The 72,089-nt window shown below is 36.3% G+C and overlaps 5 protein-coding genes across 6 annotated transcripts; 3 read left to right on the plus strand and 2 right to left on the minus strand.

The window, feature by feature from the left end:
• The first annotated feature begins 4,674 nt into the window (after window positions 1–4,674).
• Window positions 4,675–16,236, plus strand: LOC140141682 (xaa-Pro aminopeptidase 1-like). Its single transcript, XM_072163594.1, has 11 exons — window positions 4,675–4,725; window positions 6,487–6,557; window positions 7,500–7,577; window positions 9,701–9,772; window positions 11,307–11,367; window positions 12,252–12,321; window positions 12,675–12,779; window positions 13,455–13,520; window positions 13,987–14,063; window positions 14,533–14,631; window positions 15,815–16,236. Exons 1-11 carry the CDS (start codon window positions 4,675–4,677, stop codon window positions 16,088–16,090), a joined length of 1,026 nt encoding a protein of 341 aa, XP_072019695.1. The 3' UTR covers window positions 16,091–16,236.
• A 6,759-nt stretch (window positions 16,237–22,995) lies between these two features.
• LOC140140797 (uncharacterized) lies at window positions 22,996–28,787 on the plus strand. Its single transcript, XM_072162555.1, has 4 exons — window positions 22,996–23,341; window positions 24,305–24,420; window positions 25,296–25,403; window positions 25,814–28,787. Exons 1-4 carry the CDS (start codon window positions 23,117–23,119, stop codon window positions 26,178–26,180), a joined length of 816 nt encoding a protein of 271 aa, XP_072018656.1. The 5' UTR covers window positions 22,996–23,116; the 3' UTR covers window positions 26,181–28,787.
• Window positions 28,788–34,104: 5,317 nt separating this feature from the next.
• On the plus strand, window positions 34,105–36,162 carry LOC140140248 (uncharacterized). Its single transcript, XM_072162038.1, has 4 exons — window positions 34,105–34,302; window positions 34,531–34,645; window positions 35,356–35,463; window positions 36,029–36,162. The coding sequence occupies exons 1-3, from the start codon at window positions 34,132–34,134 to the stop codon at window positions 35,460–35,462; spliced, it is 393 nt and encodes a 130-aa protein (XP_072018139.1). The 5' UTR covers window positions 34,105–34,131; the 3' UTR covers window position 35,463; window positions 36,029–36,162.
• Window positions 36,163–37,679: 1,517 nt separating this feature from the next.
• LOC140140799 (uncharacterized) lies at window positions 37,680–41,515 on the minus strand. 2 transcript variants are annotated; one of them, XM_072162558.1, is made up of 4 exons: window positions 41,145–41,515; window positions 40,691–40,791; window positions 40,455–40,550; window positions 37,680–39,495 (listed from the first exon to the last, which is right to left on the minus strand). In XM_072162558.1, exons 1-4 carry the CDS (start codon window positions 41,418–41,420, stop codon window positions 39,222–39,224), a joined length of 747 nt encoding a protein of 248 aa, XP_072018659.1. In that variant the 5' UTR covers window positions 41,421–41,515; the 3' UTR covers window positions 37,680–39,221. The 2 variants fall into 2 exon arrangements, with proteins under 2 accessions (XP_072018659.1, XP_072018658.1); XM_072162557.1 differs by having other exon boundaries at window positions 40,691–40,797; window positions 41,145–41,513.
• Window positions 41,516–49,170: 7,655 nt separating this feature from the next.
• Window positions 49,171–51,896, minus strand: LOC140140798 (uncharacterized). Its single transcript, XM_072162556.1, has 4 exons — window positions 51,540–51,896; window positions 50,882–50,988; window positions 50,651–50,746; window positions 49,171–49,795 (listed from the first exon to the last, which is right to left on the minus strand). The coding sequence occupies exons 1-4, from the start codon at window positions 51,813–51,815 to the stop codon at window positions 49,510–49,512; spliced, it is 765 nt and encodes a 254-aa protein (XP_072018657.1). The 5' UTR covers window positions 51,816–51,896; the 3' UTR covers window positions 49,171–49,509.
• Window positions 51,897–72,089: the final 20,193 nt, after the last annotated feature.

The following is a 72,089-nucleotide window of genomic DNA, read 5'->3' on the forward strand; positions in this document are numbered from 1 at the left end:
TGAAATGTCGGGTTATATAAAAGTCATGAAAACGTTTTAATTGGGATTCCAGGTAAAAACCACATGTGCCTGCTCACGGTCATGGGGCGAAGGGGCTTTGGTAGTAGGTTACCAAAAGTCACATAAAAAATTCCTCCGGAGCTTGTTGCCATAGCAACGGCAGATTTTATGATTTTAGCGGTTTTTGCTTATTTTGGGGTGAAAATAAGAGAAAATATACACTTTTCTGAATTGCTCTTGACTTAAAATTTGAGGTCAAATTAAAAAAGCAACCTTATCACCATAAAGTACCATCTTTGCACTTTTCACAGGTGTAAAAAATATTTCAATAATATTCCCCATGTGCAATTTTAGGGATGGGCAATATTGACATTTTAGCACTTTTGTACACAAACTCCCCCCCCCCCCAAGAACCTGTAGTAAAGGCGCTTATTGGAAATATAGATTTAAAAAGTCAGATTTTCTGGCAATACCGGTTTTTGCAGAACACGACTCTTCTGCAGCCTCTAAGTATTGCTTCCGGAAGCAGTTGTGTGTCAAATTTTGTACGCAAAGGCTCAATATTTCAATTAAGTTGGTCGTATAAAAAGTTATATGAGTAAATATGTAGAAAATGGATTAGTTCGAAAAATGCATTTTTTGAAAATTGGTCAACTTTCTGGCAACACTGGCTTTACAGGACAAATAGCCCCAGAGGTTTTTCACCAGATTCGGAAGGGGCAATGTCTGCTCAATTACCACCAAAGAGGAAATAATTCTGGGTGCTCAAGCAAAATTAGTTTTTTGACTTCAAAGATAGGGTAAAAATGTAATTTTTTCAAAAGTGCTAAATTGTCAATATTGCCCATCCCTAAAATTGCACATGGGGAAATATTATTGAAATATTTTTTGCACCTGGGAAAAGTGCAAAGATGGTACTTTATGGTGATCAGGTTGCTTTTTTGATGTGACCTCAAATTTTAAGTCAAGAGCAATTCAGAAAAGTGTATATTTTCTCTTATTTTCACCCCAAAATAAGCAAAAACCGCTAAAATCATAAAATCTGCCGTTGCTATGGCAACAAGCTCCGGATGAATTTTTGATGTGACTTTTTGTAACCTACTACCAAATCCCTTTCGCCTCATGCAATAAAAAAATTTTGACCGTGAGCAGACACATGTGGTTTTTACCTGGAATCCCAATTAAAGCGTAGAATACAATGTTCGTTTTTCAAAACCAATTAGATACTTTTTTCACTGACCTGACAGTTTCGAGTGTCTTGGGCGACATTCTGAAGGAAAAACGAACATTGTATTCTGAATTTCTGCAGAAACAACATTTTAAAAATGTTGTCAAAACGTTATTGTAAACAATTTTTTGCAAACATATTTTGTCAACACTTAAATAACATTATGTTGGAATATTTGCAAATATATCAAAATATTTTGAAATATCATGAAAATGTTTTATAACCTTTATATACCCTTTATATAACCCGACATTTAAACGACGTTTTCTGGTAACCTTTTCTAACCTATTGCGTTTTGTGTTTACTGGGTAATTAATCACGATTATCTCCGTATCTCGTTTTAGGAAACTAAGACATAGTTTGCTTATCGTTGCATATAGGTCTAGCCATAGTTACTGCTGAAAAGGCTGCTTTATGGACGGATAGTCGATATTGGTTACAGGCAGATATGGAACTTGACTGCAATTGGCTGCTCATGAAATCGGGTAAAAATGTGTTTCTTGTTTCTTTGTTGTCATTTTCCTTAAGAGACACGGACATGTTATTGGATCAGTTCTTTCAAAAATATTATCAGGGATTTTACCTGCCAAATTAGTTTCAGTAGCTAACCAAAAGTATTCCGTGTTTGGCACAATCATGTGACGAGATAGTGACCTTGAATTTGTGCAACATTACTTTGTTCATCATCTTGCATTTAGGTTGTTTAACAAAAGGAGACAGACAACAAAAGTGGGTTTTGTGGGATAATATTGGCAATCGAAATTTAGGTTTGAGAGTCAAAAGTATTTGAAATGCAACAATTAGATTTAAACCAAAGACCTTCTTACCAGTCTACTAAAATATTTGCAGTTCGCTTTGACAATCCTAATGAACTTGACATATATTTTTGTTTTGGTTTACAAAGCCCTGTTGCTATATAAATATTACTGATTTATACTTTATAGGAGAACCAGGTGTGCCCGCTTCTGACGCCTGGTTGGTTGACATATTGAATCCTGGTGACTACGTGGGCTTTGACGCAAGACTAATGGCAGTTAGTAAGTTGATATAAGCGGGAAATTGAAAAGAACGTGGTATATATAATTCGATTGCCGAGTTTGTTCAGCGCAAACATTTTGCATGAAAATTCAATATTATTCACTACTAAATGGGATAATTACGCCCATATAATTATTGTAACAATTGTGGAACTTTTATTTTATTTCCATTTTTTTTTAAATTTATGTATCTATTTGTTTACTTTATTCGTTATGTATCCACTATTTGTTTACTTTATTCGTTATGTATCTACTTTGATGTGTTGTTTTGTTTTTGTTTTTGTGCAGTTCTGTTTCATTCTTTCTACAGGCACATATGACAAATACAACAGCACCTTTGAATCAGCCCAAAACGGTGGTCCCGTTTTTGGTTGACGTGTCAACTACCACCGGCAATCTCGTTGACACCATCTGGAACGCAGACGCTGAAAACCCACAGCCTTCCTATCCAAATGAACCACTTCTTATTCTGAATGCAGACAAATACACAGGTATAAGGCGTATAATATAGGTTCTGGTTGTCCGTCTCCGCGCATCAGGTACACTATGTGACACGATCTGGTCCATGGGGGCCAAAGGCGGCAATTTTAAATTGAGATAAAGGCAAAAATATGGAGTAAAGAAACAATGAAATACAAAAGCAAATATACATCACAGTATGCTAGACGTTTGGTGTTTTCAGTATATGATAGCCTAATGTTTGTATAAGGTGGACCAGATCGTGTCACATATGATAATTAGGCCTATTCATTGACGCTTCTAACGCCTGGTTGGTTAGGGTTAGCCTAAAATGACACTGGAATACATGCATATCGTTATGCATGATATATAAATGCATACATATACAGTAAAGAAGCAATATTGATATGCTATAATTTCCATGATTTGTTGTACTGTAAAATAGGTGGTTAATCAAATCATTTCTTAGAATGTAAATAGATGATATGCTGATGATATAGGGCTATGTAATAAATAAAACACGTTCATTTACCGTGTTCTTCTCTTTTTTATCCGATTTTGACTCCTAAGGTGAAACCTGGAGACAAAAGATATGGCAGTTTGCCGATGCAGCAAGTATACGAGGTCAAATGTCAGCTAAAGGCGCAGATGCACTGGTGGTCACCAAGCTGGATGAAATTGCATGTAAGAATAAATCAATATCAGCTTTTATTTTTCCTTTTACGTTTTGTGACATCTTGAGTTCCCAAATAAATTTTGTAGCTGTCACAAAGATGACAATGAAATAAATATCTGGTAAAAGCAGAAGCTTAATAATCTGATAATCAAACGACCAAAAAAACGCCCTTTTTAGGTTACGTAGCGACGTTACCATTTTATGTGTGTGTTTTTCCAGGGATATTCAACCTCCGTGGTGAAGACGTTCCATATAACCCAATGTTTGTATCATACGCCATAATTACTACTGATACAATACAACTATACCTATACGACATGAACACAAGGTTAACGGACGAGATACGGAATCATCTAGGCATTGGAGGTCCCGGATGTGAAAGCAATGGTGAGTTTTTGCAAACTGTTGAATCTGAAAATTGGTCAAGTCGGGTTTCGGGAAGACTGTTGGCGAATGTGAGGGGAACAATGTAAAATGACTTTCTGATTTTTTTTATTGATTGCTAAACCACCGCAGTGTTCGAACCCCCAACCTCACGCACTATAGTCGAACAACTTATCGATTGCGCTAACATGACTGCTAACTGAAATCCCCCAAACCTTGATAAAAAAATAACATGAATTAATGGAAATCAAAACTTTTGAAAAGTATTGCCAATTCGCAATTGAATGGTGACGAGCGAATATTTTGTTTTATCATTACTTTCAGACGGCGATGAGTGTGTCACTGCGAAAGACTATGATGATTTTATTCCAGATTTAATATCACTATCGTCGACACGAAATAAAATTTGGATTAGTGATAGGTCCAGCTATGCAGTCTACTCAAATGTACCTGGGGTAAAACACTAAATTGTACAAAAAAAATCTTGTTATCTTTACATTTTACATCCATCTTGTTAGATATGTTCTTAAAACCGATATCTGTCTCTTTGGACATGGTGGTTGCATTGATTCACAGATATGAAGTAAATGCTTATTTCGTAATATTACATCATGACTTTATCTTTCTCTCTTTCTAAACCCATTCACCTGGAATATGGTAGACCATTTCGGTAAAATACGAAAAACTTTGTGAATATTAATATTATTCACCAGCGAATTACACGTCATTGTCGATGCCCTCATCGTTATCACTGAATATTGCGCAGTTCAACCTTATTCATGTGACGATGTGCGCATTCATGAAGACGTACCTCGCAAAGGATTCTGGGAATTCAATGCATTGTTTCTTTTCAGAGTAAGCGTTTGCTTGAGGCATCACCCATACTGTTAATGAAGGCAGTCAAGAGTGATGAGGAGATTGAAGGCATGAACAACGCACATGTAAGAATTATTGTAACGATTAGTCGTAACACTTATACTAATTGTAACTCCCCGTGTAACTCCTTAAACAACTTTTTAAAAACGCAACTGCAACTTTTAAAACGGCCTCTTTTCTTATACAATTGTGATTGAACGCAATGATGTGTGACGCTACAAATTGTCCACATGTGTAAAACAAATATGGCTATACATACCTTTTTACATTTTTACATTTCGTAAAATATTTTTGAAGTTGTGGACCCTATATTATAGTTGCTTTGTTTTGAATTTGCATAAAAAGCAAGACCATGTTTTCAAAAATTTGATATAAAACTGTCAATCTCATATTTTTATATCGATATATATAATTTGTTTCCATAGTTTAAGGATTCAATAGCCCTGTGCCAGCTTGGATCGTGGATGCAGAAAACGGTCGATACTTTAAAGGTAAGCTTAATGATATTATGTCGAAAGAACTACCCATAATACATTTAAATTAACTATAGGATACCCTCCACACCCTAAGGGAGCGATCGTTATTTATGGCAGGGGGGAATTGGTATTTTTTATAAATTTTTTTTTAAATTTCCCTTCTATTTGCTGTTATTTATTTCGGGTTCCCCTCGTACAACTGACAAAATATTTCAGCCCCCCCCCCCTCCCGAGTTTTAAGAGATTATTTTCACGATATAACTTTGACATGTAAGTGCACTCAATAGGCTGTACATTGCAAAATACAACAATATTTCATGACTGAAATTGACCATATATGAAACTTGTAACACACAATATCATATAGGATTTCTAGACTTATTTTATTTCAACATTTTTGCATTCTGGTTGACAAAGCATATAGAATTGCAACAAAAATCTCATTGTGATATCAGAGTTGTATCATTTATGTGATGTGCATTACAAATACATGATTTGTACTTCAGAAATAAAATGCTGGATTTTAAACTATTGATGAATGCAAAAACTACTACAGAAAAAAATTGTACTTTTAATGCAAAGCTCTGAATTCTTTTTACACGGAAACTTATATTTAAGTATGCATGTCACTTTAGGCAATGAGTGAGTTTTTTTAGATATTCCAGATTTACAGATACAATATCAGTACATATATGTACTTTAAAAGATAATGCTAAAATACACACACCATAATATACATCAAGACATCAATTGAACATTTTAGATTAAAAACGCATAAAAAACATTTTCATAGGTAAAGAGGGTGCTCACATTAAAGCTTATACCGGTAGCTCATTTTGATAAAAAGAATGGCATTGATTCAAAGTTATACCAATTAAAAAAAAATAATGATGTATCAGCATAAAATAGGGTGAAATGGTGATGTTGCACAATTCAAAGAAAAGTGCATATCTTCAGATAAAATATAAAACATGGAATTGCAAGTTTGGTTTTTATAAAAAGAGATTGAGTATTATATCCAGTCATGTATAAAATACAGACATCAATCAAATGAAAGTTTATCATTTCATTTTAGACTTTTAAAATCATAATCAGTCAAGCAAGGTGGTCTCACAAATGTTTAATAGATTAATACACAATCTTCCATGCTTTCAGTTTCCCGCTTCGCTATATGTAATACCGGTCTGATTGGAGTTTCCTGAGCCAAAACGCCACCAACGGCGGGAAGGGACCAATTATAATAAAAATTCTATTCTCTGTTGTTAAAATTCAAACATCATTTAGATTATTTGTAAATTAAAACAATATAGTTGTGACAATCTGATTCTCACCATTTATTTGTATACTTAGGATCCCATCAACGGCGACATTAATATAATAAGTGAACTAATTGTGGAAGCTAAAGCTACAGAGTTCCGCAGGTAAGGCTGATATTAACAATCATATTTTCTACAATTACAGCAGCATACCTGTCATTGCAGAAAACACATTGTATCTAGATACATGCATACATACACCATGCACAAAACTATAGTCATGAATATATATTTTGTTAATGGGACTTTGTTTCCTCATTTGACACCCTGTTCGTAAAAATTTAGCAAGAATTGACCAAGATATGCGCCAAAGAGTCAAACCCCAAAATCAAAAGTTGCCATTTTAAGGGGGTACTACACCCCTTGCTAATTTTGTGCCTATTTGTGCATTTTTCTCTAAAATTATAGCGCATTGGTGGCAGGTAAGATATGCATATTATAGGGGCAACTCAAGGCAAGTAGTTATTGATTTATTGATCAAATATTGGTTTCCCCTCATTTTTGACTGTAACTCCACAACTGTTGTCTGTGCTGAAATAAAATTTCCAGTGCAGTAGTTGTAGTCCTTGCCCCTATAATATACATATCTTACTTGTCACCCATATGCTATAATTTTTGGAAAAAATGCAAAAATAGGCACAAAATTGGTCCGTGGTGCTTTTGTGCAATACAACGATGCGTTCCCATTGAAAATCGTTGAAATTGCAACTTTTGATTTTGGGGTTTGACGGTTTGGAGGTGTATATCTTGGCGAACAAGGTGTCGAATGAGAAAGCAAGCCCCAATTAACAAAATATATATTTCAGAATAATTCAAAATGATCAGGTTGTTGAACAGCAACGTTGACTATTAATGACGAGTTTCTTTTTATGCCTGGTGTATTCCTCGATAACACCATAACAAAAAAGAAACGTGTAGGTAAATATAAACAAACCAAATGAATTACATGTTTAAAAATAAATTTAAATATTAATCAACAATAATTTTAAAAATATAATTTTTGTATTTTTTCTTTTCTTAAGTATTTGTCGTTTGCTTACTTTCCAGCGATCAACCTGACTATCGTGGCTTAAGTTTTCACACTATATCTGGATTTGGTCCGCACGCCGCTGTCATTCATTATGGGTGAGATAAATGATTCGACTATGAAAAATATTCAATTTTATTTAACATTACTCATGGCGACCACGTAAATAAACGGGGATATTGCAGATAGTACAGGGTGTCCCAAAAAAAAGAGGCCCCTAATTGCGCCCTCTTTTTCTCCTATTTCTGAAAAATTAATCAAATATATTTTGGTATGTAAAGAAACCTTCAGTCGTTAGCTTTAATAAACCAAAACAATTATATCAATCGGCTCACAACTTTTGAAGATATGCTCTTTTAAAGAAATGTACCCGTTTTTCACTCTGTCCACGGAGAAGGTTTGGCTACTTCAAAGATTGAAAAGGAGTACACATACCATGCATGAATATCAAACATTTATTTATGGAATAGGCTTCACCGGTGGGTTTATGGGCAATGGATTTTGTTAATAGTGTCATTAATTTGTGGGTAAAATGGATGCCGAATGGGACATCTTTTGCTTTACTTGCAGTTACTTATTTTTCTTTGTTATTTATGCCATTTTGTTTGATTATGTTTCTTACTTTCTTACTTTGTTGTTTCTTGCTTTCTTTTTTTATTTACAACATAAGACATTTATCTTTTTAGGATAAAAGGTAGCCCTAAAAGGCTGTTTGGTTTGTCTTTGGTTCTTCTGAAGTGAGTTTACTGTGCTGCTCTGCCCTCTACCTGGTTGCCTCCTTGGCGAATACAGGATTCAGCCCTGGTCCTCATTGCATCAATTGCGTTGCATACCATCCTTGTGCGCCGGATACTTGCGAATGCATTCAGTAATACGTTTGCGAAGATCTTGGATTTTGCCACAAAGGAAAAAAATCAAGTGGTGTGAGGTCTGGTGAACGTGCAGGCCACTCCACAGCATGAGCCATCCCAACCACTCTGTTTGATATCCGTGGACAGAATGAAAAACGGGTACTTTTATTCAAAAGGGCATATCTTCAAAAGTTGTGAGCCGATTGAAATAATTGTTTTGGTTTATTAAAGCTAACGATTAAAGGTTTCTTTACATACCAAAATATATTTAATCAACTTTTCAGAAATAGGAGAAAAGGAGGGCACAATGAGGGGCCTCTTTTTTTTGGGACACCCTGTAGTTTCACATCTTTTAGTGTATGTATTGTTTGCAGTATTGGGCTATTCCAGAAAATAGATGCACATCCCCTATAGAGGAGTTCGGATATCCAGACTTTTTTTTTTTTTTTTGTTGGAAATCCAGGCTTTTAAAGAGTTCACAGGCGAAAAATCCAGCAGAAAAGTAGTTCAAAATCTGAAATCCTTAATTTGAGAGGCTCATTAGAACATTTCCGAGATTTTTCATTCATTTAATTGCATTCCAAGTTTTTCCCAGTAACATTGGCTACTGGAATTCCAGTCATTTTCAAAAAGCAAACTTAGAAATCCAGACATTTCATTAATTGATCAGTTACTCCTCTATAGGGGTGTGCATTTATTTTCTGGAATAGCCCATTGGCCATCGGGTGTTCACAGTTAAGTTAACTAAACCTTAACTTCACTTACCTATAGCTATTATCTAGACGAATAAAAAGAGAGAGATAAAGAGGGAGGGGAGAGAGAAAGAAAGTCGCCACTACTTTGAGTTGAGTAGCATTAACTTTGAGTATATTTAACGGCAGGCATTGGCATTGGTATCAAGATATTTGTCTTATAGGGTACTGCTAGGTGCGTGAGCAATATTTCATGATTCAACATTGTTCGGGGGAATTGGGACCTCATTAACATTACCCTGTTGAACACCCTCTTGAAAGTATCCCATCCCAACAATTTTGACTAGCATTGTAGGTTGCTCAGCGAATTGTCAATTGACCATGTTAGCATTTGATTATGTAAAGCATGTGTGACTCTTTTTAAAGGTCAGAACAAAGTGGCAGCGGCAGTTTCTGCTGCGGCAACTGTGCTATTGCGATGAGGCCAATGTTCTACATACCTTCGTGAATGTTAAGCAAATGTCCTATTCCATGTCCTGTACCATGCTTGTAGTCTAAAATCGCACGGAGAAAAAAAAATAAGGGAAACTGCAGCGTCTGTCGCCTCGAAAATTGAATAGAATAAAAAATGTAGGTTTATATGCTGACCTTAACCTTCTTTAATTGTCTCATTGGCAGTTCATCAGAAGATACGGATATTCCAATTACAACAAATGGTACCTTTCTCTTTGACTCAGGGAGTCAGTATTTGTAAGTTTCATTTGGACCATTACGTTACTCTTTTCTAATAAATTCTAAACAAATTCTCTTTTAACGGCTGAAGTTCCCTGGGCTTAAGATTTAAGTTATTTGTCCCTAATATGACCGGCCATTTACTAGTTTGTCACATACTCAGCCAAGGCAGGGCAATATGTTATATCATTGGTCAACCAGACGTTAAATGTCTCATTTAATACAGACCATCACGATATACAAATTACTATATCGTGATGGTCTGTCTTAAGGTGGTATTGGATGCATTTTCTAGAAATTAGGAAATGCTTTGAGCATGTTTTAAACAGATTAAATGAGTAGGGTAAAGTACACTGATCAATATGCCTTTTGTTTGAGCAAATCGGACATACGGTTTCCATAATACATCAATTTATATGTTCTTTGTATCCTATTGTTTTTGTCAAAATCAATATAGTTAATGAGCTAAAAGGACTGCAAAGGCTCATTAATATGCAATTTTTGTTATTTTGCTAAAAATCAATGCATAAATGTTCAGGGTACTTTTATTTTGCATACTTTTTGCCTGAAACTTGGTCAAAGTGTTTCTAATATGTTCTAATGTATTATATAGTGAAGCCGCCCTCTAATTTGCATATTTGCATAATTAATGAGCTAATTTGCATAAATGCTAATTAATTATGCAAATATGCAAATTAGGGGGCGGCTTCATTATATAATACATTAGGACACATTAGGAACACTTTGACCAAGTTTCAAGGCAAAAGTATGCAAAATAAAAGTACCCTGAACATTTATGCATGGATTTTTAGCAAAATATTGGCAAAAATTATATGTTAATGAGCTTCTCCAGTCATTTTAGCTCATTAACTATATTGATTATTGATAAAAACAATAAGATATAAAGAAAATATAAATTGATATATTTGGAAAACCGTATGTCCGATCTGCTTCAAACAAAAGGTATATTGATAGATGTGCTTTGCTCTACTCAATCAATCTGTTTAAAACATGTTTTGAGCACTTTTATAATGCCTCCAATACCACCGTCACCATCGTAGAACTGCGTACCCTATGTGCGCATTGTCACAACGTATAGAGGTCCAATCGCTAAGGCTTTCACCCCATTATCAGAGTATCGATAAAACGGTACCTCACTATCATTGACTACAATAGTACCTCAGCTCTGAGGGAAGTGGGACGGTTGGGATCCCGTAAAACTGGTTTAACCCACCAGAGTTTGGTCCTATCCTAAGTCCAGAGTCCTAAGACCAGAGAGTTATTTGATACCTACCCAAGACAAGGAGATATGCTGCTCAAGAAATACTTCCCAAGATACCTTCAAAGAGGCATTATAATGGAGTGCTTATCTGTATTAGGGTGAAATCAGGCTCCGAAGGAGACAGCGCTAGTGTTCTACTTACTTATGGACACCTTTGTTAAAGTAAAGAATGACTTCATTCATATATTCTTGTTCGCTTTATTTACTATAATCACGATGACCTGGTTCTGTTCTAATAATATAGTGTATTTTAATTACTATTTATGACAGAGATGGTTCAACGGATATCACTCGTACTTTTCATTTCGGCACGCCGACGGCATTCATGATAGTAAGTCTTATTGACCTTTTCGGTAAATCTCAGGTATCTCGGTAAAAGCCTTTGCCAGTACACCTGAGATGTCATCATTTGACGTCACACCGACTTGCAATGCGCAGTAACGATGTTCGAAAAACAATATGCGCATCGGCGCAGATCGACGTGCCGTCAAATAACGAAAAGCTTTTTACAAAATGTACGTTTTAAAAGTCAAAACCTGAAGTGTTCCTTACTATGTATTTCAAATTTTATGTCATTATGAAAGAGCACACTTATATTGTCCATATGCTAGCCTTATTTTAATGACCAATGGCCAGTTTTCTTTAAATTGCAAATCTTGTGCAAAACGTTACTATTTTTGCCTGTTTCAATGAACTGTTTCAATGAACTGTTACTTTGCTGAAGAGCGCTTACAAATTGATATGCTCTAAAGTGCAATGATATCTTGTAAACTTTTTTCTACAAATACTCATAGGTTTATTGACAAACAAAACAAGCAGAATTTTTTTCTTTGAGCCCTTCGAATATCGTGGGACAAAACGTTATAAATTTACACTGTTCAACAGTCATATTTAGAATCTGATGCGCCATTCCCGTCATACACCCTCTATTGAGAATGGTGTACTCTTATAATCAATCGAAAGCAGAACTTACAGGTAGCGTAAAATATTGTATAACCTAGTAGGCCTATATAATTATTTTGATTTCTGGATAGTTTAAATAGTATGCATCCTTATAGGTTATAGTTGCCTCATTGTTGACGCCACATCTCATTTCATCGTATTTAAAGCTCCATAAAGATATTCCATTATTTGATTCCACGATCTGATATCGGGTGCCTGTATGATAAATAATGTCTTATTCCTTACAAGTTGAAACTACTATTTGTTTTCTAGGAAGCTTATACACGTGTTCTAATAGGTCACATAGATCTTGCTCTTGGAGTGTTCACAAAAGGAGTTTACGGTAAGAAATCAAGTTCCATGATTTTTTGATCTTATGCTTTGAATTTATATCTGTCTTTATACATTTATTAAAACTCAAAATGCAACCAACTTTCCATTATGGTTCCACGTAAATCGGTGGTGAGTACAACAAGATTAGGTGACGGGACGTGCCACACCACAGCTCACATACCTACTCTACGGTAATGCATGACATGCCTGCACTGTTTGTACTTTTGTAGAAGAAATTGTATTTATCTGGTATAAAAAACACAATTCATAAAAGTACTGATGATATAATTGGTCCTTCGTTGTTGTATAAATGTGTCTACAGTATACCACCACGACAGGCTTCATTTCCCTTCTTGTTTTTAGGTCGTGATATTGATGCCCTTGCACGTGAACCACTATGGCGAGGAGGCTTAGACTACAAGCATGGTACAGGACATGGAATAGGACATTTTCTTAACATTCACGAAGGTATGTGGAACAATTGGCCTTTAGCATAGCTTGAGTATATCCCCACGACCGAAGCCAGTTGAAACATCCAATACGAATAAATATAACATTAATGGAATTTCACATTTTTACACTTTTAAAAAGCACTGCCTAATTTTTGAAAACGTAATAATTACCTCAATTTTAAATTCATAATGTACAATTTTGGTCAAATTATGTTTTTCTTTCACAAAATTATGTAACAGCTGTCAGGGAAATGTTATTTTTTTTAAATGAAAGAAATCCAGTTTACTTAAATTACTGATTGATTGGGACACTCAATTCAAAACTTTTACTACTTGCTACGTTACCCCTGATACCATCAATCTTCATCAGACAACTGACACGCTGGGCTGGTCACGCATGGGGCTGGGCCATTTAAGAGTCATTTGAGAGTATCACGTGACCAGACCATCGCGTCAGTTGCCGGATGAAGTCTGGTGTATCAGACGTAACGTAGCAAGTTTTACAATTAAGTTCCAGTAAACAAAAACAATAAACACATTAACGTGTTTGGCTATTTCGAATTAAGTTGCGAAGAACTAGGAAAAAAGATTATATCCCAATACTTTAATGACATCAGTAGCAGAAGTTCTATAACAATCTTTCCTAAATATTATTTTCCTCCACATAATCATAGATTTATTATCCTTCTAGATCCAATCAACATTGCCAATTACGACGGAGAAGAACCTATTGATATTAACGTTTGTGTTTCTGATGGTAAGCTATACCTGTTTGCTCTCTGTCCTTTTTTTAAATATTTTTTTTGTCGCCATGTTTTCTAAGTCTGCAATGGGAGCGCAACATTTTGATCATACACGATTGCACCAAGCTTATTTACTCTTGTTAGTAAGTTAACTTTTGCAAACATGCCCGTTACAAGCTTGTACTTGTAAAGTGCTCGTCGCAAGCTTGCATTATTGCATGAGCATGCTCGTTGCAAGATTAACCAAGCTCGATTGCAAAGCCGATGGCAGTCGTCGATGGCATAAAATGACCGGTTTTGTTTTTGTGTAACTAAGGCCGCGCCGGGTTTCCCATGAATGAATTAAACGTTACTCCTCCACGATACTTTGTGTACATTTGTTCAACTCTTTTATTCACCTACTGTTAAAGTATGTTAATTTGATTTGAAGATTAATTCAACCTTTTAAATTTTGTGTGCCAATTATGTTTGTTTGTGTAGAGCCTGGTTATTATGAAGATGGTGAATTTGGTATTCGTATTGAGGATATCATGTGTAGTGTGGAAGCAGACACGGAGGTTAGTAAAATATTGTTTGTCTTTTTTGAGAACAGTTTATAATGTATTTTTATTGAAACGGTAGTTATCAACGATATTGTAATGTACTAATTTTATTGCGTTAATTAACAAAGCAGACATAATTAACACTTAATTAATGTTAAATATTTTAACACCAGTTGTCATCATTTTGTGGCAAAACTCTTCAAAACGTTTAATAACCTTTATATAACTATTATATTAAAACCGGGTTTCTGTCAACATTTTGTGTGCCTACGCTGTGTGTTTGCTGCAAAGGTCCAACTTTGTTTTGAGCGTGGCGGTCTGCTTTTGGCTTCAAAAACATAATAACGCTGTGTTGATCTTGTTATATGTTTTAACACTAGCAAAGGTTTTTCACCATATGAATTAAAAACGAGATTACACAAATTTTGACAGGGTACGACACATTGTCTTGATTAACTTTATATTCATGACTTTACACACACAGCATAAGTTTGATGATAGGACATACATAACGTGGAAAATGGCATCTCTAGTTCCACTGGAACCTCCTCTAATTGATTTCGACATGCTCTCTAATAGGCAGGTAAGGTTGGTATTGAGACGATAATTTCACATTATACTCGTGGCACTTATCCCGGCTGCTGTAGTGCATTCTATTTTAGGCTAATAAGGGTACTGCATCTGTATACTGTTGGTTTATTGATCAGGCTGTGGGATTTTTTCCATGTGAGTGATAAACCCAAATGTTTGTTCGAGGTGACAAAACAAGGAACAGCTAAATCATGTCTGAGCTTGTTTTTAATGCAATATCTAATATACGACCAGCATAATTCGTTATGATTTGTGGAGACGGCCGAATCAGGATTCGTCATTTTGATAAGTTTATGTTTTGCATGAATTATTTTGAGATGGAGAACAAGAGTTTAGCGCTTATAGCTCTAGATGGCAGCATATCAATCATTTATATTTAAGTAAGTTGCGAAAGAGAGCGGCATGCAGGGTTACCTGACGTTGCAGCGCAGCACCGTCGACGCTGATCACCTTTAAAATGATATGCTGCCTCTGGAGCTGCTAGTGTCCTGTTCTCTAATTGACATTTTCGGTAAATCCCATAAGCCTTTGCGAGTACACCTGAGAACTCGTCATTTGACGTCACGCTGATCTGCGCCGATGCGCACATCGTTTATCGAACATCGTTTCTGCGCATTGTAAGTCGTCGTGACTTCAAATGACAAGTTCTCGGGTGTACTCCCAAAGGCTTAATGGGATTTACCGATAAGGTCAATTCAAAATAAAATAATTCATGCGTAACGTGAATTTAACAAAAAGAAGAATCTGGATTCGGCCGTCTGCCAAACCCATATGGCCAGCATAATAATTCAAACAAACGTTGCATTTTTCTGTTTTCTAGTGCGCTTTATCTTCATTTGGACTTTATTCCTGTTTCAAATGTTTTGTCGTTGCGGCATATTTTTGACACAGTCTAATCCTAGCCTTTATGCACTAAAGCTCTAAATGAGCTATTCCAGTTAAAATTCACACCCCTGTGGAAGACTTTGGAAACATCGTCCACAAGGGGAATATGTTTTTCAAATTTCAAATGGAAGTTACCAATTGTCGATTCTGTTCATAACTCATACTCCATCTGTGGAAGACTTTAGCTAAATCTTCCACAGGGGTAGTGTGATTTCAATTGGAATAGCTCAATATATTACTAAGACGATTGGTTACTAGAAGTATCTCAATCTCAACATATTTGTCAACAGATTGATTGGTATAACGCCTACAACCAGCGTATTCGTGATGAGATCGGCCCAGCTCTCCTCGCTCTAGATGACGGTAATGATGCCTACGACTGGATGATGTGGAAGACGGAACTAATCACATACGAGTTCACACTGGACTCGTCGGGGTCTCCGGAGAGTAATGTTGTGGCTATAGCCATAGGGGTGGCATGCGGGGTGGTGATAACTATTGCCTTAATTATTGCAATAATTTGTCTTGTAAATAATAAACAAGGAGATCAAAATAAATATGTATGAAATGTTAACTGTTCGATTACCATGTAGATGAACACATAAATCAAAGACCAATACGATCAAGTGCATCCACAATGATGAGCAATCTATGATTTTATAAAGCAGAACAGCCACAAAATTAAAGTTAGATTCGTAATGCTTCTGGCGGTATGTCACAAGACAAATCTGGAAATGAAATTTATAAATATTAATGCGCGATGTTAAAAGGCCCGCCAATTTTATGCTGATCAAACTGTAGGTCAAATGTTAAATATCGAATGCACAGGCACAGGGGTCAAATCTCAAAGTATTTATCTCGGCAAACGAAAAAGGAAAATGATTTGTATGAGAAATGTATAACCTCAGAGTCTGATGAATTCAGGGGCCACATATTACTATTGGACATTGTAACAAGGGAATATGATTTTACAAATTACACCAAAAGTGTGAATTAGGGGTATGTTTGAGATTGCTAATGTTTTGGTGGGTAATATGAGACTTTTTTAGGAATATCAAATAGACACAAGAGGTCATTTAAATATTTAGATACTCTCTGGAAGCTATTGTAGGACTAACTGTGATCAAATTAATTAATCTATCTTTTTTTATCTCGCCCGTGAATCTAGCCAGTAGATCAATGCAATGTTAATACACATACGCAACTTATATTCTATTACCCGATAAAGACCGATACGCCAACTGGTTGGTGTGTTCGTGTTGTTTGCGAAGGCAGCCATAACATGCGCGCCATACAATTATCTACCATTTTTCGCCAGCCCATAGGGCTGGTATCTATTTCTGAGATGGGATTTGTGTACATTAAAGATTAGCTAAGATTATAGCCTTCTTCTATTGGTATGAATTTTTTTTTTAATTCTTGTGGTGGAAATGTTTTTGATGTCTGCTAATTCGATTTGCAAGGAAAAGAAGGTATGTTTTGCCATTTCAACGAACGAAAACGATTGAGTATTGCCAAAGTTATGTTTGAATTAATTATGACTTAAAAAGTTATCATAGGTTAGGCCTACACATATAAACATAAACTTGTTCAGCAATCAGCATATCAAAAAATGACATGGTCAACAACAATAGTAATTAGTGGGGAATGATCACTGGAACAAGGTCATATCAGTGGACTACTGAGCATAGCATGATGTTTGGTTGCCTGTGAGTGCATAATTGATGTTGATAACAGATCTAATAATGTTGTAGAATCAAAATCTTCATTATATGGACCACATTGAAGTCAAAGTAATTATCTATCCTATCCTGTATCGTTTTATGGATAAAATTGACTCAAAATGTTATTGATGATATTATTGCTATCTTTAACATTAGTTTTGTCTTTTCAACGGGAAAAATCTGATGGAAAATAAAGTTTTTAGGGGTTAGCTATAATATTGAACAATATATCCCATATTTTGGCATGCACTTATAGAAAATAAATAAATTATTGTCTTACTTTATAAATTATAAATACTGTAAATGACACATAACTAAAGTGAGGCCACTTTCTATCTTTTTTATTTGATTCATAAAATTACATTCAACAAAATGATTGAAGACTGAGAAAACACACAATGTAGACTATTACAGAATGGAGTAGGTAAGATGCCATGTCCATAGCTTTGCAGGAGTTTCGGACTAACAATCAACACATTCAAAAAATACAGTTTAAAAGTGAAGATTGTAGTGAATGATCAGTCCTTTTATCATGTGCTTGCCACTATCTACTTTATAGTAAACTATACATTGCGAAATAATATAAAATCATTTTAAAATAAAATGTGCATGTAAGTTGAGTTTACATAGCGAATTAACTAACAACTGCAGTGTATTTCTTGATTTTAATAATAAGCATGGGTAAAAAGCAGTAAAGACAAAAATACAGAACAATTTGGAGTAATGAATTAAGAGTTGACAGGAGTTATAGGAGTTAATGCTTTTTGCTGTTTCAGTGTGCATGTTCTCAGCATTGATGGTTTGGTGAACTGTCATGTAACAAAAAAAATGCCTTTCACGGTGACCCAAACTATTTACAAGACCTCTTCTGCATTGAGGCTGGCCTTCCCTTTTAAAGGGAATTTTTATCTAACGTTTGCTCTGATTAGTTCTCGCAATCTAGGAGTGTATGAAACACAATTAATACACTCCTGACATTTTTCTTACGTTTGCGTTGATTGGTTCTTACTATCTACGAGTGTACGAATAGTCTTTCCTGCAGTTCTGTTTGGTAAGGATGTACGTGGTCGCTATCTAAGAGTATATGAATAGTCTTTCATACAGTTCTGTTTGGTAAGGATGTGTGGTCGCAGGCTTCCGATATAAAATAGGGAAGAATTGGACAAATTCCGGGTATTATGTTGATATTCAAAATCCGTATTACACCCACGCAAGCAAGTGTAAATTTATAGGTCAAGAACCTTTTACCGTTTGACACATTAGAAATGGTTTTGGAAAGTATACACTTCCGTACTTGACTACCGGTGTTACGTGGTGCATGGTATCTCTGATCATCCGAGTCACTCCTGGTTGTAGTTTGTTTTACTGCATGTGAAAGGTAAATGATCACCTAAAATGCATAAGATTTTCATTGTTTTACTTTATCCAGACTATGGTTTATTGAAATTGATGGTCACACCATGGTCACACAAAACTTCCATACAATTAAAGCACGGTCATTACCATGCAATTAAAGGTCCATTCAGTGATTTCCTCATCCGGATGATCGTAAAAATTCAGATTTCGGTACCTTTGTCATTTGTCATAGCCTGCTAGTGGTTCAGCCAAAAGCTGTGTATTTAAGACAAAATAAGACATTTTTACATGAATCTGTAATTTACATACTGACAGTATATAAATTAGCTGAATGGGGCTAAAACTTCGTCAATGCTGCTGTTTTCTTCGGGTTTTTTTTCAAATATACCAAATGACAATTTCAATGACTTATCCTTCACTTTTAACAATTAATAAACATTTTTTTTACACTTACATTGGGATCATTGAATGGGTCTTTAAATGCCAACCTGAATATTCGCTCTACTTTGACCTATCATCCGAATACACCTCGATTAGGCGTTTTGTTACCCAACGCTGTTAAAAATTGTGACGAAATGATTCCGTTTTCGCCTATTTGCGTCACCTGCTCCTGTTTCTGTCTGTATATTTTCCATATTATGCTTATTGTTTTGCGATATGCCACCAAGCAACCACTAGTACCGACGGCATTTTGTCACTTCATTCCAATTTCTTAAGTATTATGTAGGTTGTCTTTTGAATAAAAAGGCCATAGGAAGAGAGGGAGAGAGCGAGAAATACTGAGACAATAATTTATTTGTTATTCAACATTTTGAATTTACTACAAAATAAATTGAACAGAAGTGCTAATGACGATTAAGATGTTTTTATGGTTTTTTTAAAAGTAATATTTGCATAAATAAAATGATATACACTTTTAAGCTACTTTTAACTGGCTGATATATTATATTATATTCTTGTGCGCATTATATTGTAACATATAATACCACATGCGAATTTTGTCACTGTTGACATGGCTGCCAGTTTAGTTTGTTTTGAGATACCGCCCTGAACGGAAACTTGTATAGGTCCGTACGACCCAATATCAGATTATTGGTCATCTTCACAAACTTATAACCTCGGTTGTCTATGTCTGTTAAAGGTCACTACATTAGGGAATAAACCAAAACCCGATGGAATAGACACGTAACTGGTTCCAAAACTTGAAGTCAAGTCATTTTAACACGAATATTCAAACAATCGTGGTCGAATCAAATCATTGTAGCTATGTTCAGGGCGAGTCAAATCGAGTCTGTATATATTGTCGATTCTGTGTATAATTTCAGTGAGTTACTCTCAAAGGCAGACCCATGTGGTTTGCGAGAGGCGTACCCCCTATAAAATTCGCCTCCCAAAACAAAGAGTAAAAGAAAAGTCTGTCTTAGCAACAGATGATGCGGAAAATTGCATTTTCATAACTTAAAATTACCGTCAAAATGGCCTAAAACCGCGGAGCTTCCGGTGGCTTCGGCCCCTGGACCCCTACTGGGGCTTTGACGCCTGGATCCCAGCACACTAGACGACTAAATTTCACACCTAAGTTTAACATCAGGATTTTGAATAAAAATATAGGATCAAGCATTATCGTTTTCTTGTGATATTTACTGAAAGAATTTAACACCGAATTCGATCAGTGCAGTCCCTAATTAAATGAATGAGTGAGCCGTATATAACAATAGACAGCAATTGACTAGCGATCTGAGTGTAGAAACGTAATCGACATCATACCCCCGCCTCCCGCTCTAACGAGACTATAGTTTCGCTCATATTGTTTCAAGGATATTTCCCTTGTATTGTTCCATGCATTGCGTGCAAAGAACTCTCAGGTCTATGCTTTTACGAGCTCAAATTAATTTTGAAATACAAATAAGGAAAGGAGAGGAGGAAGAGAAAAGCTAAGAATGAAATAGCAAAACAATGAGCAAGAGGGAAATACATGGGGAAATGATAGAGAGGCATTGTGGAATGCCCTTACGAAGCTAAATTTTGTCACTAGAGACTTCTGAAAACAAGGAAACCCCAAACTAAATATCAGCTAAAATTACTATGATGTTATCAAGAATGTCTTCAAATATTCATAGTAGGCTATAATGTGTACAAGAGATTTTGAAATGATAAATGAACTTTTGGGACACACTGTATCGTTAGTTACTTTGGGAGGAAATTCCCAGGAAATATCTTGACGTCTCCCACAAGTCTCACCTTATCCCATGTTATCCAAAATGTTTGCTGTATAAATAACATTTTATTTCTATGAACTGTTTACTACGTGCATGCTATATATTTGGTTATTCTCTGGATCAGTATATCGTCACAAAGTTGATGCACATTAAAGGTGATTCTATAAGATATCCGCGTCTCAAAACGTACGAGAGGATATGCCATTATAGTCAAAGAGTCCATCACCATTTTCGATACCAAAAAGGGCACTTGAGGCGCATCGCTTAATGCCTGAAAATGTACCGCAATTCAAGTATGTTATAGGCGTGTGTCAATATTTTGTTAAAGGGGGAGAGGTGGTCCATACAATCATCCCCCAATATTGATACCTGTATGTGGCTTTCTCAAATTAACCTAATTATTTGCAATTTGTTGGCCACTTTGTGCACGCTCGCTCCAATTTGTGCTAATCTTTATCTTCAATTTTGCAATTGTTTTCGAGCGTTTCGCGCGCATTTGTACCATAAACTTATGCTGTCGCCAAAAGGTGACGGATTGACTAATTTTTACCAACGTCACCAACCCACCCCCAATATCGAAAAATCTACGGCACTGTAAGTATACCTACAACATAATCATAAACAATGAAACTAATAAAGCGTCTTTTTACGTAAAGGCCTAAAAGAGAAGAAGGAAAGATCTACTGAATGGGAAAAATGTGGGTCTAAAGACGGTTCTTGAAGTGATTTTTTCAAAAAGTTGAAAAGTTGAAAAGGCACGATCACCATCTTGTTTTTTGTTTTGTTTTGTTTTTGTTTTTCAAAACGAGGCACTTTGAATGTGACAGCAGTGTCAGAGCAAAGTGCATAAGACGTTTTGTGGGTCCAAGGGTAAGAGTAAGAAAATACGTAACCAGGTATGAAAGGTTTTGAACGTCTGTACAAGACTCTTAAATTGCATCTTTTAGGCAAAAGGCAACTGTCCAGTGGAAAGAGTGGAGAAGAGTAGAGAACTCCTTCCACGGGAGACATTATAATTATAGTGTGTGGCATCTCAAGATGAGAGTAACGCCATATTGGATTACGCAGTGGCAAATTCGGATGAATTTTACGCGGTTGCGTCGCCAGCGTACTGACAAACTGCTCTATGTTTGTGTACGAATCACGGCATTCGGTGGCATGGTAAAGCAAAGATAAGCCCTTATTTGGAAAATGCATGAGAACCAAATTATTACCCATTAGTTTGATTTTGGTGTTTGGTTTACTTTTTATTTGATTTTCGTTCAGTTTTCGTTTGGTTTTCGAAATTTGTAATTCCATATAATATAAATAAGACCTGATTCTGTGTCGCCTATTTAAAATATTTGGATGACGTCGTAAAATATGCCAATAATCATCCTTCTTAATGCCGATATACTGTCCTAGACTAGTTAAAGACCTGTAAGAGATCCAATAAAGAGACTTAACAATAATTTCCAAAACAGTGAGCTAGTGCATTAAACAAAATAATTATTTCTGTGAATGTTTTTTCATAAAGCATTTCCTGGAATGTATAATAAAAGCCATGTAAGACAACACTTGGTCACACTCATTTTAATCGATATATACCCTGATAAACATGCGTCTAAAACAATAGTATGCCAGATAAAACACAATGATTGAAAGCTGTTGGAGTCATGCTACTACAGACGGGTATCTGCATAATCATTGACAGTAATATGAATGGAATAAATATTAATGATTGTACAAACACTTTCCAAAAAAGACCCAATATTTTTTTGGTCTGCGAGTAATAAATTTTAGGCCAAAGACATGAATCAAACTATTGCAAACGATTCAAAAATTATTGTATTTTTGAACGTGCTTGTCCTATTTACCATCATAACAATACCATTCAATAGCAACAAAATGTACTGTAGTATCCTTCACCCATTGTACCTAATGGTTACAGAAAACAATACTTTACAAATAAGCAAGCTATCATATGGTCCTTGTGTTGGTAAGAGTTCAGGATTTCCGCCCAAACTCAAAAGGAAACTCTTAACACCAACAATATACCAGCCCTTCGCTGAGCAATCAAGAAAGTTGAGCAGTCTGATTGGGTAATAGAGGTGCACTTCCGGAAAACTTTCTTTGACCGCAATACAGATATAAGCACCCAAACCCACGAGTTTGACTGACAATAGGAAATTTGAAGCTACATCAAATGTTCATCAGTGTCATTAACTTTAATCATTCAATCTGGATTTACAATATATTATTTATTCAAATAAGATTCCAGGACATCACTTGAAGGAAACCAATATCATAGAGGATGATTTCTGCATTATATTTACCTCGTTTTAACATGTGTTCTTCATGCCTACTGTTATTTACCGCATTATTTGTGGTAATTTCTGCACAAAAGGACTCATCGAGTAATTTTGATTCAAAATCGGAATGTTATAATTACCAAATTTCTTTTGGTGGAAAATATTTAAGGAAATTTTATACTTGTTGTGAGAAGCCGGCAACTACAGGGACAGTATCCCCATGTAAGGTAAGATGAGCTTTTAACTTACCCTCTTATCAAAGTATAATGTATAGAAAGACATATTGTTTTAATGAAAATTATTCGTATATATTTTGTATAATGTTTCTTTACTCAAGTTAATGTATATCTTCATCTGTGTAATATTTGTAGGTATTTGTTTTTATTTTTAAATCTTCAAACAATCTCACAATATTCTTGTAAGTATTTACGTATGTAATAATTGTGATTTTAAAGCTTGGAAGTTAGAGTCTATCGTTTATCATGTTTGCTGCGCATAAAATACAGTAAACGTATACAAACATTCCAATGATCTATTTTGTGAAATGATTAGTTAATTTGTCTGTTTTAGAACATTCCTATTATATTGATGAACAATATAAAATTCTTCAAGGTGGTACTACATCCCTTGATGAATTTGTTACTATTTTTGCATTTCTCTCAAAAAATAATAACACACTGTTAACAAAATTATGTATATTATACAAGTCATGTTATAGGGGCAAGGAATCCAGTTACTACACTGAAATTTTAGTGACTCAAGACAAGCAGTACGTTATTTATGATATCGCTAAAATGTACCTAATTTTGTAAATAACGAACCACTTTTCTTGAATCAGTGAAGTAATTGGATTCCTTGCCCCTATAATAACTTAAATTTTGTTACCAGTCTGTAGTTATTTTTTGAGAAAAAATACAAAATTAGTCACAAAATTTATCAGGGGGTGTAGTACCCCCGGGTAGTACCAGATTAAAGAAATTGAATCACATAAAAGAAATCATTTACTTATATCAAACATCACGTGGCATTACCTTCATCATTATAAGGACAAATTTGATATCAAAGCCATCACAAATGTTGGAACGCGAACAATATATGTGATGTCACCTATTCATGGCTCCAAGGTTAAAGCCAAAAAGTATATCTCTTTCTTGAAGTTATACTTTTCACATTCTTTATGCCACTTACAGGAGCCAGACCCAATTGCAAATTTCCAGTGCTACAAGGAATCGTCATTTGAGGAGAAGAATGTAACCAAGGAATTTAATTGTAAAGGGCAAACAGGACAGAAAAATGCGATGCAAAGGTTGGTTTTATTGCAGCTGATTGACTAGAAATATGTAATATATAAACGATGAGAAGGAACCAATCGCCGATCTCTATATCCCGATTGAGATTGAAATCATAATTACCATGATTACTTGTAGTCCGAAATACTTAACAGATGAGAATGTTTCAAAGTCAATGGGATCGAGAAAACCATTGTTATGACGGTACAAAATGGTTGTTTTAATTGTCCGTGAACTTGCTTTGGCTATAGATAATGACAGGAAGTTATATTTGGCTATTCCAGTTGAAATACATACCCGTGCACCCCCTATGAAAGACATGATCTTAATCTTCCACACAGGGAGTGTTAATTTCAAATGTGGTTACCTGAATAGGTGACTCCATTTGAAAACGACACACCCTATGTGGGAGGTTAATGCCATATGTCTTCCATTGGATGTGTATATATTCCAACTGGAATAGCCATTTTGAGCCATGTCAAAGGCTCAATGTTGTGGTGTTACAAAAAGACGTAGGTTTCCTGTATTGTTTAAAGTCACGGTTGTCATGTCTACGATACCTAAAGCGTGTTATAAAGAAAATACCAACCCAATTAATTAATCTACTACATTGTATCTGTTCTAGTACTTTACGTGTTAGTTACTACCCCATCTGTTTTCTTCCCCATTTGTTGAATTCACATTTTGCTCGGTTCAAATCTTTGTTATTGAATAACAATTTCTTTTGTGACAGATTTTTATAATTCAAATGGCTAAGATCCAGTTTTGCTGCACAGTGATGTGCATGATTGGATGCGAAAACATCTCTATTGACATTGTACTCCTTTCGTTAAATTCTGAATTTGATTGTGCTCTCATGTATAAATTATTATAAATCTTCCTTGTTTTGCAGATGTACCACTCGTTGGGCGTGGCTTGAGCAGGATGAAGACGACCCAGAATGCTGGGCGTGGTCAAAATGCTTTGCAGGTGCTTGCGAAAAAGAAGAAGAAAATACAGGGTATGTGTATATAAAATAGTCGCATTGAACATTGCCTTATTGAGTTCTTGGTGAATGCACAGTTTTAGATCAGTACAAGTTCTGATCGACCTACATAAACCATCACAGCCATGATCACCTCCCTGAGTTTCGCAGAAGAATCTTGGTCAGCGACCAAGTTACCCCGGAAGTTACCACGATAGGAATTGCTTTATTGTGGAGGTAACTTGATTTTTGACCAAGATACTGCTCGCTGCCTGAGTTTCGTATTTATAGACTGGGACAATAATGTTTATTCATACTCAGTAACTTTAATGTCTCATACAAAACACAATAATGCAGACGACAAGTAATCAGAAACGGGTTTGTACATGTTGAAGTTTGATAAAATAATCAAAACATTTATTTTCGATTATATCTCCTCTATCCAGATCATCATTAAATGTAGATTTTTGCGGAGATGGTCGATGTGACTCATTCACTGAAGACGGTAATTCCTGTCCCATAGACTGCTGTCCACAAGTCAATCCTGAAGAATGCCAGGTGGTGAATAACACATGTCCGGATCCATGCTGTGGACAGCCACTGTGTTGTATACTACCTAGAACAGCAACATCTTTTAGTACAATAAGTGATGTATTTATATATGTAATTGTAGGTGTTGCAGCTTTTATTGTGCTTCTTAATCTCTGTTGTTGTTTCTGTTGTGTGTGTTGTGCAAAGAGATGTTGTAAAAAATATAAGAAAGATAAACATGATAAACATGGTAAAAGTAAAGAGAAGAATACACCAGTTTAGGGCAAAATGATACGCACGCACGCATCCCGCCTAAGAAACATCTTGTCAGAACACGTTTTAGTATTCTGACAAGATGTTTAAGTATTCTGACAAGAGTTCTGACAAGAGTTCTGACAAGCGTTCTGACAAACGTTCTGACAAGTTTCTGACAAGAGTTCTGATAAGCGTTCTGACAAGAGTTCTGACAAGCGTTCTGACAAGAGTTCTGACAAGCGTTCTGACAAAAGTTCTGACAAGAGTTCTGACAAGCGTTCTGACAAGAGTTCTGACAAGCGTTCTGACGAGAGTTCTGACAAGCGCTCTGGCGACAGTTCTGACCAGAGTTCTGACAAGCGTTCTGACGAGCGTTTTGACAAGCGTTCTGACAAGAGTTCCGACAAGAGTTCTGACAAGAGTTCTGACAAGCGTTCTGACAAGAGTTCTGACAAGCGTTCTGACGAGAGTTCTGACAAGCGCTCTGGCGACAGTTCTGACCAGCGTTCTGACAAGAGTTCTGACAAGCGTTCTGACGAGAGTTTTGACAAGCGTTCTGACAAGTGTTTTGACAAGCGTTCTGACAAGGTATTGCAATAAGTAGATTCACGTGGCATTAAAGGTGATTCTGGTTATTCAGTCCTCTAGAGTATGGCATCTGATATTAACAAGGATGTTTCATAATTAATAGCTAGCGATGTAAGAATATTCTCTTATTTCTTAACAAGGATACTGTGAAATAGTTTCTTCACGTGGCATTAAAGGCGATTCTGGTTATTCTGTCTTCTAGAGTATGGCATCTGATGATAAGAAGGATGTTCCATAGCTAGTGGTGGAAAATATTCTCTTATTCTTATACAAAATATTGTGTTTATTTGAATGGCGCGGTTCCACTAAAAAATGGATGGTCAAATCTGGTTAATTCGAAAATTCACAGGAACTTGACGAATGCATTGGACTGACGTGTAATCCAAACACTGCGCAAAATGCAGACATGCGTTTGTACGAGTGGGCATTATGTGCTTGTAAATATGTATGTAGTTTTTACTCAGAATATATGTATATATAGAATTTTATGAAATTTTACTGTTTTATTTTATTTTATTTTTGATACATCTACACAGTACTGAACAAAGTAAATAATAATTATTGACTAGGCCTACTATAATAATAAAAACGGTAAGGAAAAGTAGAAAATAATATTAAATGAAAATTAATTTTAAATTTTAAACGAAACTAAACCTTATAGGATATTTAATAAAAAATGGTATTTATGGTTAATATAGTATAAAACGTAATATGCCTTGCAATTGGTAAGACCACTTTGAATTTAAACAAATATTTGTTATATGTTATTACTCTCAAGACCTTAATAACAATCACGCACTGTGATTTGTCGAACGCGTCACATGAAATCTCTATTATTTGGAATTATGTGCTCTGAATGCGTGCACATTCAACGCAGAGCATTACGCGAAAAAGTTTTCCTGCGATACCCGCTTAACTTGTGCTGTGGACATGCGTACTCGCCTTACCTTGATGTAAACAACTTCAAATATTTGGGCAAACAAGTGAATATTCTTTAAATTGCACCACTTTTGCGGTGAAAGAATTGAAAAAAACACGCCGAAATAATGGGCGAGGCACAGCCGAATTTATGTTTTTACTGCCTCGGAAACTTGTTGTAAAGGATAGGGCATCCGCATTACCCTTATTTCCTAAATATAGATTTGTATCTCTAAAGGGCATTTGAAATTGGTATATATATTTGGCATTAATATATCTATATATATGATGTTTGTGGTATTCATGTGGCTGGTAAGAATAATGAATAAGAATGGCAATAATAAATGAGGCATTATCATGATTAAGTTATTGAAATTAGGATGTAAATTAAAACCATAATGTACATTCTGAATTAGGAAAAAATAATTAGGAAAAAATTTAAACTGATTTTTTGGCATATTTGATGGCCAGATGCAAATTGGGGTTTCTTACATATTCCCTCGACATTTCGGCTTGAAAAGCTTCCTGGCAAAATTTAAAAAAAATTTAATAAATATAATATTAAACATTAACAAAATAAAACATATAAATATTTTACAAAATAATGTGCACATCTCTAAATAGGAACTGTCCAGTAATGACGTCACTGATAATACATGATTAAGGCGAAATATGAGCAGTCCATATCACCTTTTAAAGATTTTATTGGACTTTTAAGATGTATTCTCGTTTTAATAAACTCTTACTGGCTATTTTTGGACTGAACTGAAGAAAGAGCCTACTAGTGACCAAATGAATATCAAATTTGGTGGAAAATGTTGGACTTTAATGTTTCGCCAAACTAGATTTCTTAGTTTGACCTTGTACTTCAAGAAAATGCTCAATTTGAAAAGCAGACTTTGCCTATTTACAGATGTGTGCCCTAAAAACAGAAGGGACAAACTTGCTGATTTATTGGTATTCATGATAAAACGATCTGTTTCTGAGGCAAGAAAATTTGATTGCTGCAATAATACTTACCTGTTTATAGCTATTTTGTAAATTTGTAATATAAGAAGTATTTTGTACAGATTTAAGAATGTCTATGATGATGCAATACATAATTAAAGTGGCTGAAAAAATATGAAACGAAGTTGTTTGAAGTATGTATTTGAGATTCGAAATGTCAGTGAGTGTGTAGATTTATTCCGAAAGAAAAGGCTCAAGCATTTACCATGACCTTTTATGATTCGAGCTCACAATCATACCCTATTCGCCGTAGAAGTGATGATGTAATAGCACAAAGTGAAAATTTAATAAGGGCTGATAATGGAGAGCAAGGCCGGATTTTTATACCATTGGGCCAGATGGGCCCGGGTCCAGGGCAATTTTGGGCCCCCAAAGTTGCCCTATGCATCTTTCTTTTAACCCCAATAACAGCATGGTTTTTAGTCAAAATAGGGCAAAATTATAAAATTTTCCGCGCTTCGCGTGCATTCAAATACCAAAATTTACGTTGATCTGGGGCCAAAGTAGTCTGAAATTGAATTGAACAAAATATGTTAGTCCCCCTTTAGTTAAACCAAAACTTGGCCACTGACTTGAGTGCACATGCCTTCTTTGGCACGTGAATTCGGGGGCTCCACATTTTGGCCTTCCCCAGGGCCCATAGGCTAAATCCCGCCCTGGTTAAAAGGGCACACACTGTTCCTTGTCCATGGGCCCCTGATGCTCTTGCTACGCCCCTGTACCATAGCAATAAATGAATACAATTTTTAAGTATATCGCCTATCACTACAAGCAGATTCCACTAATCGCCTGTGCAATGAGTCACCTGTGTATGTCTACAATCATAGATTGAATACAATACCGCTCTATTCAAAGATACTTAATCGTACAGGTGCGAGTGATCCATGTTCTTTGACATCAATGGTTCAATATATTGGTACCGTATGAACATTGTAGTGCAGGACGGTTTTTCGGCAAAAAACAGGTTTATCGACCAAGAAACCTGGTTTTTCACGGATATACCTGGTTCGAAGGGTATAGTTTTTATGAAAAACCAGGTTTCTCGGTCGAAACACCTTATTTAGCAATAACTATGACAATCGAATTGATAAACCAGGTTTTTCGATCGGAAAACCAGGTTTTTGATTGTAAAAACAGGTTTATCGACGAAAAACCAGGGTTTTCTGTTCTATTGTGCAATATACCTGCCATAGGCGTGTTAGATTCGTTTATACTGTGCATATGGTAATTTCAGTGCCACAAAGCATTCATTTAACACATACGCAATAATACCCAAGAGCTGCCCAAGCTCCCCCTCAGCTCTCAGCCCTCAGCTTCAACTTCAATTCACCTTTCTGATAAGTCAAGTTAACTGAGAATACGTCGTCGCCAATGCACACATTTGACTGGTGTGCCCATCCAAATGGCGTGTTCGCGGTTTAATAAATTTACAAAGGAAATTCTATTGCGCGGCATCCCATCCCATCCGCCCTTGGTTTGTTATGTGTTTACGTAGCCTAATTCCATGATCTAAATAAAACAATACTTGTGATTATTCCTCTACTTTTTAAAAAAAGTATTAAAAACCCGATCGGTGTTTTGTTTCTCCTGTAGTTGTGGTCACCTGTTGTGCTGTTACTAAAAACAAGGAAGTTTGTATAGGGTTCCCACGATACCCTGAAAAGTTTGTCAAAATATATTTCAATTGCTTCTTTACTTTCGGTATTAAGATCGTATCGAGAAAATTCCCAATATTGAGCAATGTTTGCGTAATGAATTTCGTAAATACAATCGGCCAACCATGTGCTTACTTTAGGCCTAAAATAGTTTGCCCTTAAAGCTCCAAAGTAATCTTTTAAAAATATTTTGGCATAAATAACATAACATATTTTTTTAAAAACCTAAGTGATTTACCATGAAATACAATGGTAAACAATGTGTTATCAGGTTTGTCATTCTCGTTTTTTTGATACATCAAAGGCAAGCGGTACGAATTGCAAACAGGCAAAACATTTTGCGAATTGTATACCAAATTTGAAGATGCAAATATGAAAAAGCAAACAACCTCCCCCCCCCCCCCCGACACACACACACACACCACACATACCCACACAAACCGTGACACATATTTCAGATTTAAGGGTCGGTCGAAAAGATCAATATACTAATCTTTGTTTTAGATTGTTATGTTAATGGAGTGGAGCGACTCTGTAGTGATGGTAGCGATGTGACAAGACTTTTGTAAAAAAAGAAAACTTCCTTGCAGAAAAAGCCTACCCATTTTATAGATCGCAATGGGGATTTACCATTTGGTCTAATAACCATTTAGTCCAATAACCATTTAGTCCGATAACAATTTCGACCAAACACCATTAGTCTAATAACCAATAAGTCCAAATAACCATTTGGTTTAACAAGCATTTTATGCTATTAAACCAATTGATCTACCAAACGATTGGTCTAGTAGCACGTGTGAGGCTATGAAGGCTATAATGGGCTATTTCAGAAAAACGATGCACACATATACATGTAGAGGAGTTCGGATTTCCGGGTTTTTGACAGCTTTCGGTTGTTGGAAATCCAGACTTTCATAATGTCTAAATATGAGAAAAAACAATCCAGCACAAAATAGTTCACAATTTAAAATCCTAAATTTGAGGGGCTCATTTAAGACAATTCCACCTATGCCAGGTGGCAAATTATTGCAAAGCGGAGCGCGGGGAGCTCTTACCAGGGTCGTAGCAAGAGCATCAGGGTCCCATGGACAAGGAACAGTGTGTGCCCTTTTAACCAGGGCGGGATTTAGCCTATGGGCCCTGGGCCAGGCCAAAATTGGGAGCCCCCGAATTCACGTGCCAAAGAAGGCATGTGCACTCAAGTCAGTGGCCAAGTTTTGGTTTAACTAAAGGGGGACTAATATATTTTGTTCAATTCAATTTCAGACTACTTTGGCCCAGATCAACATAAATTTTGGTATTTGAATGCGCGCGAAGCGCGAAAAATTTTACAATTTTGCCCTATTTTGACTAAAAAAACATTCTGTTATTGGGGTTAAAAGAAAGATGCATAGGGCAACTTTGGGGGCCCAAAATTGCCCTGGACCCGGGCCCATCTGGCCCAATGGTTTTAAAATCCGGCCCTGCTCTCCATTATCAGCCCTTATTAAATTTTCGCTTTGTGCTCGGGGTCCCTGAACCCTCGGGGCCCCATGGGCTTCGTCCACCCTGTCCCCCGCTTGCTACGCGCCTGGCGCTTACCGCCGGGGGTCCAGGGTCGTTTAAGGGGTGACAAAAAAATTTATTTTGCTCTTATGATTGTTTATAAAAAAATTTAAATTAAAAAAACAAAACATTTCAGTATGTTTCAGCAAAAGTTGTGATCAGAGTTTATGCAGGGGCCTAAACCTGTTACCAATATTACAGTTTTTACCGAGGCTGGATTTTTTTCCGAGGCCTAGCATCGGTAAAAACTGTGATCTTGATCTTGGCTCGTATATAAGTATTAGCAAAGTTGTGTTGGCAGAGATCATGAGGTACATTGTACATTTCACAAGTTTTTGACACAATTCATCAATCAGAATGCTACAATGGTTGCCCTACTTACTCAATAATTCTTTCAATCTTCCTTCGTTTATTGGTAGGCTTCGTCCACTGAAATATTGTCGAAACAACATTCGGCTTCAACACACATTTCCCTGTGAGTGTCTTCACCTCGGAAATGGGCAGAACACACCACTGTTGATTTTGTAATAGTAAAATAATGAATGAAATTGTTATTTTGGCATGATATTATATGTATATAGTTACAAATACAAGTGATTTAATCAATTTAACCAAACAATTGGTATACTGATGAGTGGAAAAGACAGCAAAAAATATGTACAGTGAATATCCACATTACTTGATGCAATAGACCATGTCGACAGTTAGCTACAGTTGATCAGATTTTGAGCAAAAACAATACAATAAATAATGGAACAAAAGAAGATGGCTAGACGTACGAGAAGAAAGTACCAGTTTTGTTTTGTTTTTTTGATGGAGGTTTTTAATGGCACAAGGTGTTTCGAGTTGTATAAATCCTTCAACCGGTTTATGATCTCGCCACAATGCATTTGAAGGAATAGGAAATGCATCATAATGGCACATTTTGATTCGAGCTGTATAAATCTTACTTCCGGTTTTATGATCGCGCCACAATACATTTCTTCCATTAAAAAAAAACAGTACGATAGTGGCTGAAATGAAAAAAAACAAGGGTCAAAGAAACATGGGCTAAAAGTGCAGCAATTAAATCGACGAAGCTATACCGAGCACATTGGATTTGATTCTTATAAAAACTTAATAACTTTATGACTAGGGGAATAGACTTAAAATTGGTTGTCTTGAAGCAAATTCTATCTGCCAAAACTTGCGCTTGGGAGCTGGACTATATGCTAACATTCGATGTTTATAAAGTCATGTAAAAATAATGAAGCTTCATACGTCATGATGATATAGACCTATTTTGCGATGGACCTAGCCAATGGAGGATATGGTCACACCATGACTGTACCGATGATTTCGCAAAAAAAGAGGGCAGAATTGGATAAATTACCGTTATAGTTTTACAGCGTTCCAGAACCCTTCGATTATACCATTTCCCACCCTGATGTGGTAATGACGTCAGTGTGCATTTTATAAGGCGTAACTCCAAAATAGCTCTAGCGTTTGCTCAAAGCGATGACATACGCACGGACGCGTTTAAAGACGCCTCATGGATGCGTGCGAAAACAGCTGTCACAATGCGTTACTGTCTCATTAGGGTGATAATGTCATTTAGACGTTTTGCTACCCATCTATGTTACATTTTGACATAAGAAAAACGCTATCGACATTTCTAACGATCTCCTCTAAGGGGCTGTGCAATGATTATGAGCCCTGGGGAGGGTAAAATTGGGGGGATCGGCAAGACATATTTGGCCAGCCAAAAGAGGGGGCAAACAATTTTTGGCAAGCCGAGGGTGGGGGGGGGTGGTTCAAGGATTATGAATTTACACAACAACAGACCATATAACTCTTTTAGATAAACACTCTAAATATTTTACGGGAATTCGATGTGGCCAAATACACACCATATCTTGCGGCTTAAAAGCGAATATCCTATACATACCACAATAAACCATTTAGGGTTTTAAATGGCCCGTCAAAAGGAAACTCTTTAAGTTCTTACCATCGACAGCAACCCTCGCACCGGGAAAGTAAGGCAGTCAGATTGGTTTAAAGTTCAAAGAAACATCCGCCAACATGAGAATATAACCTATAAAAACATAAACCCAAACATTTATCTGACAAGTGACGCTTCATCAATTGTTTCTTAACCTAAATCATTCAATCTGGATTTACCACATTATTATTGATTCAAATAAAGCACCACGACATTACTTGAAGAAAACCTAATTTATTTATATAGAGGGATGATTTCTACATTATATTTACCACGTCTAAACATGTGTTTTTCACGCCTGCTGCTATTTACCGCAATATTTGTGGCAATTTCAGGACAGAAGGATTCATCGACGGAATGTTACAATTACCAAATTTCTCTTAGTGGATTTCTAAGCCAATTTTATACCTGTTGTCAGACGCCGACAACTACAGAGGCAGTATCCACATGCAAGGTAAGATGAGCTTAGGGATGAAATCAAAACTCGACCGGCAGTCGACCGCTGGTTCTGGGCGGTTCCATCCGTTTATACCCTCCTTGATTGGTTCAAAATTGGACACAATATTCATTTTAGCCAATCGGCAGGTACATGTAGTTCTCATATGATTAAAATCAAATGTTTCTTTACATTTCACTTTCTTGAAGTTTTACTTTTGACTTTCTTTTAATATGTCACTAACAGGAGCCAGACCCAATTGCAAATTACCAGTGCAAGGACAATGAAACGAACACTCGAAAAATAAAACCAAGGAATTTAATTGTGCAGGACAAACTGGACAGAAAAACGCGAGGGAAAGGTTGGTTTTATTTATAGTTGTATCTATTTTGCATCAATTCGTCAGCCGTCTCTCGCGGTTTGTAATTGGGGAAGATTTCAGTCAGTTTAAATTAGAATCTTGCTCCAGTGGCCTTCCCACCAAATTTCATGAACCTGCGACAATCTATGGCGAATTGACTCCGTATGATCCCAAAATGACCTTGATATTTTTGGTCTAGCATCGGTAGTCAATCCCACCAAATTTCATTAACCTGCAACATTGAATCTATGGTGATTTGACCCCGGATTCCCCCAAAATGACCTTGCCATTTTTGGTCTTGCTCAGTGGTCAATCCTACCAAATTTCATGAACCTGCGAAAATCTTGGCAATTTTGCCCCGGATGACCCCGAAATGATCTCGACAATTTTGGACTCCTATCGGTAGTCAATCTCACCAAATTTCTTGAACCCGCGACAATCTTTCATATCTACACTATATAATTTCATTGCCCGGGCATTTGGAATATCGCGTGTTTTATGGCCGATATCTATATTATGTTTAAAATAAAATCATGTGATTCGTGCTTGATAATTATTTTTCTAACATAAAAAGCAAAATGTTGTGATTGCCGGAGACTTCCTTTAATTACCTCTCCATCCCCCTTCCTTCCAATTGCCTTGTTAAATTTCGAATGCGATTGATTGTGTTCTTATGTATAAATTTATTATAAATCTTCCCTGTTTCACAGATGTACCGCTCGTTGGGGGTGGGTTCCGCAGGATAAAGTTAAACCAGATTGCTGGATGTGGTCAGAATGCTTTGCAGGGGCATGTGAAAAGGAAGAAGAACAAATAGGGTATGTATATACAGGGTGTATCAAAATGATTGGTACAATATCCAGTGAACATGGCCAAGACTGAGTTTGACACAATACTTTATTGATGTACTGCTTTATCGACAACTTGTCGACGTCGGATCTTGAGATTTGACTAATACCCGCATGTAAGGCATACGTGTGATTATAGTGTTGCTTCGCTTTCCTCATTTATAAACACTTGAGTATCAGCGTCAGGGCTAGCAACCCTCTTTCGACAACACGCCATGGATGTGCATTTCGAGATCAGCTCAAGCCCATCAGACATACTAAATTGCAGTTTTTAATACGAGAAATGTCCTTCTAATATCAAATGATCGGAAGGACGCTCCTCGTATTCAGAATGTAATTTTATATGCCTGATGTGCTCTCATGTACCATAAAAAATACTGCTATCTGATTGCTTAATGGCTCACATAAAAAACCCTACAACTACACATAACATGGAAGAGAACTAGAAACAGGAATCGGCTTGTAAACAGCAATGGTCGTAGAAGTTTGGCAAATCAAAAATAATTCTTGTATAAATTTTATTTTCTCTCCCCAGATCATCATTAAAGGAAGATTTTTGCGGTAATGGTCAGTGTGACTTAAAATTAAATGAAACCAGTGATTCGTGTCCCATAGACTGCTGTCCTCAAGAGAATCCTACCAAATGCCAACTGTTGAATAACACGTGTACTGATCATAGGCGTAGATCCTGGGGGATGGGGGATTTATCCCCCAATATTTTGCCAGGGGATGGTCCATACAATCATCCCCCCAATGTTGACGCCTGATAATGGGTTTCTGACCAAATTAACCTCATATTTGCACATTTATCATTTTATCAACTTTTACACCATATTTCATCACTTTAGCTTAAAAATAGCAAAATTTTTCGTGCGCTTCGCGCGCATTTATATCATAAACTAATTTTGTCGCCAAAGGATGCTGGATTGACTTTACTTCAAGATTTTTTTCCAACTTCATCCCCCCCCCAATGTCAAAGAGAAATCTACGCCACTGGTACTGATCCATGCTGTGAACAGCAATCATGCTGTTACGTGAACTCAGATTCATTATTTTCAGATTTAGGTGGAATTGGGGAAACTATTATATGGATAATTGTAGGTGTAGTAGGATTTATTATACTTCTTAATATCTGTTGCTGTTGCAGTTGTGTGTGTTGTGCAAGGAGATGTTGTAAAAAATGTAAGAAAGATAAACACGGTAAACATGGTAAAAGTAAAGAGAAGAATACACCAGTTTAGGGTAAACTAACCCTAACCCTATACACGCTTGTTTGAACTTTCTAATAATGTTCAATTCTAGACAATACCAACAGCTATCACATTAATATATACGTATATTTTAAGCTATTTTTCACATGTATTTTCGTTTCTTTATCATCTGATTCATCTGTTTATGCTATTTTGTTTTAATTTTTAAACCCGGAATTGAGGGCGCTATTTCCATTATTTTAATTTAGCCAAATAGTTAAAGCTATTTCTTATATTTCATGATAAAAAAGGGTTTTGAAAATTGCCTTGCTATTTGTTGTTCTTTTTCTGGTGTTTTAATGCCACTATACCATTGTCTACACCTTGTAAAGATGAAAACACGATTTAAGATAAATAGCGCCATCAGTGTTCACTAAAAATGACATAGTTTTACATGCCATCAAACAACCGTGCATACATTTCCGAGGACCTTAAAAAAAATGACGAAATGTCCTCGGTGTGTCGATACGTTGTCATGTCAATTACTCAAAAAGTCGGTAATACCGAAAAAGTGTTAAAACGGTTAACACTGTGAGGACATAAGCTATAGAGGGGGTAGTAGTGCCGACTTGAACAGACTTGAAATTCTGAAAAGCGACGATGACGGGGATATTTTGGTTGAAAATGTGGGCTTTTTTGTGACTTTCCCCCCATTTTTACCCAAAAATATCAAATATGAAAGTGGCCATGGACGCTATTTGCTCTGAATAATAGAGAATAACCTTCAGAAAACCATAGGCCATTTCAACATGAAATACATATTCTATTCTCGGTCATGAACACTAAGTGGCTACTTTATGTGAAAGAATTTAGATTTCAATATTTCTCCGTATCAGATTACTCAGTATGACCTGGTACTTCAGGAAAATGCCAAGAAGACCGTAAGTCCACTTGGTCCCTCAACATGTATACACTAAAGTTACGTATAGTTTCTTGGGCTTTTATAATGTTTAATGCATGTTCCAGGGTAAAAACATCATGAAAGGTGGTGAAAGATTTGTTTTGGCCCCTGAACATGTATAAAACATTACCAAACTATACGAAACTATACGCAACTTTAGTGTATACATGTTAAGGGACCAAGTGGACTTACGGTCTTCTTGCGCTCAGGTCTTCAAATTTAAAACACAGGCTTTTTAATATAGTAAGTCCAGTTTTGCCTATTTACATGTGTGCATCTTAAAAAGGGGAAAACTAATTAAACTTGCTGGTTCTAATATCGGTATTCATTACAAAACGATCTGTTTCTGAGGCATGAAAATATTAACTTGACTGCTGCAATGATTATACATACATGTATATACTTATCATATTACTATTATTTTGTAAATTTATATTACAAATAAAATTTATTTTTGTAAAGATGTAAGTTATTTATGATGATGGAATAAACATATCACCAAGCAAGTGGCTGATAAAATTATTTGAAACTACGTTATTTTAAGTGTTTATTTTAGGTTCGAATTATTGCCATATTTGAGAATCCCGCAATCTTTCCATCCGCCCTTGATTTGTCACGCCTTTCCATGTTAACGTAGCCTATACTCTCCGCATCAATTAACATACATTGTTAATAGTCCGCTTCTTTGTTGAAGTGAAATACGTGTAAAAGATCAGATTCCCGATCAGAACTGTGTTTTGTTTTGCTTTGGTCACCTCGTGTGCTGTTACTAAAAACAAGGAAGTTTGTATAGGGTTCCCACGATACCCTAGAAAGTTCGGTTCATATACGTTTCCATTGCATCTTTACTTTCGGTACTAATGGTGAACCACGTACTTATTTTATAATAAAAACGTTGTAAAATAGTAAACAAAGAAAGGAATCAGGACTCAGTATAAGGATAGTATAACAAAATACAATTGCCGGACATCACCTGCACGATAGACATATATGTTTCTTTCCCACTACAGTATAATGACATTATATAAACGGCCTTATTTCTTATAAATTTATAAATAGTATTTCAATATTAAAAACAGATACGTTACCATTTTTGTAACGGATAACAAACTGAAAATAATTGGGTAGATGAATGTTCTCTTATGTGATGAATCAAGCAGACTTCAGGGCTATATTATACATGTGTGACATAGAATAATGGTCTTAGAGTTTAGAAAAAATCCAGGTCTATTAGTGAGAAAACCCTTACGTTACCTAAATTCCACTCCCCTCGAAAGATAAGACTCCGTGATAAATCAAGGCAAATATCATACAGACTGTGATTAATTGATTGATCAAGTATGGGTATTAAATCGGTGACAGTTTGTACACTTGCACGATTAAGGAAAAGGCGGGAAAAGGCTGAACAGATACGTTACGACAGATACGCCCCCCCCCCCAATATGTACAAGTTATATTGCTCAAAAAGTATTGTTAAAAATCACCCATGCATTGCTTCGTGTTCTGAACCTATTAAAGTTTTGTATGACTTTCATGAAGTTGGTATTTTGTCATTTCTGAGATCAAGCGTTGACACTTTAGCAGCAAAAGCAGCAACAGCAGACGCAACAGCAGATAGACACCAGGACAATACAAACACCCACTCCAATCAAAATATACCTCCATTGGTTACCCACTAGGAACGATAGGTTCATACAACAACTAGGTTCACTGCAACATATGTCTGCACACGTGCTATTAGTGACACTACATTCAAAGTTTACTTCCGGGCAGCAGTCTATAGCACATTCCTCTACGTTTTCTTTGTGATCGCATCGGCCGTCACCGCAGAAGCCTTCTTTAACGGCAGACCTGGTATAAGGAGAAGAAAGCGTTATAGTTCAGTTATGTTTTGGTGGGCTTTTGATTGGAGTTCTTCACGTACCAAGAATAGGGGCCAGCAGTCAGGATCAAAATCTTTTTCCCCCTGCCTTTCCTTATTTATCAAGAAGCCACCGTATCATGATTAGGTATTTACAAGTTTTCATTAAGTTCCCATTCAACATGTTCAACATATCTAAGCACAAAACATACCTACACACCCACCACCACTAGACGATGTTTTGGATGAGAAAGCGGACATTTTGGTTAGAAACGGCCAGGAAACGGCCAAAATGGAAATAATTTAAATTTTCTCATTCTTTTTGGTTTGAGCTCAGCAGCAGGGATTACTAATTCTCATCAGTTTTAATAAGACAATAATGATTGACACACACACCACGAAGTTTTCTCTTTCCATTTTGGCCGTTTCTCACGAAAATGTCCGTTTTCTCATTCAAAATTTCCTTTGCAAATGCAAACTCACCCCACTCACCCCTCCACACACCCCACATTCACACCCCACTCCCCACCCGGAAACACACTCTCCCTTCCTCAGTGTCCATTTTCTTCCCTCTAAAAGACATAGAGTCTGACTTTCAATGTTCCACTTATTGTCTATGTTTAGTTCGTTAAACTTTTAGTTCGTTAAATAAATACACAATAATACTTGGTCAAATCTCAATGTAAAATATTATTTTTACTCATTTTTCTCAAAAAGGCACTTTTTGAGTTAAGACCTTCTGGTTGTCAACCCTCGATGTATGATACTGTTTTCTTACCTCTAAGTATAACTTTTAAAAGTTTAAAATACGTTGCCATCTCAATTGTTTTTAAAATTCTAGCAGGAGTTTTACAAGAGATGATCATGATGATGAATGTTTTAAACCTCAAGTTCCGCACTTCTACCGATTGAATGTAAACCTCTAAACGAAGGAAAATCTTTAACTCACCCAAGGTTTAATTCTTCTTTTTGACATGCTCCAGTATAGCAAGTAGACCACATCCAACATGTGTCCTCAGCTACGAAACCCCATCGCCTATCACAACTGCATATTATCAGAAATACAAAATGGTGATAACGGTTTATTTCCATCTGTTATGCGTCAGTATAGGGAAATCGCAAGAAATATATATATAGATATATATAGATAATGTGTTCTAAGAACAAGGAATTAACATTTATTACCTGTGTCTGGCGTTGTTTTGTCCTTCTGTACCATTGCAGTTGAAAAATATTTCATTGAGTGTGCCGAAGGCATTGACAGGATTGCAGTCTAAATTTGGAACCTTTTTCTGATATAAAAAAGCAAATAATAAATTGTGATTTGTAAAGGTCGTATAGACAGAAGAAGAAGAGGAGGGGAGAAAGAAAAGAAGGAACAGAAGAACAAGAACAAGAACAAGAAGAAGAAGAAGAACAAGAACAAGAAGAACGCGCCCTGAATCGAGACTCGACTTTTGAAAAATGAAATGACTCAATTCATATTCTCAAATTTTCCCATAGAGATTATTATGACTGCTAGAAATGACTTGACTCGTTACAACTCTGCTGGGTTCAGTGACCATAATTAAACCAGGGGAATTAAGCAAGGACACTGGAGTGTGTTTAAGCAATATGGCCATCTTTTCCATTGACCTACCTTCTGACCTTCTCCTCCTTGCCGAGGCTGTCCCACTTGTCTAGTTTCTTCACAACAAATATAATGGTATTGCAAGGATCTTCCAATTGAATACACTGAATTCCTACATTCTGTACTAGGCGTTGTCGGTTCTATAGGCAATTTCTGTGCCTGTCTGATAAGTCGATGCTCTCTAGCCGCTACATTTGTTGGAGAACCCACGAGTAAAAACACACTTGAAAGTAATAATGAAGACACGCCAATAGACCAACTTATAAAATCAGTTTTTAAAATCATGTTGAAGATATTATAATGATTTAAACAAATTCAAGAAATTATATATGCCACTACTTGAGTGAAGAATGAAGTTGTGTGTGTTTTAACTTCAACAGGAAGGGGCTAGGGTTTTACTTCGCTATAGAGTGCCTTAATTTGTTCAAATGCTACTGCTGTTTGCAGCATGCTACAGGAATAGTTCAGTCATCGAATTATGAACAGCGTTAAAAAAAAAACCTGGTTATCCAACGAATTTGAAACGAGCGACCTTCATATGTTTGAAATTCTACTTTCGTCTTGATAATATACTTCAAATATGTAGAAGAATTTGTAATCAAGGTATTCAAAAAATGAGTATGGTTTTACTTCAGTGTAACAGTAGGACTATAGTACAATTTTACTTTGACAAGACGTTGGAAAAAGAGTTTTGAATGCATCATTTGTTATTGCAATACTTTAGTTTGTTCTGGTAACTTTCGACTTGCTGCAATTATGTTATTAGGAGGGAAGGGGTGAATTAGAGTCAATTTGACAGTAGTATTTCCTTCATATCATATCATTAAGCAGCTGTATGATGAGTGTGCATCCTCACAGGTCCCTGACAGTAAATTTCGCTGATGCCTGCCGTCTTTCCCCAACTCGATGCAACAAGCGATTCCCGCTGTTGTTTTGGTTCCACACCGCGTCAGCACCCCCGGTACTAGCATGGAGGCTGGCGACCGTCAATCGACGGTCGCCAACACCCCCGAACGCGCCCAGCACCATGACTACGCGATCAGCATCGCGTACACTACGCGTGTCCGGCTGTCAATCATCCGGGGTCGATCACCTCGAGCTTGACAACGATATCTGAATAGACTATTGCCAAGTCTTACGTGTTGGGAGTGTAAATTTAGGTTAATTCTCATGATTGAAAGAATATTTTGTTGTATTCTTGGCCGGGATCGCGAGATTGTTGGTCGATTTGACGTATTTAATAAACTAGCGGTCACCCGTCTTTCGCGGTTCGTAAATAAATACAATTTTACAAAATGCATCACCGCCCTCCAAGTTTTAATTTTACTGCGAAAAATGTTATCAACTTCCTATTACCGATTGATCAGCCGTTTTATTTCATTCATTTCATTTTAATCAACTTCTTCTTTGTTGCCCCCCCTGTGTTGTCCCCTATCCTCCTGTTCTTTCCACTGTTCCCCCCTTAGTTCACATCCCTCTTCTCCGCTCTGCCTCTTATCTGTCCCTAGTAGCATGGCCAACCCATGGCACCCATGCACTCTCCTCACTCATTTTGATTTTCCCGTGTTTATTGCTTCAGAGGCAGCGTGTTGATACGCGATGTCGTGAGATGACGCGAACTAAATGATACGCGTTTTTTTTTTGTTTGACGCGGCGTGTTGATACGCGAAAACGCAAGATTTTTTGTTTATTTGACGCGATGTAGTTGTTAGGCGGACATAGTAACTGATGCTCCCTATTTTGAGGTCCCTGGGTATTTTTTTAAGGTGTTTTTGCTCATTTTTAGACTTTAATCACTGAGATTGAAAAAAATGAGGTGAATATGCAGCGTAACTCGGTGAATGATTAGGTTTGCAAAAGTGAAATGTGCAGTTGCATCACCACCGTTCGAGTTTTTATCACGAAAAGTTTTGCAACTCGGTAATTTGTATATAGATGATGGGCTAAATTAAAAGGGCATTTCGTGATCCACAGCCTCATCCCCCACTTTTCTCAAAAAAAGTTGAGATTTTTATATCACTGGAAACCTCTGGCTACATAATGTTTATGTACAAAATATTTCTTGCAGATTAATTCGTTTAGCAAAGATATCGTGAAATTTGAATTACAACGCATTGTCTATGGAGCAGTGTAATACACATAATCATGCATAACTCGCGAACGCAAATTCGGAATCAACTGAAATTTTGGGAATATGTTTTTTTCGTGGATATCTAATGAAAAATGACATAAATAGAGGATGCTAGGATCACGAAATACTCCTTTAAATTAGCTGTTCAACATTTGTAAAAAAATACCGTATAGACAGGCTTGGAAAGTCTAACCGTGGATGCAGCAAGATACAATTTTACGGGAAATTTTCTTGCTCGAACGCGGAGCACGGACGCGATACAGCGGGTAGAAATCGCGGTAGTATTCCAGGATACGCAATGGCAGGATAATGGTGGCTTATGTACCTATTATATTATTTGACTAGCTGTCATATCCCAACTTACCTTATCCCTAGTATCCTGAGACATTATTGCATGATCTACCACGGTAATGCGTCATAGTAAATGAATTATTACGTTGTGTGTACGTAATATCATTATGCCCCGTATTACGATTGTATTACGAAACTTGCACCAAGTAACACTAACAGAGTAACACAATAATTGTCATAATCAAGCTACCCAAGACTGACGCTTTCACCTGTTTGGTAAACTTGCCCATAGGTCATTAAACAATAAATCGTAGTCATTTCAAGAGGATCTTAAGCTGAATTTGGAAAAGGCAGGCGTTTCAATAGATAACAAAGCTGACGGGTACAAATATTGTCGACAAGGCAATTGTCCTGATTGTCGACAAGCACGGATCAATAATTGTCGACAAAAATTAATTATTACAAAAATTAGAGAAATACTTAAGATATGCTTAACATCGACAATATTTGCCATGAAATAACTGCTTCGGTCTTCTCTTTCATTCGTAAGTGGTGCAGAACTGCAGATTATCTTTCCATTATAAATTCCAATATTCTGATAATGAATAATTGGGGTAAGCACGAGATCCTCGGTCATGTCGGTCTCTACTTGCTTCATTGTGTGTCAGTGTGTTGTTATGTTGGAGTCCTTGGAAGTGACGTAAAGCAAACACCGGCCTCCCCCCTTCTCCCACACCCCAACGTAACATAGTACATTCATACCACTGGCGATACGTCTTTGGCGCATCTTGTTAGAGATAGGAATACATATCAGTTTAGTGCCCACCAACACACCTCACCCTCCACACGCACCCCCACACACAGAGGAGGGCATGACCTTGCGGTGATTGCACTCAAATATTGCAATAAATAAAGCTGACATACCAGATGAATCAAGGAGATCCCAAGGCTTGATATCAGGCGTCTCAATTCCGGCCGCCCCATATGCGTGATTTTTCTTGGGAGGGGGAGCTGCCCAAAACTCGTTTTGATATATCATTGGCCTTAATTGCAGAGCCACAAGACGTACCTTTAAAAATATAATTGCGAATATTTGCTTCCTTGACTCATTTCCTATACGGACGTTTATAATAAAAAGTCAAAACGTAGAATGCGTTTTTTAAGGGATCTGGAATGAGCGTTTTGAGCGTTTCGACAGCATTTTTTGTGGGACATGAGAGCACATCAGACCTATCGAATTGCATTCTGAATACGAAGAATGTCTTTCTGATATCAAATAATTTTCATTTTATGAAATTCACGATATAATACAAATTTTATGACAAATTGTTAAAATTTGATATTTTTCACATTTGGAGATATAACAGTCCTCGAAGTAAATTTTATAAATTTAATGATATAGTCTTAAAGTATATGTAGCTGGGAGGAAAAGCCGACGATCAATTGAAAATTTTGACATTTCATATTGAAGATATGGATTTTCTTCCCAAAAAAAACCTAATATTTTTTGGTGTTTTGGGAAAAAAATCCATATCTTCAATACGAAAGGTCAAAATTTTCAATTGATCGTCGGCTTTTCATCACACCTACATACACTTTAGGTAGAAATCATCAGATTTATAAAGTTTACTTCGAGTACTGTTAAATATCAAAATATCAATTTTTAATGATTTGCCATAAAATGTGTATTACATTGCGAATTTCAAAAATCAAAATTATTTGATATCAGAAGGCCATTCTTCGTACCCCCGATCGTATTCAGAATGCAATTCGATATGTCTGATGTGCTCTAATGTCCCACAATAAAACTGTCCAAACGTTCATACCCCTTCCCTTAAGTTGCCACAACTTTATCAATCGTCTTTAATCGTTTTAATCGTCTTTAACACGGTTGTAGTACGTGGTTTTTAAAGGTGAACCTCATTGAAAATAAAGTTATATATCAATGGAAAGCTTATGATGTCAGGATACTAAAATTATTTTTCCGATTTTTTGATGGCCAATAAAGCTGAAAAATTAAAAAATGAATGAATTTTTGTCTTTTTAAGGCGCCCAAAACGCACCCAAATCAATCGTCTATGACCTTGGGAATGCTCGTGACGTAAGCTCAGGGTTCGCAGTCACGTGAACCTACTCGGAAATATGTAAACAAGACTTGCTTCCTGTACTTTGCAAGTTGTCCGGCAAGTCTGATTTTTACAATAAAGCTTGAAATTAGAGGAATCTTCAAGTTGCTGGTGCCTTCTCCGTAAATTTTTGACAAAATCAGTCATAACTCGCTGGGTATAATTGGGTAATTGAGTTTGAATTTCGCACTGGGATCAATTCCATGCGCAAATGCTTGTACCGCTCATGTCATGGACTGAATAAACATGATCGAAAAACAAATTAAGTACTTGTTTGTGACATTCCCTATTCTTGATTCATTTGAAAATATCTGATATTTAAAAATATCGTCTTGCAGTAATCAAAAAATTAATAAAAAAAACGCCGATTTCATCAAATCCAGCCCATAAAGGTTTTCATATTTAGCGCATTGCGGTAAATACATTCTTTCCACACAATCGCGATTGAAAGAAACATACTTTATTATAAAATAAGTACAATTTAGTCTTAGTAGATGGAATTCTGAAATCTGAATAAAATTAAAATATTGTCACTTGTGTCACGATTCTTTAATGATAGTACAATCAGTGTACGGTACTGAAAAAGTGAAACATTCATGTTATATGGATTACAGAACCGATGCGTAAATTGCTGCTGAAGAAATGGCATGGACCCGACCAAGGTGGGTATGCGCAAACACAGCGAGTCGCTTCGTCCTCAGTCCGGTAGCACTTGCGGTGTGTGTTGCAGCAGATTTGATCAAGTCTGCTTTTGTATGCATTTTCGCAATAAAGCTTGAAATTAGAGGAATATTCAAGTTGCAAATAATATAATTATTGTCAAGACATAAATTTTCCGTAAATTTTGGACAAAATCAGTCGAAACTGACTGTATAATTGGGTTATTGAGTTCGAATTTCGCGATGTGATCAATTCCATGCGCAAATGCTTGCTGCGACCGGTGACCGATCATGGCATAATAATATAAACATCAAATTAGATACTTGCTTATCAAGTGACATTCCCTGTTCTTGATTCATTTTAAAATATCTGATTTCTAAAAAATATTGTCTTGCAGTAATCAAAAAAAGCTTTCATTAAATCCAGCTCATAAAAAGGTTTTCATATTCTAGCGCCGTGATCATTCCCCGGTCGGATATCATTCATTGCGGAAAATATTCTTTCAATGAATTCACAATTGAAAGAAACAAATACTTTATAAATACAATTTAGGCATAGTAGACCGAATATTTGATGGAATTCTGAAATCTAAATTATAATATATGTCATTTCTGTCACAGTTCTTGATGATAGCACAATCGGTGTAAAAAAAACCCATCCATGTAATTGTTGTATGGATGATGGTAGTAGCGAAATACTGAAGAAATTGCAGGGAGCTGATGTCTGCGAGGCGGATATGCCCAAACAGCGCTAGCGCTTCGCTTCCTCTTCCGGGAGCACTGTGTATTAGCTGATTTGATCAATCGTTCCTTGATATTTGGAACATTTACAGGAATAAATTTTGCTGATGAAGTAGCAATAAGTTGGAAATATCAGAATGTGATTATGAAATCGGTCATTTTGTCTCAGTGCAAGTACAGTACAGTCGCGGATACCGAAAACTCGGCGACTGAGACTCAGTCAGTCACTGAGTTCATCCCGTATGTATCTACGAGTTCGCCTATCATACATGACCGGTTGTAAAGCTAAGAAATAATTAAAAAATCCTGTACATGTACCTTATTCTATTCCTTCATTTTCTCATTGTGATAAGTTCATCTCAACTTGGTGTGACAATCTGAACTGGTAGCACTAGCAGTTATTTTTTGCAATCTGTTTTCATTCCGGTTCTTCGGCGAATCTTCGCTCTTCGTGCTTTACTGTAATATTCCCTATGATATCGTGGATGGCTTGGCCTATCCCAAATCACCCCGGCCAGCACTTTTTCCATTTTTATCCACACACTTTATTCAGGAACTTCATTCTTGATTTGATCATGATGTTTCCTTCATGTTATTCTTATTTTATTGAAGATATTTTTCATGTAAAGTAAGTTGGCAATGACTGATTTCGTAATCAGTAATGCATAGACATTGTGTTTACAATCAAACCCGGAAGTAACTGTGTGTCCCCGAGCTGACGTCATCAACGAAAGCGCCCAATTTGAACGATTTCGTTTTGTAATTTAGGGGGGGGGTGCCAATATCCAATCTTTGCATTGAGATTTTGTCAAGCCTGGTACGTTAGGCAAATAAAAAATATTCTTTTCTGCTTCCTGACATCATAAGCTTTCCATTGATATATAACTTTATTTTCAATGAGGTTCACCTTTAATACCTATTCTGAAGGACCTGGTCGTCCTAAGAACTACTTTAAATACGTTTTTCACGTTCTGTAAACATTATTATAACGTTGCTAAATAACGTTTTAAAACTTAAAAAACCCTTTTTAGAATTACATTTTACAAAAGTTTTAATGAAACGTCCAGAAAACTTTTTTTTAGCTGGCATGGTATTATATTAATAAGTACGCTGCATATGAATTTCTTTTACTGAAATAGGACAGTTGACAAACATAACAAAAATATTCAAAATAACAACAACAAAAAAACACTCTCAAAAACTGTTAAATTTTGCAGTAATCTGTTATGCTAGTTGGATTCCTTGCATCATTTCCATTCTGAAAATGTGTACTTGTATATACGCTTGTATTTCTCATCATTACCTTTAGAGATACAATAAAAAATGATATCTAAATTACTGACTCGAAACATTTACATTTTGCACTTGCGGCTAGTTACAAATCTAGGCGGTATATTGTTTAGTGTCACTAATTCTACACATGTCACGTCCTAATTCCGCAGTCTAGTCACGTGGTTCCATAGTCAATTTAAAACATTTGTATATAGAAATTCATAAACCAATTAGCGATCGTTATTTCGAGCTTGTTGCCAGATGGTTTGTTTTGTAACGATGGATTACAAACTGGCTGGGACCGAGATCTGAGCTATGAAGTATTGGCGTGAGACATTGTCGAACAATGGCGTACTGGGGACGCTGCATAGATGCACGCGCGAAATAGCTGCCTCAACGCTTTGACGTCACTGCTACAGATTACTCAGTTTGACATTGTACTTCAAGAAAATGCCAAATTTGAAAATTTTGAGAGCTATCCTCAGGGTCCCTGTTCATACACCTTCTTCATTTATTAGGGACAGGCTTGGCTGGAAGCTCCTAAGTGATCGTAGACATGATAACTTATGTATCACTGTCTTTAAATGCCTAGGCTTGTTTCTGAAGGCCTAAATGATGTATTTACTCTAATTAGAAACAACCATGGCCATAATAGCTCACACTGTAATATAGCTCTTAATTTTAAACAAACAACTGAAGCTGGAAGACGTTCTTTCCTGTTCAGGGGGGACAAAGCATGGAATAATCTGCAATCTGATCTAACATATCCAATAGCAGCCAGTACTTCCATATTCAAAAACAGGTTTTCAAGTGTGTAATATTATCAATATTTAATAGTGTAAAATTACCACTTGTGCAATAAGTAGCAAATTTATTTAAAGTAATGTCGCAACAGATACGTTACCTAAATTCCGAAAAAAATGCCGTGACAAATCATTGAAAAAATTATTATACTATTACAGTTATACTATTACTATTATAGTTCGTTGGGTGGTAATCGATCAAGTATTAAGTCGTTGAGTTTGTACACTTGCACGATTAAGAAAAAGGCGGGAAAAACGGCTGAAAAGGTACTTTACGACAGATTCGTTACCCCAAATACGTACAAGTTTATTGTTATTTTGTCACTGAATCTAAAACCAAACTTGGACACTTTATCCCCCAAAACATTTGTAGCAGCTAAAGCAGACGCAACAGCAGATGAGATTCACCAAGACAATACATCCAACCACTCCAATCACAATATACATCCATAGGTTGTCCACTAGGAACGATAGGTTCATACAACAACCAGGTTCACTGCAACATATGTCTGTACACGTGCTATTACTGACACTACATTCAAAGTTTACTTCCGGGCAGCAGTCTATAGCACATTCCTCTACGTTTTCTTTGTGATCGCATCGGCCGTCACCGCAGAATCCTTCTTTAACGGCAGACCTGGAATAAGATGAAGAAAGCGTTATAGTTATGTTTAATGATGTGCTTTTGATTGGTGTTCATCATGAACCAAGAATGGGGCCAGCAGTCAGGATCCAAATCTTCTTTCCTCAGACACATGCATAATCTGACAGTTGTCTGGCAGTATGCGCATCATCATAATTTCCATTGTTTTTTGCCTGGCAGTTTGCACGCGCATCATATTTTGTTCAGGGCCCGTGCTTTTAAAACACCCGCCACATCACAATACGGCTATTGAACTGTGGCTGTGTGTATTGAGGTCAACTCATCTATAGAGAGGGACATAACAAATGTGGACATTCAGATCAAGCTCTACTTTTGCAGGTCTTTACAGATGCACAACCACCCTCCCACCCCACCACACACCCACTCCCCATCCGGAAACACACTCTCTTCCTCAGTCTCTCTTTCTTACTGTTGGTCACTCCAAAAGACATATCTGACCTTCAATGTTCCACTTATTATCTATGTTTAGCTCGTTAAACTTTTAGTTTAATCTTGTTAATGTTTTGTTCGTTAAAGTTTGTTTCGTTAAAGTTAAGTTCGTTAAAATAGAGAGAAATGTTTACAGGACATTATGTACGTGTAGAACCTCATTATAATAATAAACTTCAGAACTATATACATTTTACTTATGAGGTTATATTTGAGTAAATATGTCTATGTGTGATAGTACATGTATTATAATGTTTTCTCAACTCTAAGTATAACTTTTGAAAGTTATCTAGTAGGGGTTTTACAAGAGATGATCATGATGATTAATGTTTTAAACCTCAAGCTCCGCAATTCTGTCGACTGCTTGTTTACCTCTCAAGAAAGGGACATTTTACTCACCCAAGGCTTAATTCCTCTTTTTGACATGCTCCAGCATAGCAAGTAGACCACATCCAACATGTGTCCTCAGCTAAGAAACCCCACCGCAGATCACAACTGCATATCAGAATTACAAAGTGATGATAACGGTTTATAACCATCGGTTATTCCTCAGTTTACGGAATTCACAAGAAATATATATAGATATATATAGATACCGTGATCAAAGAATAAGGAATTAACATCAATTACCTTTCTCTGGCGTTGTTTTGTCCTTCTGTACCACTGCAGTTGAAAAATGTTTCATTGAGTGTGCCGAAGGCATTGACAGGATTGCAGTCTAAATTTGGGACCTTTTTCTGATATAAAAAAGCACAAATAAAAAATTGTGATTTGTGAATGTCGTACAAAGAAAAAAGAAAAAGACAAACACAAAGTGGAAGAAGAAGAAGGCGAAAAAGACAATGGAGAATGCAAAAAGAAGGAAAGGAATAAGAAGAAGCTAACGAAGATAAAAGAGAAGAAAGGAAAGCAGATAAACATCATAAAAAGAAAGAAATACGTGAAATGAAAATGAGGAAGGAGGAGGGGAGAAAGAGAAGAAGAAGAAAGCGGATAATAAGATGATGACGAACACGATGAAGGTCACCCTTTTTAAAAGTACCAAGGAAAGTATTGCACTGGTTTCCAGACTTGTAAACGCGTCCTGACTCGAGACTCGACTTTTCAAAAAAAATTAAATGGCTCAATTCATATTCTCAAATTTTACCCATAGAGATTATACAGTGACTCGATTTTTTAGGATCGACTGATAGAAATGACTCATTACAACTCTGCTGGGTTCAGTGACCATTACGCAAGGACTCTGGAATGTGTTTCATGCAATATGACCATCTTTCCATTGACCTACCTTCTGACCTTGTCCTCCTTGCCGAGGCTGTCCCACTTGTCCAGTTTCTTCACAACAAATATAATGGTATTTTAAGTATCTTCCAATTGAATACACTGAATTCCTACATTCTGTACTAGGCGTTGTCGGTTCTATGGCAAACATCTGTGCCTGTCTCATAAGTCCATGATGTCTTGCAGCTACATTTGTTGGAGAACCCACGAGTAAAAACACACTTGAAAGTAGTAATGAAGACACACTAATTGACCAACTTATAAAATCAGTTTTTAAAATCATTTTGAAGGTATTATAATGATTTAAACAAATCCAAGAAATTATGTATGCCAGTAATTGATCGAAGAATTAAGTTGTGTCTGTTTTAACTTCAACAGGAAGGGGCTAGGGGTTTTACTTCGCTATAGTCATAATTTGTTCAAATTTTTCTGCTGTTTGCAGCATGCTAAAGGAATAGATCAGTCATCTAATTATGAACAGCGTTTGCAAAAAAAAAACGGTTATCCACCGAATCCAAAATATTATGTTTGAAATATTAGGCACCACATCGAATTTGGTCCTATTCATTAAAACTGCCGATGACTTTTGACATCACATTCTGGAGATATAATAAATTGTATCAAGCTTAATAATTAACAGTTGCATACTGTTATTGTTTTTCATTTAAATAAAAAACGAATGCACTGTACAAATGTTCAGGGTACCATGAAAAAAAAAGTGCCATCGGTACCGAGAGCGCTATAGGACCAAAAAAGATGTTGAGCCTTACTTTTGTCATAATAATAATTATGCTTCAAATATGTGGAGGAATTTGTATTCAAAGTATTCAAAAAAATAATATTAACAGGGCAACTAAGTAGTAGAGGTTTACTTTTAAGTATAACAGTAGACCTGTAGTACAATTTGATTTTGACATGTTTATCCTTAAGAAAATGTCATTTTGATTTGTTCTGGTGACTTTAGTCTTGCTGCAATTATCAGGAGGGAAGGGGTGATACATAATCGATTTGACAGTAGTATTTCCTTGATACCATAACCCAGCTGTATGATGAGTGTGCATCCGGATACATTATTGCATGATCAACATTTCGCCATAGAACGTGAATTATTACGTTGTGTGTACGTAATAATATTAAGGATGATTCAATACCCACTTTAATGTGTTGATATTAAGTACGCTGTTTTTTGTTTAATTCTCTTTGGTTTTTGGTTTTTATTATTATTATAATTATGCAGTATTTTAAGAACGCCCCGCCGAGTAGGTGTGTACCGCTGTTAAACAAGCGTATGTTCGAATAAATAAATAAATGAATTGGGCTATGATTGTAGTGGCGGTATCGTTTTTCTGCTATTAATTATTCATGAGGTAAAGTGTCGTTATTTCAAGTAAGTTTTTATAGTAATACGCGTAATCCTTTATATACGTATGCAGGTTTCTTTTTGTGGCAGCATCACTTTTCTGCTTCAAATAGTAAGATTAGCCCTGTGTAATAACGGCACTTTTTGCATAGGTACGTTTACGCTGCCACATCATTATGTCCCCTATTAAAATTGTATTACTGAACTTGAATCAAGTAACAGAGTAACACAATCATTGTCATAATCAAACTACCCAAGACTGACGCTTTCACCTGTTTGGTAAACTTGCCCATAGGAACAGGTTCACAACTTGCTTGCCAGCATTTCTACTAATCAGCAACCTTGGTAAGCTGGTCTTGCCAAGGTTGCTGAAGGTCCTGTAGCCAAGTGGGTTCTTGATGCTATTCAGCCTTACATTGATCACAGACAATATGGTACTCAGAAGGAAATGTCGGCAACCCACTGCCTCATTGATGTTTACAATCATAATGGTTGCTGGAGCTGAAAAGGCTGTTAATGTAAGCACTCTTATCCTTACGGACTATACCAAAGCCTTCGACATGATAGACCACAGAATTGATGTCATCAATTTGTTGAAGATGGGTGTCTCCTCTGCAATTGTGGAGTGGGTGATTGGTTTTATTTCCCGTAAGCAAAGGGTTAAATACAAGCAAACATTTTCTGAATGGATTACTCTCTCTGGAAGTGTTCCACAAGGTACAGGGTGTCCCAAAAAAAAGAGGCCCCACATTGCGCCCTCTTTTTCTCCTTTTTTTGAAAAGTTGATCAAATATATTTTGGTATGTAAAGAAACCTTGAATCGTTAGCTTTAATAAACCAAAACAATTATTTCAATCGGCTCATAACTTTTGAAGATATGTCCTTTTAAAGAAATGTATCCGTTTTTCACTCTGTCCACGGAGGAGGTTTGGCTACTTCAAAGATTGAAAAGTGCATATACCATGCATGAATATAAAACATTCCTCGATGGTAACTTTATAAAATAACAACATTATTTAAGGGAATGGGCTTTACCGGTGGGCTTATGGGTTATAGATTTTGTTAAGTGTCATTAATTTGGGCGAAATTGATGTGGGATGGGACTTCTTTTGCTATACTTGCAATTACTTATGTTTTTCTCGTTTCTTGCTTTCTTTTTATTGACAACATAAGTCATTTCTCTTTTTGGAATAAAAGGTAGCCCTAAAAAGGGCTGTTTAGTTTGTCTTTGGTTCTTTTGAAGTGAGTTTACTGTGCTGCTCTGCACTCTACCTGGTTGCCGCCGTGACGAATACAGGTTTCAGCCCTAGTTCCTTAGCAATTTGCAAAATTGCTAAGGTCTGTTTCTGTCAAGTTCTTTGTTTCTTTCTTTCTTTCTTTCTGTCAATCTTATAATGAGCCACCGTAGCCATATGCTTTGAGCCATGTTGACCATATTTGTTCATTAGGACCATTGGGTGGGGAATGGTGGGGGGACACATGAAACATGATCAACTTCAGGTCAAAGGTCATCCACTTCCGGTCAATGGCCAATGGCACTTGGGTACATGCATCAGCTATACCCAGTGTCTAAAAGTTATTGTCCAGAATTGGGGTCAAAGGTGATTAAGGGGATACTTCCGGTATATGACCAAATACCCTAAAATGCTGCTGCTGTCGCAAATATATATAGTACAACAATGTTACTTGGTCATCAGGTCCAATAGCTGGTGGCACAAATGTCACATGACCAACTCAAGGTCAAAGGTCATGGAAAGGTCAATATGGCCAAAAATGATATTTCCTGTTATTTTTACTAAAACTGCTACTCCTTACACAAATTACACAGCAAGATGACGTCACTTGACACATGCATTAGCCTTGAGGTCAAAGGTCATACGAAGGTCATTGTGGCTGATATGATTTTCTGTTCTGTTACTAAAAATGCGAAGTCATTCCACAAATTATAATATAGCATGACATTACTTGCATACATCCATTGGGGTCAAAGGTCATTGGGGTTAAAGGTCATATAGGTATTACTTCCGGTATGTAGCAAAATACCTTAGGAAGTCGCACTATAATAGCGCATGATCAAAGTTGCACAGAACTATTTACATGAACATGAATATTGAATAATTTTTGGTTTATATCAAAATAATTTCACATACTGTAATACTATGGAAATTAATTATAATTAATGATTATAATAATACTACAAATATCTGTTTATACATGTATATTCCAATGAATCCTTGAATTATACCAATATACTGGACCTTTTGAACTCGCATATGCTATAGGTGAGCTAACGAATTAACCTTGGTCTTTAGTCAAATTCCAAAGTACTATAGTGCATTTCAAAAAAAACCTCTCAGTAAAATCAGCATAATATACTACTGCTTACATGTATGCATGTTATATAGCTGGGCTAATTAGCTATAGGCCTAATTAATTCCTTAGCAATTTGCAAAATTGCTAAGGTCTGTTTCTGTCAAGTTCTTACAAGCCGACGACGAATGTCGGCTTGTACTGTCTTCTTGGCGTTCTTCTTCTTTCTTTCTGTCGACCACATTCGTACGTATAACTCAGTCACAGGTTGACGTATTTTAACTAAACGTTGTCAGAAGGACCGTTGGCATTGCCCGCATATGTCATATGACTTTGAATTACGTGTGACCTTTGACCTAGATAAAGAGGTCAACAATGTGATTTTTCTTCAAAATGTATCTTCTCCTACAAACAACATGCGATGATAACACGGTTTGGTCACATGACTCGTCTATTGTCGGTGTATATAGGGTGTTCATTGATAAGGGGTCAAAGGTCATTAAGGGGTCATTTCCGGTTACAGTCTGAAAAACTTGCAAATAATATTCAAAAAACACTGTCTTTACAAATTACATAGCAGCGTGTCGCCATTAGCACACATGCATTGCTACTAGACGGGGTCCTTAGGATGCCTACAGTTTTGGGGTCAAAGGTCATTAAGGGGTCACTTCTGGTCAAAAAACAAAAGTATCAAAAATGTTCAAAAAATTTTTATCTCAAAAGATAAACAGACCAGAATAATATAACCATCATACATGAATCAGTGTTTCCTGATGTATGCATGGTATTTTTATTTTGGGGGTCAAAGGTCATTAAGGGGTCACTTCTTGTTTTTAGTTGAATAACTTCAAGAATTTTTATCTCAAAAGCTAAACATGTTAGAATTTTTTAATTAAAATTGGAACAACGCATTTTGTCGGTGTACGTAAGGGTTTTTTTCATTGAGGTCAAAGGTCATTAAGGGGTCAAAAGGTCAATCAAAATTTAAAAATCAAAATCCATGTATAAGTTCCGATTAAGCTGAAATTCACCAGGAATATTTCTTATGACATCCTAAGCACAATGCAAGAGCAGTTGACCCCATCCGTGACCCAAGGGTAAAAAAAACAAGGGTCAAGTTATAGGGGTCAAAGGTCAAATTTCGAAATTGGTCCAATCGAGCTCAAATTCAACAGGAATTATTCTTACGACATTCTTAACATGTTAAAAATATTTATGACCCCAAAGGTCAAAGTTTAGGGGTCAAAGGTCAAATTTCTAAATTGCTCAAATTTGATCTATCAACAGGTCGGCTTGTGTGTCATGTCTCGCATGACTTTCTATATAGCTCTTGTTTGTTTCTTTCTTTCTTTCTTTCTTTCTTTCTTTCTTTCTTTCTTTCTTTCTTTCTGTCAATCTTATAATGAGCCACCGTAGCCATATGCTTTGAGCCATGTTGACCATAGTTGGTCATTAGGACCATTGGGTGGGGGGACAAATGAAACATGATCAACTTCAGGTCAAAGGTCACCCGCTTCCTGTCAATGGCCAAAAACGTGATTTCACTAAAAATGCTACTTCTTCCACAAATTATACAGCACGATGATGGCACTTGGGTACATGCATCAGCTATACCCAGTGTCTAAAAGTTATTGTCCAGAATTGGGGTCAAAGGTCATTAAGGGGATACTTCCGGTATATGACCAAATACCCTAAAATGCTGCTGCTGTCGCAAATATATATGGTACACCAATGTTACTTGCCGGGTTACTTGGTCATCAGAACCAATAGCTGGTGGCACAAATGTCACGTGACCAACTCAAGGTCAAAGGTTATGGAAAGGTCATTATGGCCGAAATGTTATTTCCTGTTATTTTTACTAAAACTGCTACTCCTTACACGAATTACACAGCAAGATGATGTCACTTGACACATGCATTAGCCTTGAGGTCAAAGGTCATACGAAGGTCATTATGGCTGATGTGATTTTCTGTTCTGTTACTAAAAATGCTAAGTCATTCCACAAATTATAATATAGCATGATAACATTACACATTGTATTCATCCATTGGGGTCCAAGGTCATTGGGGTCAAATGTCATGCAGATATTACTTCCGGTATGTAGAAAAATACCTTAGGAAGTCGCACTCTAATAGCGCATGACCAAAGTTGCACAGAAATATTTACATGAATATTATGAACTATGGAAAATAATTAGGCCTCTGTAATATAATTAATAATTATAAGGCCAAATAAAAAAATAAACATGTTTCACGTACCCTCCCACTTCCTTTTTTGAGGTTTATTCAGTTATAACTTTTCAAAAAATATATCTAGGAAGCAGAAATATTTCTATAGCCTTGCTAATATACAAGGAACACTTTTGGAAGGTTTTATGAAAATTAGAGGGGCCGGCCTATATCCTCAGAACAAAAATAAAAAGAGGCCTCCTCCTTTTTCCAGGCATTATTGTGTATGCTAAAACAGCTCAAATTATGGGTATTAATTCACCGATTTTGCCATGAAAATATAAAATAAAAGCCCCTCTTCCTCCTTTTTTACAAAACCCGGACTTGAAACATGTTTTTTTATTTTACTTAATTATATGATACTACAAACTTCAGTTCTAGTTATACATGTATATTCCAATGAATTACACCAAACTGCTGGACCTTTTGAACTCACATATGCTATAGGTGAGCTAACAAATTAACCTTGCTCCCATTGTCCCTATGGTCAATTTCAAATTACAGTGCATTTCAAAAAGACCTCTCAGTAAAATCAGCATATTATACTACTGCTGGCTGTTTATATGCCTTAATACATGCATGCATGCTAGATAGCTGGGCTAATTAGCCATAGGCCTATGTTAATTAGCTATTGCTAAGGTCGCGTATATGTGTATGCGCAATTAGCTCTAGTTAGCTATTGCTAAGGTCGCGTATATGTGTATGCGCAATTAGCTCTAGTTCTCATTGCATTAATTGCGTTGCATACCATCCTTAAGGCCTTGTGCGCCGGATACTTTATTATTATTATTTATTATTATTCATGGTTTATTCAAACACACTCGCAGCTAAAAGCTGAATTGCTGTGGAGCTCACATATAAAAATATACAATATACAACATGCAATAAATATGATATTAAAGAACAAATTATAACACACATTTGACCGAATGGGCCAAACTCCCTCTCCGCAACCAAATCCCAAGGTGGAAAAGTCCTCTTAGTCTTATAAAAGAGAGGACAAAAGACCCCGGGAAAAGTTTGCAAAGAAGGGGCCTAGTCCCCGGACAAAAACATAACCAATGAGCTGGTAATACAATCTAAAGCATAAATAAACACAAGAGCAATATTGCACATAAGTTAAAATTACATTGTTGAAATGACATATACAAAGCATATAATTATTATTAAGCATTATTTAACAGGTTGACCATGTAAGGAATTGGGCTGTCACGGTATCTATTTGTGCGCCACCTAGGAAGAGTAAGTTTGTGACCATTTCTAAGCTCACGGCCATGCATTTTCACCCTTTCTTCAAGGAGCCATTCACGAAAAGAATCGGATTCCATGAGTTTTTGAGCAAATTCAAGACAAATTCTTTCTCTTCTTTGTGTGAGTCTCTCAAGTGCGCAAGTTTGGAGCGCCTCCTCATAAGATGACTGTCTGGTCAGACCTAAAATAATTCTACACGCTCGTTTTTGGATGCGTTCAATTGCAAGAGATTGCTCCCAATTGTGATACCACCGTGCCATATTGGCACGACATACTCCAACAGTGGCCTAACATATCCTACATAAACAGAAATCATGTCTCTAACGGGAAGGTTGAACCGTTTAAGCGTAGTGACCATATATAACCTGCTAGATGCTCGTTTTATTACATCTCTTATGTATGTGTCCCATTTTGCATTAAGAGACATGTTGTTGTTGTCTGACCAAGTAACAAACCTGTGTAAGTCCTCCTGTATGACACTTTCTTTGCCTATTTCTTTGAGAAATGGTAGGGAACTAAAACCAAAGATTGACACAGGTTTGATACTTGGTTTGATACTTGCGAATGCAGCAGTAATACGGGGTTGCGAAGATGTTTGAAGCTAGCTGGTGATCCTCGCTTATAGTGAATGCTTTCCCAAGACTAATGCTATTATCTATCCATGTCATTAACCGTGTGTTTCGTTTAAATCTTTGATGTAGCCAAACCTCATCCGTGGACAGAGTGAAAAACGGGTACATTTCTTAAAGAGGGCATATCTTCAAATATTTGGAGCCGATTGAAGGAATTGTATTGGTTTATTAAAGCTAACGATTTAGGGTTTCTTTACGTACCAAAATATATTTGATCAACGTTTCAGAAATAGGAGAAAAAGAGGGCGCCTCTTTTTTTGGGGACACCCTGTACTTCCCCAGTAAGTATCAATCCCACATGACTCTCATGTAAGACCGACAGAGTTCAATACGCTCTTAAATGGAAAGATCGGGGTAAAGGAAAATTTCAAATTAAGATTGAGAAATCAGTCTTAAAAATTGAAAATTCAAACTAAATTCCATTGCATTTTCAATCTAATTTTAGACTTTTCCCTCAACGCAATCTTTAAGATTGATTTTTCAATCTTTGGTTTTAGTCGCCAACCATTTCTCACCAAACTCCTAAAAGCATTTTTTATATTGTTCCAAATCCAGTCAAGTGCAATTCTAATGTGTTCTTATTTATTTTCATGTTTTTAATGTTTGAGTGTTTTAAATACAATTTATGTATTTTTCATAATGCTATTTTTAATGTAAATGTCATGCAATTCAGCGGTTGGCTGCTATGTGATTTTTAATAAAAATACAATATATATACAATATATTGTGTGAACTGTGGAATGTCTATTTATTGAAATGTTATAAATATCTGTATTGGTTCTTTCTTTGCATGTTCTTCTCCTCTATCTTTTTTCTTTTATTTGTTAAGTTTGTGTAATTGTATGTTGTAACTTAGGGTAGTGTAAGGGGGTGCTCGCTTCAGGCCTTTGGGCCTTTTGAGCATCTCCTCATTCAAATTTTTGTGTCTTTTATATATATTTTGTATGTTGATTTGAATGAAATAAAATGATGATGTATGTATGTATGTATGTATGTATAAGCGACTGCTCGGTGCCAATTAAAGGTGGGTAAATACAATAGCTGCCATGTGTAGCTGCCATGTGCAGATGAGTAACATATACTGTGTGTAAGTTACCAAATGTTCACAGGGCAGCTATTACACTTACCCACTTCTGGCACTGATCAGTCGTTTTTGTAAACACGTTGAGAGGTAGATCAATTTAACACCCGAGATATTAACAGCTTGTTACAACTCCCCAAACTCTACTATCAAAATAGTTAATCCTAGATGTGGGTGGGGCACTTCGCTATAACGAAAACGTTTGATCCTAATTTATGGGGTTAATATTAGCAACATTTTCCTTGTCCACATGGATTCTTTGATGAGGGGAGCCCCAAAATCACATTCCTTCCTCTAATCAACCAGAAGGAAGGATCAAGTACCAACACTCCGATGATGACCTTCGACCAAGATGGCCGAGATGAGAAGAAGAACATTCTTATAAAATTACAAATACAGTAATTATAACTTTAAAATCAGGTTTGAAAAAAATAATGATAAGAACAGGGAACATAATGTTCCTACTGACCAGCAGGGAACCAAAGGATGGATCCAAAAGGATACGACAGTGACGCGTGTCTCACTAGCAATAATTGATAAAATTAAAAACAAGGAAAATATGACACAATATCCAATAGGGGATTAACACAAAACGCATAAACAAAGTTAAAGACTCGACGTTTCCAAAAGACCAAACTTTTTTTCCAAGGACTAAAATAAGAGATCTGCTCTCAAAGACCAGTTCACATTCCTTGAAAAAGAAAAGGTTTGTCTTTTGGAAACGGTGGTTTGTTTTTCTTATTTTAAAATATCGTACATTACATGGCATTAATCTATTTTGATGAAGGAAGTAGGCATGACAAAACACGGGTGGGTGGAATGCTAGGGTGTGGCTCAAATATAACAAACAGTAAGTAAAACGAACCGCAAACAAACACTTAAAATTATTTTATCAGCCACTTGTTGATATGTTTATTGCATTATCATATACATCTTACTGCCTTACCAAAATTATTTTTTAATATATTTCAAAATAGTACATGTATTTAATTATTGCCGCAGTCAGGTTAAACTTTTCATGTCTCAATAATTCCATTCATTTGTTAGACTGCACATAATCGTTACTTGTACTTATTGTGTAAAAAGCTTCCTTTCCATATTTAACATTTTCTTCAAGTACACAAGTACAAGGCTAAACTAAGTAATCTGGTATGAAAATATTGAAATCCAAATTCTTTTTCATAAAATAGCCAGTAGTATTTATGACCGAGAATAGAAGGTTGGTTATCGCTCGTTACTCCGAGTCAATATTCTGAAGGTTCGTTATTAAGGGTCAATCAATACTCAGGCTTGCTACACCGAAGGGTCATTACTTCGAATTTACAGTAAGGCTCGCATTACTACGAATTTATTTCTATTCCAAAATTCGGAGTAATGACCCTTAGGAGTAACGATCTGTTGGAATGTTGACCCTTCGGAATAACAAACCTTCAGCATAACGGCCCTTCGGAATAACTATCCTTCAGAATAAGTCTCAGATTAAGACGGACTTCTCAATTATTTATTTCATTTAATTCAATAAAACAAGATGACAATCATTTTTTCTGTTCTATTAAATAATATTTTCATGGGTAACTACTTGTCTTAATCATGTTATGCAGTGTATTTCATTTTCAACTGTACAAAAATTATAATAATCTACCATAACTTTCACTATTTGGCCCTTTATAGGTTTATTTCAAATGATATATACTAGTACCGTCGTGGGCCGACTAGAATAGCGTCCTCTATGGCATCAGAGCTGACCCATTCCATGTCAACTCCAGGGATGTGCACCGCAGCACCTCTTCTTTTTCTGTGTGGTGGTAGATATTGATGAGAAAGTAAAATTCCGAAAATTTGAGCTTCATACTCCATTTCGTTTTCCCGTGGCATCAATTTGAAATTTAGGGGGTCAGCGTAAAAATGTGTCGCAACGCGAAAGACAACGTTTGGAGGTCCATAAATGTATAAAGGGAACCATTTACAACTTTGAAAAGTATGTATTCTGGGGTACTTATTTGTGTAGAATTCAAATCTGGCATCAGAAAACTTGTAACTCCTTTACTTTAAAAGATATAGGGCCCTCAAAATGCAACTTCGTCCATCCAGGACCAACTTTGGGGGGTCAAAACTCCAAAAGTAAAAATAATTTTATTGTCCATTTTTTTGCCAGTCAGAGCCCTTTGGTAGGACATTACTCTTATCCAATATTGAGCCTATTGGAATACTTTTAGCTGAAATATTACCCATGCAAAACCCCAATTGTACATTTTTGGTACATTTTGACCCCCCTGAAAACCAATGTCAGACATTTTGCCCCACCATCAACTTCAGGTATGTTGAAGATATGTCCTTGGACAACATTTCTGAGAGATATTGGCTTTGGGACTCGATGGCTTCAACACATCAGTAAGGTTTGCATTCTCCATAGAGTTGTACACATTTTTGATTTCGCATGTATAATGACTTATGTAAATGGTTCCCTTCATACATTCATGGACCTCCAAACATCGTCTTTCGCGTTGCGACACATTTTTACGCTGACCCTCTAAATTTCAAATTGATGCCACGGGAAAACGAAATGGAGTATGAAGCTCAAATTTTCGGGATTTTACTTTCTCATCAATATCTACCACCACACAGAAAAAAAAAAAATTGAAGAGGTGCTGCGGTGCACATCCCTGGAGTTGACATGGAATGGGCCAGCTACATCATTTCAAAGCACAAACTAACGAAATAACATGCTGTAACCATACTGATCTTGGCCTGGTTTAGTTCACAAGTAAGGCCAGTGTAAAGAACCTTACATAGGGGAGGCAGAACGCCACTTGAAAACGCGGTTTCTGGAACAATGAAGTCCAAGTTTTTCGAAATCAATCATAAGTTTCAAACCACATCCACATTGAATAAACGTGACAATTTTGTGAACTTAAATCAGGTCAAGATCTTGGAAAGAGACCATAGGTGGTTTGAACGAGGCGTTAGAAAGCAGTGTAAATCAAAGTCAACCAGTCATCTCTCAACAAAGACGGGGACGGGTTCAAACAGCCAAGAGTCTACGGCCCTATGATCAAATCTAAGGTCCTAAAGGTCACGACCTGAGAATCAACAATAAGGACATTCAGTATGAAACCAGCAATATGCTTGCAGAGGTTCAAAGAGATGTCGCCAATGTCAGAATAAGATATTGCATATTTTGGCCAAAAAATGGCGATGAAAAAACAACTTGTTCAACGAACCCGACCGACAAAAGAACATGCATAATTTGCGTTATGGAGACAAAGTTTCTGTTTTATAATTTTGCTCAAATCATGTAAAATCAGCTATTTTTTTTGCCCAATTTTTTATTTTTTTTGCTGAACATTTTTAGAAAATATGTTTGCAAAAAATATTTCAGATTATTATTTTTTTTTTCAAGTTTTGTTTTTATGGTAATTTTAGCCTAACCGACCGACCATACTTGAAAGGGCCGTCTGCCCGTAGAACAGTGTTGGTTATTTAAAAAAAAAAAAACCAATTATTGATTAGTTTAAAAATTATGTGCTCTATTCCAAGTGACTGTAAAATACATCTTGTGCGCAGTATTATCATTATGTTGAACACTATTTGTAGTTATTCTATCATCGTCTAGTTTGAAATAATTAGTCTAATTTAATTGAATTAGGTATTCCTGATTATACGACTAACAGTTATAAGATTCGCTAAGTTAGTCAAAGTTCCGTGTCTATTTAGCCGGGATGTAAGATCCCATAGTAGCATTTGAGTATGACACACGGTAAACCGGTAATAGAGCTAGGCACTTCCATTGGATTATAATTGAAGACCTGAGCGCAAGAAGACCGTAAGTCCACTTGGCCCCTCAACATGTATACACTAAAGTTGCGTATAGTTTTGTATAGTTTGGTAATGTTTTATACATGTTCAGGGGCCAAAACATATCTTTCACAACCTTTCATGATGTTTTCACCCTGGAACATGTATTAAACATTATAAAACCCTAAGACACTATACGTGTAACTTTAGCGTATACATGTTGAGGGGCCAAGTGGACTTACGGTCTTCTTGCGCTCAGGTCTTCAATTACACATGGGGATGATAGATCTAATGCTTCTAATGAGACTGGATTAAATTATAAAACAAACAAAAAATCAAACATACAAATGTTACCACTTGACCTGTACTTTTAAGGCGACGCGATCTTTTGTTGCAACCAATAAATTCGATTTTCATTATCTAAATCAATATATTATTGAAAAATAACACTTAACTGTTTTGCAAAAGTTCATTCTACAAATCATACTTTGTAAACTTGCTTGATTTATTGTTGTTAATGGGTTATGTTCGTTTTACAAAAGTGTGTTGTTTCAGCCCTCTTCACAACATAACTCGAGAACCACAATACCTATAAAAGCATATCGAAGTTATTTAAGTTCTATTACACACTCGATATGAAATGATCAATGCAATTTTTGCCAAAGCCCACTACTATTCGCAATCTGATGTGGAACTACCAAATCTACCAAAGCCTTAAGGCAAGAACCATTTAACTTCCAGGTTGGAGGCTAAAGTTTAAAAACAAAATAAAAAAACTTATACATGAATAAACAAAAATCCTCACACTATCTCTGAAAAAATAGACTTTTGAAAAACTTTCTCCATCTGACTGTGTATACAATAATAATTTAAAATAAATAAATTAATTAAAATAGAAAATCTTGGCCAATCGGGTCTATGTTACAACAAAAATCCGCCTGACCCTAAATTCCGGCCCCCTGGAAGTCATGGTATTAAAACCTACACTTATGGAGTAGGGATCTACTGACAGGCGGCTATATGCATCACCTCTGCTCACTACCTATTGACTACCTGAGGCACTTCAATGTTGGAACTTCAGATGCAGGTTCATGATCAGGTTCATAATGTGTTACTTGGTTTACTTTTCCCAGTGGGAAAAGTAAACCGGGTAAGACACGGACGTTCCCACGTTGATGGGGACGTGTCCCCGCGCCGCCGCCAATTATCTCACCTCAACCATTCACAATGTTTCCAAAAACCCAGGATAAGTTAAAATGCTGGTAAGCAAGTTGTGAACCTGTTGCTATGGACAAGTTGCTGGAGCAAGTTAACCAAACAGGTGAAACGAAGATCTCTGTTACTCATGTTTGTTGGTGCAAGTTCCGTACCATGTACCCCCAATGTAATAGTTCACCTGCTATGACGCACTACCATGGTAGATCATTCAATCATTTCTCAGGATACACACTCAGCATACAGCATGTATGGCGGAGGTACTTAGTATGATATGAAGGAAACACTACTGTCAAATCGTCTATGGATCACCCCCTCCTCTTGATAGCACAATTTGCAGCAAGACTAAAGTCATCAGACGATATATATATATTACAATAATGTTTCAAATGATGAACTGTTCTTCCAACGTCTTTCAATTTTGTAATTTTTAAGGATAATCATGTCAAAATAAAACTCTACTATTAGGCCTACTAAAAGCAAACCTGTACTACTTTCCCAGCAAACAAAAAATGTTTTACCGAAAACGTTTATATGTAAAAATTCTAACACAATTTTATTAAGTGTTGGCAAAATATTTTCCAAAAATGTTTGCCAACAAATATGTTGCAATAACATTTCTAAAATGTTGTTGTATTTTATTTTCATATAAAATGTTTAAAAAATGTTTTCATGACCTTTATCTAACACAACATTTAAATGGTATTAAAACGTTTTGCCCAAACAAGAACGCTTTTATAACGTTTTAAAAACAAATTTGTGTTTGCTGTGTTGTTGGTCTACGTTTACTGATGTGAGATCACAAATCCCCTGACATACTGATTTTTATCTCATGTATGAAATAGGTTAATAAATACGTATTACTTGTTGCTCGACAAACTGTACAAAATGATGTAATGTACTGAGATGTTGATACGTCTAATGCAAGAGTTCTGCAGAGAACAGTGCATTAGACGCATCAACATCTCAGTATGCGTGTATTACTTTCACTCTTAGTAACAAGTAATACGCATTTATGAACCTATTATCAGCATCGTGTTTTAGATTGATCTTTGATTATAGTTTTCTTAGAAAGTGGAAAAGAACTGTCCAAAAGAAGTATAACTTCAAACACTATATATAGGTTTCTTTCAGTTCCCGCGTCTTTTATTATCGTCAATCTCTTGAATTATTATGCATCCATAATGCTGGTTTCATACTTTCTTGCCACTTGCTGCTTTGCCGCTCTAACGACGATTTTGCTACACTGCGCTGTCGCACCAGAAACGCTAGCGGTGACCAGCGACAAGCCGATATATCGATCACTCTACCGCTTTGCTGAAAGCGGTAGATCACTAGCAGTTGAATTCAAGTCAACTCGGTAGCGGTGCCGCTCTGATGTATAATAAAAATTCCCTTTAAAAGGGAAAGCCAGCCTCAATGTAGAAGAGGTCTCGTAATTAGTTTTGGTCAATGTGAAAGGCATTTTTAGGATCACGGCTTACTACATCCATGTTACATGACAGTCCACCAAACCATCAACGGTGAGAAGATCACTGAAAACAAAAGCTTGTTTTTCGTTGTGTTCTACTAATTTAAATTAGTAAAATAAACTGCTTGAGCGCATTCTACCAATTTTTACGATGTCTTACGATATATGTAACTAAGCGGACGTATGCAAGACTCGTAAATGAAGGAATAATAGTTGTTGAGTGGGTCCTACCAATTGGATTTGGAAGTTCTACGACAATGCAACATTTAGTACAGCATCGATAATTCGTAAACCCTGTCATCGCAGCATTTACGAACTCGTTGTACCATTTGGTTTTACAAAGCTCTGGTGGTTTTACGATGTTTTAAACATTCCCGCTGTTTCGATCATGTGTTCTGCACTCGACCACGCTTGCAGACGACTGACCGAGTAGCGGTTGTGCAACGACAAACTTGAAGGTGAAAAACTATGCTAACAGGTAATATTTCAAGGTATTTCTTTCAAAATGAGCACTAGATATTGTATTGATGGTGTAAGCTTCTTTTCTGTATGATCAGAAATGCTGTGCCACATGTACATTGTGGTCGTAAAGACTAAAAGTCACGATGCTGTGTCACATCGCATGTAGGCCTAAGCTTAAAGCTACATGTATAAGCTTACATGCGATGTGACGCAGTTATGACTTTTAGTCTCTACGACCACAATGTACATGTGCACAGCATTTCTGATCATACAGAAAAGAAGCTTACACCATCAATACAATATCTAGTGCTCATTTTGAGAGAAATAACTTGAAATATTACCTGTATGCATACTTTTCCACCTTCACAACCATCGTACATCACATTTGTACAACTGATTCGTTCCGCCAGTCAAACGAGTTCTAATCTTTGTTGAGCCTGTCCAACTAACCAATATTAGTTAGTTGAGCCTGTCCAACTAACCAATATTAGTAGGATGAGACATCGTTTTACGATCCTATAGGTTAGTACGGCAGGTTTGAAATTCGTAAAACCCATGCCGTACTAATCATTTCGTTGGTAAGGCACGTTAGTTAAGCATGCCTAACCAATATATAGCATCGCTTGTCATGCCGTACAAATCATTGATTAGTAGAACGAGACATCGTTTTTACTAACTTTTACTTAGTAGAACTTACGACATTATGTTTTCAGTGATGTACACTGAAACTGCAGAAAACATTAACACCTAATCTCCTGTCAACTCTTTAATTCATTATTGTTCATTATTATTAATTCATTATTGTTCTCTAAATTGTTCTGTTCTGGTTTTATTTGTCTTTTCAGCTTTTTACCCACGATATTTCAATTTCCAATTTTTAATACCATAACTTACGAACTCAATTTCTTCGCTTAGGAATGTCCGATTTTATTGGGGAAAACGGCGTTGTGGAGCAAAATAGCTCTTTATGTGAAAGCCTCCAAATTTATAAGCTGTCCAAAAGATGTCTGTTTTTGACATGATACGCCACATTTCTTAAAGACCCATTCAGTGATCCCAGTGCAAGAGTAAAAAAAATAAAATTGTTTATAAATTGCTTAAAAGAGAAGGATAGGCCTAAGTCATTCAAATTGTCATTTGGTATCTTTGAAATGCCAAATTTGGCAAAAAATGAAGAAAACAGCAGTACTGACGAAGTTCAAGCCCCGCCATTCAAATACTTGTAGCTAATTTTAGATACTGTCAGTATCTAAAAATACAGATTCGTGTAAAATGTCTTATTTTGTCTTAAATAGGCCTACACGGCTTTTTGGCTGAACCATTCGCAGACTTAGCACATCTATGTAATAACAAAGGTACGGTACCAAAATTTTGATGATTTTTACGATCGTCCGGATGAGCAAATCACTGAATGGGCCTTTAATATTAATAATAGATAAGCTGCCTTTAAAAATATTATTGACAATGTTGAGAGTAGGAATTACCTTGAAAAATGTCTCAAAAATACAACATGCCAGTTATATTCCGGTCTGAAACGATCAGACAATATTTTAAACATTAATAACATCATAAACCCAAATCGTAAAAAAATCACCCCGGGTAGATTTTTGGCTATTTCTCCATTTACGATCCTGCCCAAAAGTGTCTGCTTTCGATATACCACGTCTCAAACCTCTGGCTACATAATGTTTATGTACAAAATATTTCTTGCAGATTAATTCGTTAGCAAAGTAATCGTGAAATTTGAATTTCGTTCTGGTATACCAGAACAAAATTGCAACACATTGTGTACACATAACCATGCATAACTCGTAAAGGCAAAATCTGAAATTTTTAGAATAAGCTTTTTTGTGGATATCTACTGAAAAATGTCATAAAAAGAGGATGCTAGGATCACGAAATACTCCTTAAATTCGCCATATAACATAATATAAACTCACCTTACATGTACATTTTTTATTTTAAAATAATTTGATATTAATTCGCAATGTATAGTTTACTATATGATAGATGGTGGCAAGAACATTTATAAAGGACTGATTACTCACTGCAATCTTCACTCTTGTGTGTTTTGACTGTAAGTTTATGAATCAAATAAAAAAGATAGAAAGTAGCTTCACTTACGTTGTGTGTCATTTTATTTATAACATAGAAGTTATTAAATTAATAAAGTAAGAGAATTTATTTATCTATAAGTGCATGTCAAAGGGTACATTGTTCAATACTATAGGCCTACGTGCATAAATTATGCCTATATTATAGCTAGGCCCTAAAAACTTTATTTTGCATCGGATTTTTCCCGTTGAAAAGGCAAAACTGATGTTCATGATAGCAACTATTTCATCAATAGCATTTTGAGTCATTTTTATCCATAAAACGACACAGGATAGGATAGATAATTACTTTGACATCAATATGGTCCATATGATGAAGATTTTGATTCTTAGATATGTTATCAACATGATATCACGCTGTTCAGTGGTCAAGGACCCCGGGTCAAAGACACTGAAATGACATACTTTTCTTCTGCTGACCATATGATGCTGTATATTAACTATTATTGTTACATTTTAGGCCTATACCTAAAACTTTTAAAGTCATATTAATTCAAACATAACTTTGGTAATACTCACTCGTTTTTATTCGTTGAAACGGCAAAACATACTTACTTTTCCTTACACATCGAATTAAAATATTTTTAAAAAAATTCAACCACAAAAAGTTTTAACAAAAAGTCATTCCAATACCAATAAAAGTTAATCTCTTGAACAAACTGACCTCATCCCAGAAACAGGTACCAGCCCGATGGGCTGGCGAAAACAAGATATGATTTTGGCAATGAGGATAGAGCGGTATTGAGCGGCAACATTGGTTTTCAGAGTCATGCCGCTGCCGCTGAGCGGCGTGCCGCTCCGCTTGCAGAAAAGTGCAAGCGGCATGATGACATCGCTCAGCGGCAAGCGTGAGAAAGTATGAAACCAGCATAACTGTCTCTTTATCTGCAGACCTATCGTAATAAAACTGCAGCACATCATTAGAAATGTTCTGTGCACTCAAACATTCCCAGATTATGAAGAAACATCAAGACTATCATTTCAAATAAAAATTATGAAAGTCGCTCATTTTACATTTGGTGGATAACCAGTTTATATTTCTTTCGAACATCGTTCATAATTCGATGACTGATCTATTTCCTTCAGCATGCTGCAAATAGTCTCCCACAGGTATAGAGCAGTAGCATTTGAGCAAATTAAAGAGTCTAGTGAAGGCAAACCCCTAGCCCCTTCCTGTTGATGACGCCCCAGAGTTCTACTTCGACATTGCGCTGCAAAGAAGTTAACACAGACGCAACTTAATTCTTCACTCAAGTACTGGCATATATAATTTTGTGGATTTCTTAAAATCATTATAATATTTTCAAAATGATTTTAAAACTGATTTTATAAGTTGGGCAATTAGTGTGTCTTCATTATTACTTTCAAGTGTGTTTTTACTCGTGGGTTCTCCAACAAATGTAGCGGCGAGAGAGGACCGACTTATCAGACAGGCAGTGACGTTGCCCATAGAACCGACAACGCCTAGTACAGAATGTAGAAATTCAGTGTATTCAATTGGAAGATATCTACAATACCATTATATCTGTTGTGAAGAAACTGGGCAGCCTGGAAATCCTGGAAACCCTGGGCAGCCTGGGCAAGGAACACAATGTCAGAAGGTAGGTCAATGGTAGAGTCTAAATAAAAATGAGTCAACTTTGAGTGAAACGCGAACGTAGCAACGAAATGAGTAAAATGGAACTCATGAAACTCATCACATGGAGCAAATTATTGATTAAATTGTACTTAATATTGATTACATTAAAAGTAATTTTGTTGCTCTGTTCCCTTTTTACTCAACATTGAGGAATTTTTATTCAGAGTGTAAAGATGGCCACATTCCGTAAGCAAACCTTTTCAGTGTCCTTAATGATTTAGGGTCAGTGAACCCAGCGCTGAACGAGTCGAGGCATTTTATGGTCGAGTTGAGTCATTTTATGGTCGAGTCGAGTCATTTCTAGCAATCGAGTCTGAAGAATCGAGTCACTGTACAGGCTGAGTCAAAAAGAAGTAAACTCATGTTTGAGGGGCTGTAACTCGAGATCTGTAAGGAATCTGCTAAAAATGAAAGTACCACTGGAAAGAGCAAATTCTACACGTCTAAATAAAAAAAAATGAATTGTTGCAATTGCTCACAGCAAACTCAAGTTATACTCATTTGAATACAGCCACCCATTTTTGTAGCTGCACACGGTTTCACTTCCCAAGTAGGGCCTACCTATTATATTGATTGGTAAGGCGCGACATTCAAATGCAAATAAAGTTCTGTGGCAGGTGTGGTTTCGATCAATAATTCCTACATGTTAAAGGGCTCTTTCAATATGAATTTTACCTCATTGCACTACATTATAATAAAACGGGCCAAATGACAACATGGCACCACAATTTACCGCACGGGAGCGCACGTTTCTGTCGACGATTAAGTATCATGAAGATCATGAAACTAAGAAAATAAGAGTCCCACTGAAGTTCAGCGTCTTTTCCGTTTCCGATTTCCTACAGCTAACCGGGTTTCATGTAAGGGAGCAGTATATAAGAATGTGAACAAGCTCAATGTGCATGGGACACTAAGTAACAGACAGTCGGAAGCTTCAGGCAGACCACGAACTGCTAGATCACAAGTAAACATTGCTAGCGTTAGACATGCGTTACAGCA

This window comes from Amphiura filiformis, chromosome 19 (genome assembly GCF_039555335.1).
Source record: "Amphiura filiformis chromosome 19, Afil_fr2py, whole genome shotgun sequence".
In the NCBI taxonomy this organism is placed as follows: domain Eukaryota; kingdom Metazoa; phylum Echinodermata; class Ophiuroidea; order Amphilepidida; family Amphiuridae; genus Amphiura; species Amphiura filiformis.

Bases quoted from the DNA above. Each gene is read 5' to 3' on its own strand.
- LOC140141682 (XM_072163594.1), top strand. From the start codon at position 4,675: ATGAAGGCAGTCAAGAGTGATGAGGAGATTGAAGGCATGAACAACGCA. The intron at 11,368-12,251 runs GTAAGTCTTATT...TTTGTTTTCTAG, and splicing joins CGCCGACGGCATTCATGATA to GAAGCTTATACACGTGTTCT. The intron at 14,064-14,532 runs GTTAGTAAAATA...TTACACACACAG, and splicing joins GTGTGGAAGCAGACACGGAG to CATAAGTTTGATGATAGGAC.
- LOC140140797 (XM_072162555.1), top strand. From the start codon at position 23,117: ATGATTTCTGCATTATATTTACCTCGTTTTAACATGTGTTCTTCATGC. The intron at 23,342-24,304 runs GTAAGATGAGCT...TGCCACTTACAG, and splicing joins GGACAGTATCCCCATGTAAG to GAGCCAGACCCAATTGCAAA. The intron at 25,404-25,813 runs GTATGTGTATAT...TCCTCTATCCAG, and splicing joins AAAGAAGAAGAAAATACAGG to ATCATCATTAAATGTAGATT.
- LOC140140248 (XM_072162038.1), top strand. From the start codon at position 34,132: ATGTGTTTTTCACGCCTGCTGCTATTTACCGCAATATTTGTGGCAATT. The intron at 34,303-34,530 runs GTAAGATGAGCT...TGTCACTAACAG, and splicing joins AGGCAGTATCCACATGCAAG to GAGCCAGACCCAATTGCAAA. The intron at 34,646-35,355 runs GTTGGTTTTATT...CCTGTTTCACAG, and splicing joins CAGAAAAACGCGAGGGAAAG to ATGTACCGCTCGTTGGGGGT.
- LOC140140799 (XM_072162557.1), bottom strand. From the start codon at position 41,420: ATGATTTTAAAAACTGATTTTATAAGTTGGTCTATTGGCGTGTCTTCA. The intron at 40,798-41,144 runs GTAGGTCAATGG...TTTTTATATCAG, and splicing joins AAGGAGGAGAAGGTCAGAAG to AAAAAGGTTCCAAATTTAGA. The intron at 40,551-40,690 runs GTAATAAATGTT...GATAATATGCAG, and splicing joins CAAAACAACGCCAGACACAG to TTGTGATAGGCGATGGGGTT.
- LOC140140798 (XM_072162556.1), bottom strand. From the start codon at position 51,815: ATGATTTTAAAAACTGATTTTATAAGTTGGTCAATTAGTGTGTCTTCA. The intron at 50,989-51,539 runs GTAGGTCAATGG...TTTTTATATCAG, and splicing joins AAGGAGGACAAGGTCAGAAG to AAAAAGGTCCCAAATTTAGA. The intron at 50,747-50,881 runs GTAATTGATGTT...TCTGATATGCAG, and splicing joins CAAAACAACGCCAGAGAAAG to TTGTGATCTGCGGTGGGGTT.